This window comes from Hypanus sabinus, chromosome 20, assembly GCF_030144855.1.
Source record: "Hypanus sabinus isolate sHypSab1 chromosome 20, sHypSab1.hap1, whole genome shotgun sequence".
NCBI classification, from domain to species: Eukaryota; Metazoa; Chordata; class Chondrichthyes; order Myliobatiformes; family Dasyatidae; genus Hypanus; species Hypanus sabinus.
Window position 1 is genome coordinate 11826244 of NC_082725.1, and position 72089 is coordinate 11898332.

At 41.5% G+C, this 72089-nt stretch overlaps 1 long non-coding RNA gene across 1 annotated transcript; it reads left to right on the forward strand.

Annotated features, from left to right (window-relative positions):
- The first annotated feature begins 937 nt into the window (after positions 1–937).
- On the forward strand, positions 938–51040 carry LOC132378651 (uncharacterized). The gene is made up of 3 exons (XR_009507140.1): positions 938–1076; positions 40177–40258; positions 50669–51040. It is a non-coding gene; the product is annotated as an uncharacterized LOC132378651 (long non-coding RNA).
- Positions 51041–72089: the final 21049 nt, after the last annotated feature.

Consider the following 72089-nt stretch of genomic DNA (forward strand, 5'->3'; position numbering starts at 1 on the left):
AAATTTATTTTCAAAGTACATATATGTCTCCATATATTACCCTGAGGTTCATTTTCTTGTGGGCATTCACAATAAGTACAAAGAGACACGCCAAAATCAAGGAAAATGCCAACAACACACACAGTGTTTCAAGTCAAGTCCCTTCATTTGCATAGTGCCAGCGAGTGCGACATCTGAATAATTTCTACCACACTCCTCATTATAAAAGCAGAGAAATGATTGCAGACAGGGAATGTGCATTGTATGTCACATCACTGGCGTCTGCAATCCAACAAATTCTGAAATAGCTCAAAGCCAAACCGGACTTCTTGGAGTTGATTTACAAAGCTCTTACTGAAGGAAGTGCCATTCTCATCTTTCTATGTGGCATGTCTTGTCTATGAAGTCTGTCTGAATCAGTTACCTGTCTCCCTGCAGTATCTCCTGAAGTGTCTAAGGGAAGCAAACATCAGCCTTCTGGAACTCGTTTGACATTATTGCTTGATACAGAGTTAATAAGCAAAAGATCCACCTCAAGCCATTTAGTTCTGTGTCTGTCGGTGAGTATAAAGAGTAATCTCGAGGTTGTGTAGTGTGATCACTCGAGTTGAGTAGGATGTTCTGCAAAGGGGTCGTCTATTGTGGGGGTCCTCAGGTGGATGTCGAGGCTGATCCAAGATCCATGTAACCATGGGGTGGATTCCCTTAATGGAGAATGCCTGTGTGTGACTTTGTTTCACAAGGGGGGCTGATGCATGGGCAGCCACCACGTGGTCCTTGACAGATTGGAGTCAGAGTCCAGGACGACTGGGGATCCTTTGCTGCCGTAGCCTTCCTCCACCTTTCCTGCTGTTGTGATGAGTCATCATCGTCCGCCAGCCCCGCTGATGAGGCCTTGGTTGGATCGCTCTTTGTCTGGAACCTCCTTCTTGACCTCGTTGCCATGGGCGACCCTAGCAGGAGCTGAGCTCCAGACGGCTAAACTCCAGACAGCAGCACTCTCGGGATCTCAGGAACTCGCAAGCTTCTCCACCATGACAAGGTGCTGATCCTCGGAGAGGGTGATGTAAAGAATACTAACTTGCAAATCAAACAGGGTAAGTACTTCCCACTTTAGCCCGGTAAAGCCACAGAACAAACCACAAATATAAGGTTTAAACATTAATCTGTCCTTGCATTCTGTTCCATTGTGAGGCCTGTCAAAAGAAGCTACCAGTGAGTTATAGGATATGCTTCTCTTACAGCAATCATCATTTTCAATGGGATCTTTAGTGTTACAATATTGTTGCTCTGTTGCTCTGCTACCAGTGTGATAGATATTTTAATCTTACTAATAAACACCACCAACACCATCAGATGCCTGACCCAGTTCTTGCTTCAGTATAATTACTGGGTCCCAGGGACAAAGTACATTTCTGGACATGTCATTAGAGGAAATGCTCCACTCTGATCAGTAAGAAAATCCAGCTGCTTTTCTAATTTTATCTGGAAAAAAATTCCATAAATTTCATTTCATGTTTTCAATTGAATATGCCATTGTTACAAAATATTGCAAATAACCAATAGCCTCCTAATAACCCAAGATAGAGAACTAATCTTGGCAACATATTAAATAATGCAACTAATTTTAAAATGTACTTTTAAATAAAAATTGAACAATTCTCGATCTTTCTTTTGAATAATCACCAGCATCCCTTAAGGCGCCAATGAGCAGGATTCTCAACACTTGGTACGAATAAGGAGAATGTTCTTCATGCACGCTCCATCTCTACGTATCTGAGCGGCACATTCTGAAATCACCTTTGCCTATTTATTTATTCACTCATTCATCCATTTATTTATCTATCTATCTATCTATCTATCTATCTATCTATCTATCTATCTATCTATCTATCTATCTATCTATTTATTTATTTATTTATTTATCTATCCACCCATTTATCTATTTAATTATTTAATTTAGTGAAAGATAGATAGATACTCTATTGATCCAAAAGGAAATTGAAGTGTCACAGTAGCATTACAAGATCATAGATATACAATATTAAAAGAGAAGTAAGAAAAATAAAGAAAAAAAATTACCTTAGGCAGTCTAACAAGAGGGTGTCATCTCTTCCCCAGCTATAGGTTGACCCATTATAGAGGCTGATGGTTGAGGGTAAAAATGACCTCATATAGCACTCTTTGGAGCAGCGCAGTTGTCTTAGTCTCCTCTGTTCAGCCAAGGTGTGAAATATTTCCCAGAATTGCCAGGATTTTCCGTAAGGTCCTTCGTTCTACCATAGCCTCCAGTGTGACTAAGAGAGCCAGCCTTGCTAATCAGTTTCTTGAGTCTGTTGGCATCACCATGACGATGCCATTGCCCCAGCACACTAGCACCTAGAAGATACAGCATGGAACAGGCACTTTCAGCACCACCCAGCAACCCATCGACTTACCACCAGCCTAATCGTGGGACAATTTACAATGACCAATTAACCTACTAACCTGTAGATCTTTGGACTGTGGGAGGAAACTGGAGCACCCAGGGGAAACTCGTGCTCATGAGCATAGATGAGACTAACCAGAACCCACTTTCCCCCTTTACTTACTGCAATGAAAATAAAGTTTTAAAGTATTAATAACTGTTGCATGTATTCTTGTAAAATTAACATTTCAATCAGGAATCCTGAATTATCTAAAAATTTGCTGAATCAACGTTCTATCTGATCACACACCTAATCGGACAATAAGTTCAAAGTTCAAAGTAAGTTTATTATCAAAGTACACATACATCACCATATACCTTGAGATTAAGTTCTTGCAGGCATTTTCAGGAAATTAATAAAATAGAATGGAATTTATAACATTTATATAAACAAAGACTGACGAACAACCAATGTGCAAAAGGAGACAAATTGTGCAAAGAACAATAATTTTTAAAAAGTAAAATAAATAATGCTGAGAACATGAGTTGTGGAGTCCTTGAAAGTGATTCTGTAGGTTGTGGAATATTTCAGTGTTGAGGTGAATGTGGTTATCCACTTTGGGCAACAGCCTGATGGGTGAAGGGTAATAACTGTTCCTGAACCTGGTGGTATGGGACCTGAAGCTCCTGTGCTTCCTGCCTGATGGTAGTAGCAAGTAGAGGACATGGCCCAAATGGTGGGGATCCTTGATGATGGATGCTGCTTTCTTGTGGTAGTGCGTCTTGTAGATGTGCATAGTGATGGGGAGGGCTTTGCCTGTGAGGAATTATCCACCACTTTCTATGGACTTCACTATCCTTGGGTATTGCTGGTTCCGTGCCAGCATTTAGGATACTCTCCACTCTGCCTCTTTTGAAGTTTGTTGAAGTTTTCGGTTATGACCAGTCCAGTTGAATTTCTGGTCAATTATGAACCCCAAGATGGAGATGGTTTGTCAAAGTTTTAGATGACATACCAAATCTACACAGTGGTCAGAATTAGGCAGAAGTCAGAGCTCTAACTTCCAATTAATGGGTCCATCACAGTTGATGACAAATTGATTTATCTTCCTTTGATAAGTGAAGAAAAAAAATCATATTATGCCAGGTTGTAGAAATGTATTTTATAAGTGGCAAGAAATTGCTGAGAGTTGTCTTGCAAAGGCATCTGGATGTTCCAATCCATGTTTTCCAAAGGACTGCTATGAGGGTAATTTCTTAATTATTATTTATCGTAAGGGAAATTGAACACTAATTTAAGGATGCCACCATTTTATTATACTCTCAGTGGGTACTTTATTAGGAGTCCAGTACCATGTTCATGGTCGTCTGCTGCTGTAGCCTATCCACTTCAATGTTCAATGTGTTGTCCATTCAGAGATGCTCTTCTGAACACCACTGTTGTAACGTGGTTGAGTTACTGTTGCCTTCCTGCCGGCGGAACCAGCCGAGTCATTCTCCTCTGACCTCTCTCATTAACAAGGTGGCTTTGCCCACAGAACAGCTGCTCACTGGATTTTTTTTTTGTGTTTTGCACCATTCCCTGTAAGCTACGGACTGTTGTGCATGAACATGCCACGAGATCAGTGGATTCTGACATTTCAGTCTATTTAGTACAGAGATGAAACTGAAACTTTTATTTTGAGAAATTTGTGAGTCTATGAGTCTCTGGAAGATCCTCCTGAAATGGTGGAGGAAGCAGAGTCTTTGATTTTTTTTGAGTCAGAGAAAGATAACCAATAGATTGAAAGTTTACTGGGTGATTAAGGAGTAAATCAAATATGTACTTGAGGTAATAACCACATAGCCATGATAGACCATAAGACATAGGAACAGAATTAGGCCATTTGGCCCATTGAGTCTTCTCCTCCATTCTATCTATTCCATCTTGGCTGATTTATTATCCCTCTCAACCCCATTCTTCTGCCTTCTCTCCATGACCTTTAATGCCTTTACTAATCAAGAAACTATCAACTTCTGTTTTAAATATATCCAATGACCTGATCTCCATAACTGTCTGTGGCAATGAATTCTACAGATTCATCACCGCTGGCTAAAGAAATTTCTCCTCATCTCTGTTCCAAAGGAACGTCCTTCCAGACTGTCATCTGGTCCTAGACTTCCCCACTATAGGAAACATCTTCTCCATGCCCTCTCTATCAAGGTCTTTCAGTATTCAAGCAACACACACAAAACGCTGGTGGAATGCAGCAGGCCAGGCAGCATTTTGTGTGTGTTGTTTGAATTTCCAGCATCTGCAGATTTCCTCGTGTTTGCTTTTACTTCCCATTTTCAATAGGTTTCAATGAGATTCAACCCCCAATCTTCTATCCCCCGGTGAGTACAGGTCCAGAGCCATCCAAAACTCTTACAACATTAACCCTTTAATTCCTGCGATTATTCTCATGTAAAATGGGGGAGCAGGTTTGAGGGGCTGAATGGCCCTCTCCTACTCCTGTTCATCTGCTTCCTTTTTTTTTTCATGGGTACAGTTCTACTGGCCTCGATAACTGCCTCAGTAAAGCAGCTAGCATAATCAAAGACCCTACCCATCCCAACCATTCTCTCTTCTCCCCTCTCCCACTGGGCAGAAGATATAAAAACCTGAAAGCACGTATCAGCAGGCTGAAAGACATTTTCTATCCCGCTATTAACAAACTGTTGAATGAACCTGTTGCACAATAAGATGGAGTCTTGACCTCACAATCTGCTGCGTTATAATCTTGCACTTTAATGTTTACCTGCCCTCCCTTTCTCTGTACTTTTTACACTTTATTCTGCATTGTTATTGTTTTACCTTATTCCACCTCAAAGCATTGTGTAATGTTTGATCTGTATGAAAAGTATTCAAAACAGGCGTGGTGACACTTGCAGGCTGCCTCAGACTGTGTTGGTCGTCGATACTTTTTAATGCATGTTTCAATGTGTGCGAGACAAATAAGGCTCATCTTTAAACTTTAAAAAACTATTTCACCATACCTTGGTACATTTGACAACAATAGACCAATTCCATTTCCATTTCCATGAATTTCGAGTAATTACTTTTGTAAAGTGCTTGAGAAGTTATATTTTTAAGAAGGGCTGTATTTATATATCCTCATTTTGAATGTGAATGATGATGTATTACAAAGTGTGCACTGGTTACTGAGACATCATAAATAAAACTTTTCTTCTTTTCAGCAGCACTCTAATTTTAATCAAATTTGACTTTATTATACAGTAATGCAGCCACAATGATATCAGTTTAAAATGATATCAGTTTTCTGGAAACTGCTTTTCATCTAATGGGTTTCTGCCTGATACTAATGACTAGTACGCTGTTGTGGCAAGACACTAAACAAAGGCCAGATACCTCACTAAGATGAGCAGATAACCTACAGAGATTTGCCTAGCTGCAGCGAATTTAAATTGGGAGCCTTAAAGCTGTTAGTCCAACATTAGAGCTGGATTATGTACATCAATATTCTCGACCTTCCACAGTAGAGAGCATATTAACGAGCTGCATCACTGCGTGATACTGAAAATGTACTATGGCAGACATGAGGGCTCTAAAACAGGTCGTTAGAACTGCACAGTACATTGTTGGCACCTGCCTACCCACCATCAAGGGCATATATGCAGGATGGTGCCAGTAACACCATGAAGGATCCCGCCTTGGACTGATTGCTCCACTCCCATCAGGGAAGAGGCTACATAGCATCCACCACAGTACCACTAGACCCAAAAACAGTTACTTCCCCCAAGGCTGATGAACAGCCCCCTTCCATTAACACGGCCCATCATACCCACTACCACCACTTTTTATCATTTCTTGTCAGTCACCTTACATACCTACACTCCTGTATTTAGCGTCCCTTTATGTACAGAGAATCAGTCAATGCATATAAATTAATCCTAAGTACTTATTACATTTATTGTGTGTTTTAAAATTGTGTTATTTATGCCTATTGTGTTTTTTTAATGCTGCATCGGATCTGGAGTTATAATCATTTTGTTCACCTTTGCACTTGTGTACTGAAGAATGACAATAAACAATCTTGAATGAGGGTGGCTCGAGTTTCCTCCCACAGTTCAAAGACGTACAGGCTAATAAGTCAGTTGGTCAAATGGGTGTAATTGGGCAGAGCGGGCTCTTTGGGCCAGAAGGTAACCACTCTGTATCTTAAAAAAAATTGAATAAGTAGTAAGAAAATTATTGGGACCTCTAACAAAGGATATAATAACTTCGAAAAGGATAATAGGATTGAGAAAAGTCAACACAGATTTATAAAAGGAAACCTCTCTGATGGATGAGACTGGTGATGATGTGGATTTCTGAAATGCTTGCAGTAAAGTCCTGCACCAGAGATCAGCCCCCAGGTTTGGAGCACCTGGAAATGGAGGTAATACAGTATTCTGTTATGAATTGACAGCGGTTCCCGACCTTTTTTATGCATTGACCCATACCATTAAGCAAGAGGTGTGTGGACACCAGGTTGGGACCCCAGTTACGGATAACAGAGTGAGAATAAACAGATCCCACTCATGTTGGCGGGTTGTGACAAGTGGGGATCAAGCCTTTGGTTGGGCCCTTGCTATTCATGACATACGTCAATGACTTGACTCGGCGATCCAGGTATATTCCAATGTTTGCAATATTGAACTAGGTGGAATTGTGAACGCAGAGGAAGAGATAAAATGGTTTCTAGAGGAAATGGACGAGCTAACTGAATGTGTGAAAGCACAACAGATAGAATAAAATGTGAATTTACTCTGATGCCTATAATAGAAATGTAGAGTATTAGTTTACAGTGAGATATTGGGAGTGTTGGTGTCCAAAGGGATATTTCCATTCATGTTGCTGAAGGCAACAAGCAATTAAGAAGGCAATGGTATGTTAGACCATAAGACATTAGAGCAGATTTAGGCCATTTAGGCCTATCAAGTCTGCTCCACCATTACCCTCTCAATCCCATCTTCCAGTCTTCTCCCCATAACCTTTGACGCCCTTACTAATCAATAAACTATCAACCTCTGCTTTAAATATACCCAACAACTTGGCCTCGATAGCCGTCTGTGGCAATGAATTCCACAGATTCTTCACCCTGTGGCTAAAGAAATTCCTCTTTGTCTCTATTCTGAAAGGACATCTTTCTATCCTGAATCTGTGCCCTCCAGTCCTAGATCCCTCAGTGTTGCAAACGTCCCCTGCACGTCCACACTTTCTAGGTTAGCCATTCCCAACCTGGAGCCTACAGACCCTACAGTTAATGGTAGGGGTTCATGGGATAAACAAATGTTGGGAACCCCTGATCTAGGCCTTTCAATATTCAATAGGTATGTTAATCTTCATAAGCAGAGTATTTCAATACAGGAGTGAGGAAATCCAATTGCAAAGATTCTTGGGGTTTTGTGTACAGGCTTTATTATAGGGCCAAGTTGCTAGCTCAATGCTCAACCCAGCACAAATGGAAAGCTGGCTGGATTTGAACCTGGGACCACTTGCCTTGAAGTCCAGTGTGGATGCCACTACCCCACTGACTACCTTACTCTTGATTTACAAACATCAAATTGTATAGCAAAGACACAGGCCAGACAGTTTGCCAGACCTATCAAGTCAAGTCAAATCAAACTTACTATCACATGCAATGAAGTAAAGTACAATGAAAAATGTGAACAACAGATAGGTAGGAACAAACAACATACAAAATTTGAATTATACATAAAATTATTCTCCGAAAGAAAACTATCCAAAAGCAAGGCACAGTGCAAAAAAAGGACAATGACACAATTGAAGGCAAGTCCATGGTAGCGCAAGAGATGGACTGTTGTGTTTTATTGCTGAGGTAAGGTTTGGGCTCAAGAATCTAGTGATTCGCCCAGTGCCTGCTCCCATCCTACACTAATTAAACCAAAAAGCAAAGTTTGCAGGTGCAAAACGTGGCAATGTTTGCAGGTGCGCTGGAAATATGAAATAAAAAAGAGAAAAATTTGGAAAATCTCAATGTCTGTGGTGAAAAGAACAAACAGAGTCTATGTTTCAGGTTGATGACCTTTCATCAGAACTGGGGAAATTGAGAGATTATAAAGTCACAGGTGCAGTGAAGGTGAGAAGGGTTTGTGTCCTCTTACCCTGACTCCTAAATTTAAACTTAAACTTCAGCTTAAACTTAAGTGTGCCTGTTTTTCTACCTGAGTGACTCCATCTGGCAGCAACCATTGCCCAGCAGGCAAAGTTAACTTTTCCCTCTGAGAAGGGAGCAATATACTTGCATCTTTTTAAATACAATGTTGATGAGCGTGTAGAAAAGTTTGTGCAGATTTGACAATCATCAAAAACTCTGACGAACTTCTGGAGATGCACTGTGGGGAGTATCCAAACTTGTTGCATTACAGCCTGGTATGGCAACATCAATGCTCATGAATGGAAAATACTACAAAACACAGTGGATATAGTCCAGTCCATCACAGGCAAATCCCTCCCCACCACTGAGCAGACCTACAAGGAGCATTGGCACAAGAAAGCAGCATCCATCATCAGGGATCCCCACTACCCAGGCATGTTCTCTTTCACTACTGCCGTCAGGAGGGAGGTACAGGAGCTTCAGGACTCATGCCACCAGGTTCAGGAATAGTTATTACCTTTCAACCATTAAGCTACTGAACCAGCATGGATAACTTCACTCACCTAAACACTGAACAGATTCCACAACCTATGGACTCACTTTTAAGGACTTCACAATTCATGTTCTCAATATTATTTATTTATTTGTTTTCTTTTTGTATTTGCATATATTGTCTTCTTTTGCACATCAGTTGCTGGTCAGTCTTTGCTCATGTGCAACTCTTCATTGATTCTATTGTTTTTGTTGTATATACTGTGAATGTTTGCAAGAAAATGAATCTCAGTGTAGTAACACACACAAAATGCTAGAGGAACTCAGCAGGTCAGGCAGCACGTATGGAAAAAAAAACGTAAACAGCTGACATTTTGGGCTGAGATCGTTCATCAGGACTGGAAAGGCCGGGGGGGGGGGGGGGGCGGGGGAAGAATCAGAATCAGGGTTGTCCATGGTGACATACGCATACTTTGACGATAAGTTTACTTTGAACTTTGAAGTTCTTAACTTTAGACGTAATATTCTCCACTAATAACAAAATATACACCAGCTAAAATACATCCTGCAAGTACACTGTAAGACCAGGCAAATCAACTCTGACAGATACTTACATTGAAAATGTGTGACTATGTCCTGTACCCTGAGGTTAAAGCAGACCTTCACAAAATTATTTTTGCCATTGTAGATTGTTTAGCCACCAATGCCCAAGGTACTTATGCCTGTATCTCGGTACTTTTGGGCGGCACAGGTAGCATAGCGGTTACCATAAGGCTGTTACAACGTCAGTGGCCTGATTTCAATTCTGCCGCTGTCTGAAAGGGGTTTGTACATTCTCCCCATGACTGTGTGGGTTTCCTCTGGGTGCTCGGGTTTCCTCCCTCATTCTGAAGATGTACGGGTTAGTAGGTTAATTGATCACTTTGGTGTAACTGAGTGGCATGGGCTTGTTGGGCTGGAAGGGCCTGTTAGCATGCCATATCTCTAAATAAGTTAAAACTTCAAAAGAGCACTTTGCATTTTGCACTATCATAGACTCATAGAAAAGTACAGTACAGAAACAGGCCTTTCAGCCCATCTAGTCCATGCTGAACCATATAAGCTGCCTACACCCATTGACCAGCACCAGGACCATAGAGCTCCATGCCCCTGCCATCCGTGTACCCATTCAAACTTCTCTTAAATACCTCTTCCTTTCCCGTCCTGATGAAAGGTCTCAGGCTGAAACATTGACTGTTTGTTCACTTCCATAGATGCTGCCTGACCTACAGAGTTCCTCCAGCATTTTGTACATGTTGCTCTGGATTTCCTGCATCTGAGGAAACTCTTGTGTTTATATCTTCCCCACTCATGTATGTTCTTCTCAGTGCAATTCATTAGGGGTTGTCTTCCTGGGAATGGAGGAGGCTGAGAGGTGACCTGAGAGATGTAGAGACTAGGTGACCAAAATCTTTTCCCTTTGATGGATGCGTTAAAAACAAGAGGGCTTTGGTATAATTTGAGAGGTGGAGAGCGAAAGTGAGGGGAAGGTTTATAATTCATGTTGTGGTTGGAATCTGAAACACACTGCCTGAGAGACTAGTGGAGGAAGGAAGAGTTAGAGTCTTAGAGGATTACAGCACAGAAACAGACCTTTCGGCCCTCCTAGTCTGTGCTCAACTTTTATTCTGTGTAGTCCCATTGACCTATCCCTGGACTATAGTCCTCCATACCTGTCACATCCATGTACCTATCCAAACTTCTCTTAAATGTTGAAACCCTCATCCACCACCTCCTCTGGCAGTTCGTCACACTCTCACCACCTTCTGAGTGAAGAAGTTCCCCCTCAGGTTCCTCTTAAATATTTCACTTTTCACCTTTAACCTATGACCTCTAGCTCTAGTCTCAGCCATCCTCTTTGGGAAAAGCCTGCTTGCATTTATCCTATCTATACCCTTCATAATTTGCATACCTCTATCAAATCTCCCCTCATTCTTCTACACTCTAGAAAATAAAGACATATCCACTCTTTCCCTGTAGCTCAGGTCAAATTCTGACAATATCCTTGTAAATTTTCTCTAGATAATCTCACAAGGTTTAAGAAGCAATTGAATTGCCAAGGCATCAATGACTCAGGGAGTAATATAGGCCAGTATAATGGTTGGCATGGGCAGGCTTGTTTCTGTGCTTTGTGACTCTGTGACTCTAAGGGCTAGACCAAAACTGAATGACTAGGCCATATGGTACTGTGAGGCCGGTTCTTACTTCAAGCTCACTTTCCTCTCCTATCAATCAGCAACCTTGGTGCTTCATACAACTTCAGCTGTGAATGTACTCAGTGACCAAGTATCCACAGCACTCTGGGGCACCGCATTCCAATGTTCGCAGTCCTCCGAAAAATGGAATTTCTCCTTTTCCAGTCATAAATGGCCAACTACTTCTCCTGAGACAGTGAGGCCTATAATTAGAGGAAACGTTTTGTCCCCTCTGCCCTGCCTCATTCCTCTCTGATTCTGCATCTCCCAGTGAAATCTCTCTCATTCTACACACCGGTGATCATAGCCCAGTTTTAAATTTCTCCTCTCAGGACAGGCCTCTCATCCGAGGATAAATCTTGTGAATCTATACTGTAGTTAATCCTGCTCAGCATGCAGAGCCCAAAAATATTTAGGGTTCCTTACAGTTGCAACAAGGTTTTCAGCTTAAGCACAATAACGGCCAACATACCATTTGCCGTCCTTTTCGCTTGCAATTTCAAATTCAAGATTGAAGATTGTTTATTGTCATTCATCAGTACACAAGTGTAAAGGAGAGCAAAACGATTGTTACTTCAGATCCGATGCAGCATAAAAAACCCCACAATAAGCAAAAAGAATACAATAAAGAGAACAAAATTAGCATAATAAATATAAATATAATGGCAATTTTATAAAACACAATGTAATTGTTATATACTGTACATAGACTGATTGTATGTAGAAGTGAAGGGGAATAACCAGTTGTTGATGTTTTAGGCCAAGGTTCTCGATCAGGATTGGAAAGGGAGGAGGCCGCCACCCTGTAGCTCCTTTCCTTCCCCCCACCTTCTTATTCTGGCTTCTTTCTCCTTCCTTTCCAACCCTGATGAAGGGTCTTGGCCTGAAATATTGACTGTTTATTCCTCTCCATGGATGTTGCCTGACTCGCTGAGTTCCTCCAGCACAACCTGAGGTTCATGGACCCCTTGCATAACGGTGTTGGTCTACGGCACAGAAAAGGTTCGGGAACCCTTGCCCCAGCACTTCGCATGTGATGCAGGACTCAGGGACATTCTCTTGAAATTCTTCCACATGGCATTGAAATAATTAGCATTTTACATCAGCACATCAGGATAGGACAAGGCTATAGTTGACAATCAGGATTATCCATAAATCATTTGGGACTATCAGTGTAAAGTAACTTGTCATTAAATGATGACCAACATTCTCTCTAATTTATTTCACACACTGCTTCAGTGTGCTGAATGGTGGAGGAAGAGTGGATGAGAATTAGATTGTGTTTCATTGATCACAGAGTAATTATCAGTCTAATTTCAGCATATGATCGCCTGGTAGTAATAGTCTACAGTTTCACTTCATAGCTATAATGTTAATAATTGCAATTGAAGATCACAATTCCTTTTATCTGTGACTGAATCAGAGCTGCATTTCTTCCTGTGATGAATCAGAAGTTATTTCACCACGTCACAAAATATAGTTAATGAATAGAAATCCTGCCTATATTATTATCACATGTATATTTTTGCAGTTTAGTCTTTTTTTATGTATTGTCCTGTACTGCTGCCACAAAGCAACAGATTTCACAACATATGACAATGATAATCACAAACACGATAAAATGTGCAGATGCTGGAAATCCAAAGCAACACACACGGAATGCTGGAAGAACTCAGCAGGTCAGGCAGCATCTACAGAAAAAAAAGCAGTGAAGGGTCTCACCTGAAACATTGACTGTGGACTCCTTTCCATAGATGCTGCCTGGCCTGCTGAGTTCCTCCAGCATTTTGTGTGCGTTACAGTGATAATGAGACCAATTCTGATTTTGATTCTGTGATTAAATCACAATGACATAACACTGAATTTTAGACTTACATTTACAACAGCACCACCGTGACCACTGTGCTTAGGGTATACAATAAATTGTTATTTTATTTGTACTTCAACTTTCTTTATGCTTGTTTATATGTTCGTATAATTAGCTGTTTATCTATGAATGTTCAATTTATTTTCAGTCATTTGTAGTACAGATGGTTCTGAACTTCTGTAGTTTCTTTGTAAGTCTGCGTCTTGGCAGCAAAAGTCAAGGCTGTCATTGTTTAAAGATTTGTTAGCTTTATTTGTCACATATACATCAAAACATTGAAACATACAGTGAAGTGTGTCTCTTGAATTGAGAATGTGCTGGAGGCTGCCCACTTCTGACGCCAAGGTAACATGCCTACAACTTACCAAACCCTAATCTGTATGTCTTTTTGGAATGTGGGAGGAAATTAGAGCACCGGGAGGAAAGCCACGCGGTCATGGGGAGAACGTACAAACGCCTTGCAGGCAGCGGTGGGAATTGAACCCTGATCTTACAGCTCCAAAGCATTACGCTACTGTGCTGTCCTCACATGATGCCTTATCAGCGAAGGTTCCCTTACCTGTCCAGTTTCTGTATAAAGAACGGTCATGGGGCAGGTTCTTCGTTGAGAGTGAACTGTTGCAGTTCAGAATCAGAATCAGGGGTCTGAATGGATATTGATTAGATGTTATGATCTGGTTGGCTGGTCTAAAACACTGTGGACAGTTTAGCAGTAGATAGATTCTGATTGACTAGCTTTGAGGGAGCTCCGTTGGAAACGTTTACTTTGCTGACCAGATCTCGAGACGACTGGCGATTCATTGATTGTTGATGTTGTTGTTTCTCTTTTCTCCGTGAGGGTTTGTATACCAGATCAATGCTGATGTGCTTGTTGTTGGATCCTTCTGTAGAGAACCACGCTTCGAGAAATTCTTGTTTACTTTTTTTGCGCTGTCCTGTTGAAATGGTGTCCTTCTTCATCTTCATGAGCTGATACTAGCAAGAGTGGGTTGTGCCTTCTGCTTGCTAGCTGATGCTCGTGTAGCCTGGTCGATAGTTTTCCTCCTGTTTGAGTAACACGGTTCTCATCGCGGTCACTACACTGGATTTTGTAGATAACGTATTATCGCAATGACGATGGACTCCCATCACCCGGTTAGTTAGTTATCTGCTACTTGCTCACAATGCTTTAGTGTTATTTCTTTGTTATGAACATTTAAGGAAACTGCCGCAAGATTCACACCTCATTCTTCATTTATGAAAAAACCTCCAGACCAATATCATCTCCAGGTCCAGCAACTATCTCATTTGAGTCATGCCTGTAATTAACACTATGCAACCTCGCAACCCTTCATGAGGAACGAACACAGAATGCTGGAGGAACTCAGCAGGTCTAGCAGCATCTACAGAGAGAAATGAACAGTTGATATTCTGTTGCCTGACCTGCTGAGTTCCTCCAGCATTTTATGCGTGTTGTTCCGGATTTTCAGCATCTGGAGAATCCCTTGTGTTTATAGTCCTTCGTGAATGCCATTATTTTTGCAACGTCATATTTTAGTAAGAACATTGTGTCCATTCTCTTAATTTGGTTACTCATTCTGTAGTTTCTTTTCTTATTTAACATCACCCTCTACTCTAAGATATATATTTTTGTGCTGCAACCATTTGCAACTACAACTAAATGACATTAGTTATCACAATCATACTCCAAATCATCTGACTCATCCTGCCGATTCACTGTGGGTAAAATAATAATCATTTCCGGTTTAAGTCATCTTGAGGTTGAAGGGGCTCCAGCATTTGATGTAAGCTGATGGTTACCATCATGGTTCCGAATGTATCAAAGGGACTAGAGTTCCACAAGCTGGATCGTACTGGCAAATCCTGATTTCCCGAAGTCAGAAGTGAGCTGGAGGTCAAACACTGGGCAGTTTGACCTCCTGCTCCATCACATCTGGACCCCAAGCCAGTGAAACACATCCTGAGCTGAGGGGGAAACTGTGCCACAGGCTGTACTGAGCACAGTCTAACCCAACAGAGAAGCCCTGATGGAGGAGTCTCGGCCCGGCACATTGGATCTTTATTTCTCTCCCGTAGACGCTGCCTGACCTGCTGAGTTCCTCCAGCACTTTGTGCCTGTTGCTTAGTATCATGAGGACATTTGTTTTTAAGAAGGGTTTTCCACTTACTGCCTGGCCGCCACGATAATTTAGTGATTAGTGCGATGCTGTTACAGCTTGGGGCATTCCGGAGTTTGGAGTTCAATTCCGGCACCACCCTTTTAAGGAGTTTCCTAGGTCCTCTCTGTAAACCATGAGGGTTTCTTTCAGATGCTCCAATTTCCCTCCTCAGTCCGAAGGCGTACCAATTAGCAGGTTAACTGGTCACTGTAATCTTCCTGTGATCAGACTGGTATTAAATAAGTGTGTTGCTGGGCAGTGGGGCCCAGTGGGATCGAAGAGCCTGTTCCATACTGTAACTCTCAATAAATAAATACTAAATTGAGAACTTTATATGAGAGAATGTACAATAGCTTGGATTTAATCTGACCCTTTAAAACTGCCTGGTATGAAGAACAGGGTTTCGTTTGTATTGACCTGCCAATCTTAAGGAAACAATGCATAGCCAGTTTATTAAAAGTGCACTGCAGGGAGAATAAATGGAATAGTAGTGGAGAACCTTGTCCTTTCACCTCGGGGACTTGAGTTTGAGCCGAGGCCAGACTAATGGGATAAAAGCCTTCTCTCTGACAGCTGCAAGGAGCCTGCATGAAATGAGTTTGGGCAGCCTCCATTCAGTTCATGGAGGGCGAGAGTCCACGGCACAAAATTGCCTATAAATCAGCAGCAATTAGCACCAAATTGGCAGAGTCATTCAGAAAGGCTAAAGAGATGGCTGCTGTGGGAAATGGAAATGTCATTTTGATGCAGTAGGTGGGTGCTTTCCTGACACGAAGGTTAAGCCTCATTTTTGGGCCAACTCATGACTTTGAAGTACTTAAGCCGACAGTGAACAGAGAGCAACACAATCTTCTCCATTACTCCACGGCATCGGAGCACATCTCAGCCGGCAGTGCGACAAGAAAAAATTTTGTAGTGCCACATTAGAAATGATTTCTGAGGAGATCAAGGCCATTATAGGGAAACATTACGAAGGCAAGTGATAATTCAATGCAAAGGGAATATTCCCAAGTTAAAGCAGCCCAGGGAAGTGCCAGAAACATGATCTAATCAGTGCACCCCATCAGTCTGTACATTACAATTATTTGTACATTGTTTTTATATTTATATTTACTGTGTATTCTTTTATAAATTTTGTGTTTTTTTGTATTTTTAAAAATTCTTCATCCGATCTGAATCCGCAATCTGAGTCCTCCTTTTCACTCGTGTCCTGAAGAAACGATCTGATACAGTAAACGATCTTCAATCATTAACAGTATCATGAATCTATAAACTGTCCTATTGCAGTCGCTAATATCCACTGTCCCAACTCATGCCTTCAACAAGGCAGTATTCAATGCGTCGGATTACAGAATATTGCACACTTAGAATCTGGTTAGCTTTCAGTATCATGTCTTGGGCTACTTTCAGAGCAGTGTAGAGAGAGTTCTTTTGAATAGCATCGGATTTAACTCTTATTAAATATGCCTGCATAATCAAGGATTTAAGAACCCTTTTCTATCAGCATATGACCACAGTGCACTATTTAAAGTTTCTGTAATTTCTCACCCACCCCCACCCCCCAATTCCAGCTGTGGCACATTAGTTAACAACTCACCCATAGGATCTCAGCATAGTGCACTGTTCCCAGTGGGGCCAGACAGAAATATGTGCAAAAACAAACTTTGTTGTTCTATGTCAGTAGTAAATCCTGTGACCTATTCACTTAGTGCTGACAGGAATTATTTTTTTGTAGTGCACCTTTCAGCCTTGAACAGCTATCAGCCATATGTTGGAGTGGTCCTTTGGGCCAGCTTATCATTAACAGGCCGCAGCTGGAGGTACAAGAACCCCATAGACTGGAATGACATTACACTAATTGACAGAGACATCTCACTACCTTTCAGAATAATAGGTTATTGTACAAAATGCGTTTTGCTGATCAGTGTCATAATAACCAAATAATAGCGAGGGTATGGTGGGAACTACTGACTTTCTGACAGTGTAAGACCTGCAAATATAACATCTGGTCAATTTAAAATTCCTGTTTCAGCTTTCAAATTAAAGCTAAAAGTGAGACATTGATAATCAAAATCCCCATAGCCAAAGAGACATTAAGCATGAATTCATGTAAACCTGCAAAAGATTCATAAATGATACTCTATTAAATATTTCTGTTCTGTTCTTTTTCTCCAAGACCAAGATTGTATGTAGCTTAGTTATAAGTTTCAACTGTTTACTTACACTAAAAATGATGGAAAATGTTATTTTTACAACTTTCATCTATCCTGAAAAAGTACTGGCAAATGATAAATAAAGCTGAAAAGTTCAAAGTAAATTTATTATCAAATAATGTTCCTGCTGCTGTCTGTGAGGAGTTTGCACGTTTTCCCTGTGACCAGGTGGGTTTCCTCCGAGTGCTCTGGTTTCCTCCTGCTGTACCAGTTATTAGGTCATTTGGTTATTGTCAATTGTCCTGTTAGGGTTAAATCGGGCATTACGGGGTGACACGGCTCAAAGGGACAGAAGGGACTATTCCATGCTTTATCTCAATAAATAAAATATAAATACTGTATACAACCTTGAGTTTCATTTTCTTCCGGACATCCACAGGAAAACAAAGAAGTACAATAGAATCCATGAAAAAAACGCACACATAAAGAAGTCCGATGAACATCCAAAGAGGACAAATCAAGCAAATAATAAAAATGTCACCAAATAATACTGAGATCACGAGAACGTATACAATCCAATGACTGTTTCAAAGCTATAATATTTTTCAATTTTAAAAATGGCATTGGTAAAATTGCTTCAGCAGAGATCTTTTCATCAGGATTGATATCCGACAATTATGTTTAAATCACTCGACATTTAAGAGCTTTTACATGATACACAGTATTTTGCCATAATGGAGAAGAATTGGTAACACTAAATATCCAAATCATATCATTCAGAATTTAGTCACTGTGGCAACCATTATAATTCCCAATTGAGATGCTTCATATTTCAGGATATTAGCAACCAAAGCTGTAGAGTCCTCTTCACTTCATTGCTGCAAAAAATATGCAAAAGGAAAATGAGACAATGAGGATCTCCTCTTCTTTAGTTACATTGGAAAAGTTACCACATCCTATAAGTTCAACCATAAGTCTTGGCTTTAGAATTTAAAATGACTATGGTTGACATTTTGGAAAGATAAGAACACAAAATGCACTTTCATCCAGTTCGGTTCACACCACCTCTTACATGTTTATACAAATGCAAACTTTGTTTATCTTCTTCCTTTATACCAGGGCTACATCCCCATAATTCAATCTTCCATCACTGAAATCTATACAGATTTCATAGTCATTGTACTCATTAATTCTATAATAATCAGATTTGAGAATCAGAATGAAAATCAGGTTTAATATTACTGGCATATTGTGAAATTTGTTGTCTTTGAGACAACAGTACAATGCAATACAGATTAATAGAGTGGGTGATGAGGGTCCTTAATGGTGCATGCCACTTTTTTTGAGGCACCACTCCTTAAAGATGTCCTGGATACTATGAAGCCAGTGCCCATGATGAAGCTGACTAAGTTTACACGTCTCTGCAACTTATTTTGATTTTGTACAGTACCCACCACCCATACCAGACGTTGATGCAGCCAGTTAGAATGCTCTCCATAGTATATCTGTAGAAGTATGCGTGTCTTTGGTGACAAACCAAATCTGCTCAAACTCCAAATGAAACATAGCTGCTGTCATGTCTTCTTTGTAGCTGCATTGATATGTTAGGTCCAGGATAGATCCTCAGAGATACACAGGAACCTGTATTTGCTAACTCTTTCCACTTCTGATCCATCTAAGAGGACAGGTATGTGTTCCCTCATCTTATCCTTTTTTGAAGTCTACAATAACAGTTTTTTGGTTTCACTGAGTGCAAGGTTGCTGCTGCGACACCATTCATCTAGCTGGTATACCTCACTGCTGTACACTCTCTCATCACCAGCTGAAATAGTTGTATCGTCAGCAAATTTATAGATGGCATTTCAGCGGCACCGAGCCACACAGGCGTGGGTGTAGAGAGAGTAGAGCAGTGGGCTAAGCACACATCTCTGAGGTCCACAAGTGTCGATTGTCAATGAGGAGGAGATGTTATTACCATTCCGCACAGATTATGATCTTCTGGTTAGTAAGTCGAGGATCCAGTTGCATGGGGAGGTCCAGAGGTCCAGGTTCTGGAGCACTTCGATAAGAGTTGTAGGAATGATTGTGCTGCAGTCAATAAACAGCATCCCGACAGATATATCTCCTCCCCTCCATCCAAAACCACTCATAAACACATTTTAAACATGAATGCGTCAGAATCTAAATCCGGAATTATGCCTAATGTTGGGCCAAATCAGGTCACAGATATTTCGACAGATCACCCTGTAAATAGATTAAAAAATCCTCCATTAGGCCTCATCAAACGAATTAGAATATAAATGTAATGCTGCGGCTTTACAGGGCAGTGGTCAGACCGCACGGAGTATTGTGAGCAGTTTTGGGCTCCTTATCTAAGAAAGGATGGGCTGGCATTAGAGAGGGCTCAGAAGAGGTTTATGAGAATGATCTCTGGAATGGAACATATGAGGAGTGTTTGATGGTTCTGGGCCTGTATTCACTAGAGCTTAGAAGAATTTGGGGGGGGGATCTCATTGAAGTCTACTGAATATTGAAAGGCTTAGATAGAATGGACGTGGAGAGGATGTTTCTAATAGTGGGGCTGTCTAGGACCAGAGGGCACATCCTCTGAATGCAAGGATGTCCTTTGAGAACAGCGATGAGGAGGCATTTCTTTAGCCAGGAGATGGTGAATCTGTGAAATTCTCTACCCCAGTCAACAGTAGAGGCCAAGGCACTGGATATATTTAACGTGGAGGTGGATAGTCAGGGCTTCATTAGTCAGGGCGTCAAAGGTTATGAGGAGAAAAGAGGAGAATGGGGTTGTGTGGGATAATAAATCGGACGTAGTTGAATGGCAGATCAGACTTGATGGGCCAAATGGCCTATTACTGCTCCAATGTCTTATGGCCTTATTCCAAAAGGATCTCAACTATTTCCGTTTATGATCAACCCAATTAATTAACCCAATAATTTACACATATGACTAGACCAATAAATCACATCCATTACAAATTAGAAAATAAATGTGGTTAATCAATCGGCGGCATCTCACATGAATTTACTCTGCAGTGCCATAATTAATCAAATGCTGGGGTTCTCAGCAACAGTGTTCCGATTTGCAAGATCCCATAAGTAAAACTGAGAGGAACAGTGAGTTAACCTTTTTGTGGGTGATACTGGCTGAAAAAGGAACGCAGGATGGCAACCTCCTGCTTCTGAAATCCTTATGCCAACATGGTTTCAAAAGAAACTTTGATGATGGTCTCAGCAAATGGCTGGCAGTTGTGATGAGAGGCCTAGGTGAGGATGGTGAGTGCTGGAGTACAGAGACGAGACTTGAGGCACGGTTTTGAGACTGAGGCAAAATCAGGGCTCTTGACTAGATGCTAGACGAGAACCCAAACAAGACAGAAATTTAAGTGCATTCGCAGACTGAGCTAAAGATGAGTTGACGACTGAGCACCGAACCTGAGTTCGGGTGCTCGCTAGATACTAAAACCCTGACATCACAACATGGTGTCCAATTAGCGGAGTGGGCCAGAATCTTTAAAGGGGCTGCACCACCTAACCATACTCCAGAGGATCTACACTCCATAAATCAGTCGGCTGCGTCACGTAACAGATTTGTCAGTCTAACTGAAGTGCTTCGCTCCTGAAGTAGGTTTCAGCCCCAATCTATCTGACTCTGAGAAATCAGTTCCCCGCAAGGAGGGAAGTGGAATTAGAGGTATAAACCCAGGAGATTCCACAGATACTGGAAATCCAAAGCAACACACACAAAATGTTGGAATTACTCAGCAGGTCAGGCAGCATCTGTGGAAATGAATAAGCAGTTGAAATTTTGGGCCAATACGCTTCATCAGGATTGGAAAGGAAGAGAGCAGTAGCCACTCCACAGAATAAGAAAGAGGCTTCTTATTACTTTTTCATAAGTACGTTGTCGATATTCGAGTTGCCTTTCTGATAGACATTCCTGAACAGAAGAAAATGCTCATAGAGATTTTGCTAAGATGTGGTTAGCTACATTGTTCTTCATTTTTAAAAATCATTATATGAGAACGGAATTCATATTGTGCTGCCAATATCTGATCACTGAGATCAGCAGCAAACAAAATATCTGGTTTTGTGAATGAATGGTGACTCTGTGGAATTCTCTGCCACAGGAAACAGTTGAGGCCGGTTCATTGGCTATATTTAAGAGGAAGTTAGATATGGCCCTTGAGGCTAAAGGGATCAGGGGGTATGGAGAGAAAGCAGGTACAGGGTTGTGAATTGGATGATCAGCCATGATCATACTGAATGGCGGTGCAGGCTTGAAGGGCCGAATGGCCTACTCCTGCACCTATTTTCTATGTTTCTATGTTATCTCTGTGGTGGGGAAGGGGTTCAAAGGCTGATAGATTGGTCTGAAAGAAAGAATGCATTCATTTGATGTCCCTTTTTGCCTTAAGACTATTTTTTTCTGTTGTATTCCAAAGATGTACAGGTTAGTGGGTTAATTGGTCACATGGGTGTAATTGGGCGGCACAGAATCATTGGGTTGGAAAGTCCTGTTACCGTGCTGTATCTCAAATAACAAGCTTCTGAAGTTGCCAAATCTGTTTTACTATGTCTTCCTAATGACTACGTAATTTTAAGCTAATGAGTTCCAATGTATCCTGTGTTCTTACGGTAAACTACTCGGGTGGTGGGGTGGGGATAGATCTCTACCAAAGAAGGTGTAATGTTGCTTCTTTCCTCCGCTAACCTGGGGGTCATTCTTGGGCAAGGTGTAGCACCTGCTTAATCCCTCCCCCCGATTAGGGTCACATGGAGCTTTGGGAGCAGGTGGTGGATGGTCGAATGAGCAGCCGGTGCAGATCGCAAGTCCTGGTTCTGCAGCCACTGACGCCGGGCAGGCAATCTCTGAAGAGTGTTGATAATGGCTAGGGGTCACCCGTCTTGTAAAGACCCTGCCCAGAAGAAGGCAATGGCAAACCACTTCTGTCGAAAAATTTGCCAAGAACAATCATAGTCATGGAAACCATGATCTCCCATCTCATATATCATGGCACATAATGAATGAATGAACTAAACTATTTGAGTATACTAGCATAGTGGTGTCTGATACACATTCACCAGAATCCCCTGTCTCAAATTCAGAAAGATTGTGATTTGAAATGGGAAAAAAATCTATTCATATTTGGCCTGAAGTTTTATCATTTTATGTACATAAAGGGTCCAGGTATCCCAATTTGTGTATGTATGTCTTGTTTATTAATGGAAGATATATAAACATCTTGGGATTACTCTAGATTAAAAATTGCACGAGAGGAGGGGTTAGTTAATAAAATTCTTCTTCAAACCATTGCTTTCAAGGGCAAACAAGGTATTAACGGTCAATTACAAGTTTTTTGCCTGAATTGCTCACTGATTACAGAAATATCCAGGAATGAGCTTCCAGTGGAAGTGGTGGATGCAAAGATGCGGGTTTGATTTCGAGAAGTTTGGGTGAGTACGTGGACGAAGGGCTATGGTCCAGGTGAGGGTTGACGGGAGAGTAACAGTTTGGCACAGACTGGATGGGCAGAAAGGTTTGTTTCTGTGCCGTAGTGCTCTATGACTCTTTGACTCTATAAAAGCTCAAGCACATTACAGAGCTCTACCTGCCCTCGCTCAGGGTGACTTGTGGATGCAGAGGACAGGTATTCACTTTAACTTACACAAAATGCTGGAGGAACTCAGCAGGTCAGGTAGCATCTATGGAAATGAAACAAAAAACAGTCGACATTTCAGGCTGAGACCCTGCATCAGGACTGGACTGGAAAGAGAAAGAAACTAGAATAAAAAGGTGGAGGGCGGAGGGGAAGGAAGATAGCTAGAGGGTGATGGGTGAAGCTCTGTGCTCTCTCTGTGAGTGCCTCAATTTCTGATTGCTTCAGCCAATTTCAGCACCGTGGCAACAATGATGTAGTTTGCCATGGCCAAAGTTCAGCATGCAAGGGTTAAAAGTTAATCATGAATTGAAGAGATTCCCCTTTGCATAACAAAGTGGGGGAAGTAACCTCTCACAATAAAAATAAATATGGAAAGCAGTTTTCAGGGACTAAAATGACAGACACCCCGGATAGCTCTTTCCCTTGCAGTGCCATTTTATAGAAATTTACAGGAAACTTCAAACTTACACCGAATCATCTGTACCCGAAAGGAGGCTCTTAGGGCATGAACTCCGGCATAGAAAGGTAGTGCCTTTGCTCATTAACACTTTAGACCAAATTTATGGGCACACCAGAATTATTCAGTCACACACTAAACCTCAGACATTCATGCATGAGTTTCTTCAAATTTGTCACACCCCCTGGAGCCAATGCAAAGATGGTTGTCCTAGGTGCATTTCTATTGTTCTAGTTATCACCCTGAATAAATTACATATCTCCTCAGATTTTCATGATTTTGTGCTCCATGTATTTTGTTAAATGAATCTATTTTCTACATTTTTACTCAACCACCAGTATCTGAATCAGGTTTAATGTCAGAATTTTACCCAGGTTTTGTGTGTTTTGGATATGGACTTGGACGATAGGCTTTTCTTCAGTCTCATTGTTCTCTTATATACTGGGTTTTCCAGCTGATATTTTTGTGTGTGGGGGAGGGTGATTTGAGGGGAGTCAATATGCCTGTTCTGTTTTTTGGTGTGTGGGGAGGAAGGTTTGGGGACAGTATTGCGTTGCCATTCTTTCTTTCTTTGTTTCCGGGCTATCTAGAGAATGAAAATTTTCGGATTGTATGCTTTGATAATAAATGAAGCTTTGAACCTTTGATGGCAGAAGGGAAGGAGCTTTTCCTGAATTGTTGAATGTGTGCCTTCAGGCTCCTGTACCTCCTCATGCTCTGGGTGATGAGTATCAGAGATTGATATTGCTTTTTGGGGAAGAATGTCATTCTGAATTCATCAATCAATATGTAATGCTAAATGTGTGAATGTTAACATTGGAGATGGTCAACTACATTAAAAGAACTGTATACCTTCTTGTTGCTGTAGAAGGTATAGGTGGCTTCGCTACTGTTTGTATTGGGTGAGGAAAACCTTGTTGGAGATATCAGTGCATTAAATGGAAATGGAAATACAATTCTTGATTCATACTTCAATTAACCTGTCACTCAATCATCTTTGCAGTGAAGAAAAGTAAATCATTTCCGATCTGTTGGCAGTAGGGCGAATGGAAGAAGAAATTATTAATGGAGATGAATTGACATGAGTAATCCTCTTAATAAATGAATGAGACTAGAAATAATAACTAATTAGTCAGGATTTATTCCATAAAGTTGAAGTAACAGTTCAATTTTATAGCACTGGATTGCAGTGTATATCCAACCCTGTAATAAATATTTTGGAATTTATTGATTAAAAATCTAAGACTACTGATGAAGGACCTTGGGCCTGAAATATTGACCATTTATTCCCCTCCATAGATGCTGCCTGACCTATTGAGTTTCTCCAGCATTTTGTGTGTGTTACTCTAGCTTTACAAATTTTCTGGATAATCTGATTGCCATTTAAATCCTCGACTACAAAATCCAGAGCATGGAAAAGTGCTAAAAAGTAAAATGAAAAATATAGAGGACTATATGGTTTTGTGACCAATTTCTTTGATGTAATCATAAACAAGAGAATATCTGCAGATGCTGGAGAAAATGGTGGAGGACAATGCAAAGAGTCCTGCTGAAGGGACTTGGCCCGAAAAATCAACTACAGTATACTATTTTTCATAGATGCTGTCTGGCCTGTTGAGTTCCTCTAGCACTTTGTGTGTGTTCCTTTGAAATTATCATTTGTTTGTTTATTATGTACCTTGTCATAGATGATCGTGGTCTTTCCAAGATCATGACTGTTCTTGGCAAATATTTCTACAGAAGTGGTTTGCCATTGCCTTCTTCTGGGCAGTGTGTTTACAAGGTGGGTGACACCAGCCATTATCATTACTCTTTAGAGATTGTCTGCCTGTTGTCAGTGGTTGCATAACCAGGACTTGTGATATGTACCAGCTGTTCATACGACCATCCATCACCTGCTCCCAAAGGTGCTACACCTTGCCCAGAGGTAACCTGCAGGTAAGCAGAGGGAAGGAGCACCTTACACCTTCTTTTGGTAGTGACGTATCTCAACACAGCTGACCTTTGATATCACCACTCGATGAAAGTCTCAAAATATCATTTTGGAAAAGTTCAATTGATCACGCCTCTTAGGCGGACAAGCTCTAAATTTTCATTACCCTTTGGCGCAAATTTAAGTTGAATAATAAATTGCACATGAAATCTGTAGAAATAAAAGTCAGCAGAGTTGCATAAAATCCAGGCTGATTTACATTGTTGTCCAAAATCAAATTTACCGCTTGTGAAGAATGTATTTCTAAATTCATTCTAAAACAACCTAAGTTAATCTTGCCTGTGATTATATATCACCTGCAAAATGAGACCAAGCGCTTGCATAAATATAGCAGTATACCAAGTCAAATGTCACTGTGCAAATAACCAGAAAACAGAGTTCTTAGATGTCAAACTGTTCCTCTTCTCTGAAAGTTATATTTTATTGCATTGCATAAGACAAAACAGGTAGCAACATAGTTCCAAAGCCCATAAGACATTGGAGTGGAATGAGACCACTCGGACCATTGAGTCTGCTCCACATTCCACCATGGCTGATTTATTATCCCTCTCAACCCCATTCTCCTGACATCTCCCTGTACGCTTTGACAACCTTACTAATTAAGAACCAAGCAACCTCTGCTTTAAATTACTTGACCTGAATTCCACAGCTGTCTGTGGCAATGATTCATGCCAACCTTAACATAATGCCAAATCTAATGAAATCAAAGATGTAATGCTGACACCTTACAAGGCATTGGTCAGACTTACAAGGAGTATTGTGATCAGTTTTGGGCTCCTTATCGAAGAAACTATGTGTTGGCTTTGATGAAGGTCTAGCGGAGGTCCAGAATGGTCCTGGGAATGAAAGGGTTAACGTATGGAGAGTGTTTGTTTGTTTGTTTGTTCTGGGCCTGCACTCGCTGGAGTTTAGAAGAATGAGGGAGAAATCTCATTGAATATCTCATTGAATATCTCTATCAAATATTGAAATGCCTAGATGTGTGGATATTTCTATAGTGAGGGATTCAAGGACCAGAGGGCACAGTCTCAGAATACAAGGATGCCTCTTTATAACTGAGATGAGGAGGACTTTCTTTAGCTATAGGGTGTTGAATCTATGGAATGCATTGCCACTGATGACTGTGGAGGCCAAGTCATTTGGTATATTTAAAGCGGAGGTCGATAGGTTCTTGATAGGTCAGTGCATGAAAGGTAAAGGAGAAGAGGCAGGAGAATGAGGTTGAGAGGGATAAGTCAGTCACAATAGAATGGTAGAGCAGACTCGATGGGCTGAATGGCCCAATTCTTCTCTTATGTCTTATGGACATAATGTAAACTGTTATGTGTTTCACCATATTTATCAGGATCATTGTGTACACAGGGCCCTCAGTATTATCAAGGATCCCATCCATCCATCCAGCATCCTCTTTGACTTTCTACCATCAGGCAGGAGACTCTGATGCATAAAACAAGAACAGTCAGAATGAGAAACAGTTTCTTCCTTCAGGCCAATAGGCTTCTGAACTCCCAGCCACATCATATTCAAAAAATCACTGGATAAGTTAACCATATAACCATATAACAATTACAGCACAGAAACAGGCCATTTTGGCCCTTCTAGTCCGTGCTGAATGCTTACTCTCACCTAGTCCCACTGACCCACACTCAGCCCATAACCCTCCATTCTTTTCCTGTCCATATACCTATTTTGCTTTAAATGACAATACCGAACCTGCCTCTACCACTTCTACTGGAAGCTCATTCCACACAGCAACCACTCTCTGAGTAAATTCCTCCTCATGTTACCCTTAAACTTTTGCCCCCTAACTCTCAACTCATGTCCTCTTGTTTGAATCTCCCCTACTCTCAATGGAAAAAGCCTATCCACGTCAACTCTATCTATCCCCCTCATAATTTTAAATACCTCTATCAAGTCCCCCCCTCAACCTTTTATGCTCCAAAGAATAAAGACCTAACTTGTTCAATCTTTCTCTGTAGCTTAGGTGCTGAAACCCAGGTAACATTCTAGTAAATCGTCTCTGTACTCTCTCTATTTTGTTGACATCTTTCCCATAATTTGGTGACCAGAACTGTACACAATACTCCAAATTCGGCCTCACCAATGCCTTGTACAATTTTAACATTACATCCCAACTCCTATACTCAATGCTCTGAAGTGAAGTGAATTTTACAATATTTAATTTATGCATTTTACTTTATTTATGCGTAATTCATCTGTAAATTTTATCCTTACTTTCATAGTTAATGTGAATTAAATGTGTGCTACGTGTTCTACTGTGCTTTACACCTTGGTTCAGAGAAATGCTGCCTCATTTGACAGTATACATGTAAATAGTTAAATGACAGTAAACTTGACTTGACTTGATATCTCTGGATAGCTGACAGTTAATGTCAGCGACTTCAGATTATTCACATTGCCCACTTGTGGAATGAACTTAAAAGTTACATAAATCAGTAAACGAAACATTGCTGTTTACACGTTTTGTATCCTGCCTGTGTTTTGTCATCCCTGTGGTTTGTGCTTCAGCTGGAACCGTGGCTCCTGCGCCTGCAAGCCTCAACTGCCAGCAAGAAAACCTCAACTTGGCAGGAAGCTAAAGGTCACGATCGAGAACCAAAATGCCATGTCAGCGAGACTTTGAAAGATAACTGCACTCCAGGCAATGTGCTTCCGATCAGAATAAGTTCAAACAGTAATTTTTTTTGGAATTGAAATATAGAATGCAAAATTTTATGAGTGATGAGTGACTACAGGAATGTTATAGCAGCCGTGATAATTTTGTAAATTTTAACTCCCAGCAGAAAGCTTCACCTGTCAGGAGTGTATGTCGCGAATTTGGAATGGCGCTCACCATTAATTTTAATAGACAGAAGATTGTGAGGGGGTGTAGGCCTGAATTACTGACATCTCTTCACAGTGGGTGAATTTTACTGCAGAGCCTGTGAATTTATGGAATGCCCACACTCTGTCTATCACCTGAGTTAGCAGCCTGCAACTAACCTGATGGTGTGTTTTTTGGTGCATGCGTTGCCAAGGGGATAAAGCGCACTAGATACTACGTTGTACCCAGAAGGAATCTTAGAGGGAAGAACAAATGTCACAGCAGCTCCAGAAAGAAAAACAGCAAACGCCTGAATGTAAGAGATTCTGCAGATGCTGGAAATCCAAAGCAACACACTCAAAATGCTGGAGGAACTCAGCATCTATGGAAATGAATGAACAGTCAGCGTTTCAGGCCAAGACCCTTCTTCAGGGCTGAGCCAGGTGCAGTTTCTCAAGAAATGGCGCCAAATGTGGAAATGGAATTCTTGAGAAAGGAAAGGTCGTGGAATAGGTTTATATAGATTGGAACAACGTTATGGGTCGAAGGGCCTGTACTATGCTGTACTGTTCTATGTTCAATGAAGGAAACCAATTGGATTTAACCTATTTGGCCATGAACTTATGTTTTGAACCTGACTGTTATGAAGGGCTTTGAGTGTCTTTCAAGGATTTGCATGGGGATGAAGGCCCTATCAACCATGGAGGGCTTCCTCTACTCTCAACTGAGTAGGGGCAGATACAGGCTCGGGAATCTGTATATTGAATGCCAGTCTTGGGAGAGTGGCAGATAGGGAGATAACGTCCAGATAGGGAGAGTGGCCGGGACTCTCGGGGTGCCGACCACCTCATATTTATCTGGAGTTGAAGATCAATCTATGAGCAGGGCTGGAAGAAAAGTCATCAGAGTATTAAAAAGAATTGCATGTTTGATTTCCATTTTATTTCAGGCCGCTGTTCATTATGAAGAGATCCGAAGAGCTGTGTGACAGTTTCTCAGTTGGGTGATATATTGTCTAAGCTCAACGTCATGTAAGTAAATAGAGAGGTAAACACAAGGAAGTGTGCAGACGCCAGAAATCCAGAGCAAAAATGCTGGAGGAACTCAGCTAGTCAGGTAGCTATGGAAGTGGCTAAACCCTTCTTCAGGACTGGCTGGACAGATAGATACGTAGATAGATAAATAGATAGATTGAATGGTCATAAATAAATAAATAAAGCCTCCAACCTGACAGCACGAACATCGATTTCTCTCATGTAGCTAACTTCTCCCCCTTCTCTCTTTTACTATTCCATATTCTGGCTCCCCTCCTATCTCTTTGCTTCTCTTCACCTGCCTGTCACCTCCCTCCTCCTCCTCCTCCTCTTTCTCCCATGGCCCACCCTCCTCTCCAATCAGATTCCTTCTTCTTCAGACCTTTACCCTTTCCACCTATCCCCTCCCAGCTTCTCACGTCATCCCTTTTCTCCCATGCACACACCTTCCTCAACACTTGGTCTCACCTTTCACCTGCCAGCTTTAACTCTTTCCTCTCTCTCTACCTCCTTATGCTGGCTTCTGTCCCCTTCCTTTCCAGTCCTGATGAAGAGTCTTGGCCTGAAACATCTGCTCTTTATTGCTTTCCATAAATGCTGCCTGACCTGCCAAGTTCCTCCAGCATTTTGTGTGTGTTTTTCTAGATTACACCTCAGGCAGGACAGAATCACCAACACTGAGGCTATACAGTGGGCTGACACCTTCAGCATCCACACACTACTCAGCCATAGGCGCCTCAGATGGTTGGGCCTTGTCAAACGGATGGACCAGGGACTCATTCCCAAGGACGTGCTGCAAGGCAAGCTGAGTGAGGGTTACCACCTACGAGAAAGACCATGCCTCTGCTACAGGGACGTCTGCAAGCGTGGCATGAAGCTGGCATACATCAACCTCAACACGTGGGAGGAAACAGCTGATGACCCGACAGCATGAAGGGCCGCAGTCAGTAGTGGTGTACAACAGCAAGGACCAACACGCTCATCAACAAGAGAGCCAGAGGAAAAGCCAGAGATTCGTCACCCAGAGCACCTTCCTCCTTTTCCTGCAGACGCTGTGAAAGTTCTTGTTTTCACTTTACTTGAAGTCTCTTTTCATTCTAAAAATACCTGAAATGCCATGAGATGGCCCAGTTCCCAAAATAAAGGCCGAGCCTGAGGTTAATGTTCTGAAGGGGAGAATCTTGCTGTGTCACTTTTCCCTTCTGTACGGAAACAAGGTGGGGGCAGAGTGAAGGCTGATGAGTGGTTGGGGGGGGGGGGGTTTGCTTGATTGATTTATTTCAAGCAGAATTTCTCCAGTTCTAATGACCTGCTTCCTTCTGTAGCCATCAATTTTAGATCCAAGTAACTTACTGTTCCTTCCAAAGACCTTTCATTTTAAGTCTAGCATGTGGAAATCCAACATCAAAAGACTTGTGCAAACTTTCCCAAACGATTTCTGTCACATTAAACATGCCAGCTGACTAATATCTCAAGCAAGAAGTATTTCTTACTGAATGACACTGTAATTACTGGGATCTGGGGATCACTGTTGGCAAGAAAAGGAACAAAGCAATCCATATTCAAGATTCGGGATTGTTTATTGTCATTCTTCAGTACGCAAGTGTAAAGGAGAACAAAATGATTATAACTCCAGATCTGTTGCAGCATTAAAAAACACAATAAGCATAAAGGATACAACAAACAGAAAATAAAAACTCAATAAATGGAAATATAAAAGCAATCCCATGGAACACAATGTACAAGTGACTGAGTGAGACCGTATATACATAAGATTAGTTTATATATATGGAATTGTTGTACTTACAGTAACACTGGGTGACTCTGACAGGAAATGATCAAGTGACAAGGTGACACTTGGAGGACACAAGGAGGCTTTCAGAGGAATGAGGGAAGAAGTGCGATGGAAAGGTCCACTAGGACAGGACAGAGACTGAATACCCTGCGACTTCAGCTCTAATCCTGAGAGCCAGAGATATCCAAACAGTATTGAACAGCAAGGGACTTGGGAGTCCCTAAAGGTTAACCAGCAGGTACAGTCGGTGGTGAGGAAGGCAAATGTAATGTGAGCATTCATTTCGAGAGGACTAGGATATAAAAGCAAGGACGTAATGTTGAGGCTTTATGATGCAGTGATAAGGCCTTGATTGATGGCTCTGGGCCTGTACTCCTTGGAATTTGGAAGAATGAAGGGGGATCTCATTGAAACCTACCAAATATTGAAAGGCCTCAATAGAGTGGATGTGGAGAGGATGTGTCCTACGGTGGGAGCGTCTAGGACCAGAGGGCACAGCGTCAGAATAGAGGGATGGCTGTTTAGAAAGGAGGTAAGAAGGAATTCCTTTAGCCAGAGGATGGTGAATCTGTGGAATTCATTGCCACAGGTGGCTGTGGAGGCCAAGTCTTTATGTATATTTAAGGCAGAGGCTGATAGATTCTTGATTGGTCAGGGCATGAAGGGTTATGGGGAAAAGGCATGCAGATTAGGGCAGAGAGGGAAAATGGATCAGCAATGATGAAATGGTGAAGCAGACTTGATGGGCCAAAATGGCCTAATTCTGTTGCTATATCTGAAGGGAATTAGGTCCTTAGGCTCAGCGGGTCACACTGAGCAGCAAACATTCCACTATTCTCCTCCTGTACCTCCATCAGCTTCTCTTCCCCTTGTCTCGCGTGTGTTAGTGACCACTTGCAGCAGGAATTAAACAGCCCATCAGTGAGGAAAGCCACATGGTTACAAGCAGAATGTAAAAGACAGCACTGGATTTCAGATTAGAACTCGGGCCTCCCGGGCCGCAGGACAGTAGCACAGTTACTGGGCTTCAGGGCTGCCCTAGCTTTTGTTGAGAGGCCTGTGCTGAAAACAAAATAGAAACATATCAGGCAGCTTACAACAGTGAAGGAAGCCAAGCATGAAGTAATGGATACGCTCTGTGTACAATCTTTCAAACATTCTTAGATGTAGTTGCCTAGAGAATTGGTATTGTCAGATATAACAAGATTCAGTGAGAAGTCTGCCTTACATACTGTTCATATAGATCAAATCATTACACAGTGCATTGAGCTAAAATAAGGTAAAACAATAAGTTTAGAATAAAATGCAAAAGCTACAGAGAAAGTGCTTTACAGGTAAACAATGAAGTGCAATATCATAACGACATAGATTGTGAAGACAAGATCCATCTAGTCATTTAAGAGTTTGAAAACAGCAGGGTTAAAGCTATCTTTGAGCCTGGTGGTTTCCTGTTTTCAGGCTTTTGTATCTTTTCACCAATGGGAGAGGGGAGAAGAGAGAATGTCTGGTGTGGGTGGGATCTTTGATTCTAGATCTCCTCAGGGTGGAGAAGCAACACCTTATGTTCTGTTGGGGCATCCTCCAACTTGATGGCATGAACATCGATTTCTCCTTCCAATAAAAATGTTTTCCCTCCCCCTCTCCTCTTCTATTCCCCACTCTGCCCTCTTTCCCCTTCTTCTACTGGGTCCCCTCCTCATTCCCTTTCTCCCATGGTCCACTCTCCTCTCCTATCCTATCCTCCTGGAGGGTCCTTCCTCTCCAGCCTTTTACCCTTCCTACCCACCTAGGTTAACCTTTGGGCTAACCTACTTCCCCTCCCCCCACCTTTTTATTCTGGTGCCTTCCCCTTCCTTTCCAGTCCTGAAGAAGGGTCTCGGCCTGAAATGTCTACTGTTTATTCATTTCCATAGAAGCTTCCTTGCTGGCAGCAGCACCGGACTTCGAGGCATATAGTCCCAAGTTCAAATCCAGCTGGCTCCTTGCACACTTTCCAAAAAACTGCCGGGTTGAGTGTCGCGCTAGCAACTCAGCCTGGTAAAAAACAGCCAAGTGCTACAGAAATGGCAAAAATGCCACCTGATGGCAAAAAGGAACAGGAGTAATAAAAGTCTCCTGAACCGCCGAGTTCCTCCGGAACCTTGTGTGTGCTTCTTTGATTATGCTGGCTGCTGTACTGAGACAGTGAGAAACAGAGAAGAGAAACTGGTTCGTGTAATGCGCTGAGCTGTGTCCACAACCCTCTGCGGCTTCTTGCAGTCATGTGCAGAGCAGTTGCCATACCAAGCTGGTACGCATCCAGGTAAATGCTATCTCTGAGCATTGATAAAAATTGATAAGAGACGACTGGGACGTGCTGAATTTCTTACGCCTCCCGAGGAAGCAGAAGCTTTGCTAAACTTTCTTGGCTTGAATTGGGGTAGTTTTCATTATGACCCTGAAAGAAAACATTAAAAAAACAGGTAATTATACACCAGACTCACCCTAAACTCCTAGAGGTGTTAGAGGAGAAAGTGAGCACTTACTTTCATAGGCATAAAATGATTACGAGTAATCAAATGATTGATTAAAAGTTTAACCTTATTTGTTACATGTTTATTGAAAAAGCAAAACACAAGTGAAATGCTCTGTGTTAACGACCAGCGTAATCCGAGTATGTGCTGGGGGCAGCCTGCAAGTGTTGTCATGCATCCGAACTTTGACACCAGCATAGCGCAATCACAACTTACCAGCTCTAACTTCTCTGCTTTTGGAATGCAGGAGGAAACCAGAGCACCTTGAGGAAACCCATCTGGTCCCATTTGAGGTGATCCCATGGTCACTTCCGGATAAAATACAAACCCTTTACAAGCGAGAGCTGTAAAGCATTTCGCTAACAGCTACACTGCTGTGCTGCTACAATAAGAACCTATGAAAGGAAGATGTGTGCAATAAATCTATTTGAAAATTATTTGAGGAGGGCATAGCAGATCCCATTGAAAAAGAAAATGTTGATATACGTTCAGTGGCCATTTTATTAGGTACACTTGTACATCTGCTCGTTAATGCAAATATTTGACCAACCAATCATGCGGCTGCAACTCAATACATAAAAGGATGCGGAGGTGGTCAAGAGGTTCAGTTGTTGTAAATATCTGAATCGGGAAGAATTGTGATCCAAGTGTCTTTGACCAGGGAATGACTGTTGGTGCCAAACCTGGGGTGGTTTGAGTATCTCAGAAACTGCTGAACTTCTGAGATTTTCACTCACAACAGTCTCTACAGTTTACAGAGTGTATTTGGAAATTTTAGAATAATATTTAACAGAGCGCTGTGTGGGAAGGTTGTTAATAAATTTCAAGCAACTTTATTAAATGGATAAGCAGTTGGCAGAACAACAATAAGGCGGGGAATGGTTACTGGATCCTTTTTAGAGCCGGGGGATGGCAGTACAAGAGTGCCTTGGGGCCACTTTGCAGATCAGTGTTCTTCTCAACATACTAAAATGCTTTTGATTTGGATGTTGGTTGGGTCCAATATAAAAAAGTTCAAACAGAACTATGGAACATGGTTAACTGCAAAGATGTTTTGGAGTTATTTTGGGAGGCCATAGGCAGATAAATAGATTGAACAAAACAAAATAAAGAGGCTGTTTTACCGTAGAAATACCAGATGGACACATATCCACACAATAACATTTGAGAAGGATAATAATATTACTTAACATTACTTCAAATATGCAACATAGAAATAATAGGCCCAACTAAATGTGATATTGCTTCAATAAGGAACTAAATTATTGGCTATTTGGACAAATATGGATTCATTAAGAGAACCCAACAAGGGCCTGCTAAACACAAATTATACTTACAGTAATTAGCTTGAATTTTTTTGATGTGAACATCAAGGACTATTGAGGGCAATCCAATTGATGCTGTATTCACAGACTCTCAGGATATGTTTGATAAATGCATTATACTGAGCATGTGAGCAAAACTGAAGGGAAGTAAATGTGATCAGAAACAGGTTCAATATCACCGCATATGTTGTGAAATGTGTTAACTTTATGGAAGCAGTACAATGCAGTACATGATAAATATGAAAAAAAACTGAAATCCAGCAAGAACAAATATGCAGCCATCGATCCCAGGGATCATGGGTTTGTGCCTCTGGTGGACTGTCTCCTCTCTAGGGTGCAGGCCTGGGCAGGAAGATTTGAAGAACCGGCTGTTGCCCATGCAGTGGGTTCCCCTCTCCAAGTCACTGATGTAGTCCGAAGGAAGGGCAAGTGCCGATACAACTTGGCACCAGTGTCGTTGCAGAGGTTGCCAGAGTGAGGTTGTAAACAACATCAAACTGCCTTATGGACCCTGGCTCTGGATTTCTTCCTCGGGGTTTACTCCCGAAGCCTTTCTCATGGGTGGCTGTGGCCGTAAGGCAGCGGAGGTTTAAAATCAGAGTTTTCCTTCTCCGAGGTGGGCTGCTGTCCAAGGCTGATGAGCCCCACCTGCCCGAAGCAACTGGTTTTGAGTAGAAGCAGTTCTGCCGGGCCTAGTAGCTAAACTGCATGTGAAGGCCAAGAGTTGGATTTGGTTGTCAGAGGCTGTTAGAGATGCACGCCATTTGAAGCACTTTATGGGTAGTGGGAGATATGACAGCCTTAGGAACCACAAATATGTACATTAAATAGTTAATTTAAAATAAGTAGTGCAAAAACAGAAAAAAAAGGTAGTGAGGTGGTGTTCATGGGTTCAATGTCCATTTAGAAACTGGGTGGCAGAGGTGAAGAAGCTGTTCCTGAATTACTGAGTGTGTGCCTTCAGGCTTCTGTACCTCCTTCCTGATGGTAACAATGAGAAGAGGGCATGTCCTGGGTGGTGGGGGTCCTTAATGACGGAAGCCACCTTTCTAAGGCATGACTCTTTGAAGATGTCTTGTATACTATGGAGGCTGGTAACCATGATGGAGCTGACTAATTTTACAACTCTCTGAAGCTTACTTTAATCCTGTGCAGTAGTTTCCAAACCCCCTCCACCACCACCTCCATACCAGATGCTGATGCAGCCAGTCAGAATGCTTTCCGCGGTACGTCTGTAGAAGTTTTGGAGTGTTTTAGGTGATAAACCAAATCTCCTCAAACTCTTCATGAAAGTAAGTCACTGTCTTGCCTTATAGTAGCACTGATATGTTGTGACCAGGTTAGATCCTCAGGGATCGACACCCGGGTACATGAAATTGAATAGAAATCGATACTGGCTGCATGGGCCTTAGCTCAGAAGTAAGAAACAGAAATTTGCTTTGAACGACTGTCATTCATGCTGGAGGTGAGGTAGACAGTGGTGTTCCCCAACCTCTTTTCACAGCTTCTCTGGATATATTAATAACTTGGATCTGGGTACCACAGACCATCTTTTCATCAAGGGTTCTTCACTTCCAAATTGACCTTCTAAATGCTAGTTGATATTTTTGGACCAAAATGGATCACCTCGCATTTATGTACACACAGTGGCCACTTTATTAGGTATACCTGTAAACCTGCTTGTTAATACAAGTATCTAGTCAGCCAATCATGTGGCAGCAACTCAATGCATAAAAGTATTCTGACGTAGAATATAGAACTTAGAACATAGAAAACCTATAGCACAATACAGGCCCTTCAGCCCACAAAGTTGTGCCGAATATGTCCCTACCTTAGAAATTACTAGGCTTACCCACAGTCCTCTATTTTCCTAAGCTCTATGTACCTATCCAAAAGTCTCTTGAAAGACCCTGTTGTATCCGCCTCCACCACCATTGCTGGCAGCCTATTCCATGCACTCACCACTCTCTGAGTAAAAAACTTAACCCTGATATCTCCTCTGTACCTACTCCCCAGCACCTTAAACCTGTGTCCTCTTGTGGCAACCACTTCAGCCCAGGAAAAAACCTCTGACTATCCACACAATCAATGCCTCTCATCATCTTATTACACCTCTATCAGGTCACCTCTCATCCTCCGTCGCTCCAAGGAGAAAAGGCCGAGTTCACTCAACCTATTCTCATAAGGCATGCTTCCCAATCCAGGCAACATACTTGTAAATCTCCTCTGCAGCCTCTCTATGGCTTCTACATCAAATTGTTGTTCAGAGCAGACATCAGAATGGGGAAGAAACATGATCTAGGTGACTTGGGCCTTGGAATGATTGTTGGTGCCAGATGGGGTGTTTTGAGTGTTTCATAAACTGCTAATCTCCTGGATTTTCACACACAATATTCTCCAGAGTTTATAGTGAATTGTGTTAAAGTCAAAAAATATGTCCTGCGAGAGGCAGTTCTGTGGATGAAAACACCTTGTTAATGAGAGAGGCCAGAAGATTGTTTGTGCCAGACTGGGTGTTTTGAGTATTTCAGAAACTGCTGATCTCCTGGGATTTTCAAACACTACAGTCTCTAGAGTTTACAGAGAATGGTGCAAGAAACAAAAAGCATCCAGTGAGCAGCAGAAGTCCATATACTTAGTGACCACCTTATTAGGTACAGAAGATACTTAATAGACTGGCCACTGAGTGTATATTAAAATTAACTAATCTATCATCCATCTGGTGGCCTCATTATATGAAGCTTTAGCAAGAGTGCAGAGGAGATTTATCAGGATAGTGCCTGGACTAGACAGCAAGTCTTATGAGGATAGGTTGAGGGAGCTAGGGCTTTTTTCTTTGAGGCAAAGGAGGCTGATAGAGGTGTGGAATACAATAACAGGCACAGGTTTAGTGGATAGTCGGAGACATTTTCTTAGGGCAGAAATGGTTAATACGAAGAGGCATAATTTTAAGGTAATTGAAGGAAAATATAGGGGAGATGTCAGAGGTAATTTTTTAACATAGAGAGTGATGGGTGCATAGAATGTCCTGCCAGGGGCGATGGTAAAGGCAGATATACTACCTCTGGAATTTATGAAGCCCTTAGATAGGCACATAGATCTAAGAAAAACGGGGGTCTCTCTAGGAGGGAATGGCTAGAATAACCATGGAGTAGGATAAAAGGTCGAAACCTCGTCATGGTTTGAAGAGCGTGGACTGTGCCGTAACGTTCGACGCCCTTTGATCTAGAATAATTTTTTTTGCCTTCATTGTGCTTGTTCTTAGTGATAACCAATGATTTTGTTTCATTTGCAAAATCAAAAATGTAATTATTTGCTCTGGAGTCTAAAGAAAAAAATGCGAATAACATTGTTGGATTGATCTAAGAGTAGGATAAAAGATTGGCACAACATTGTGGGCTGAAGGGAACTGTTCTAGGTTCTATATTAAAGAACAAACTCCACAACTGGTCCTTGTGAAAAACTCTCTCGGCCTTTCTCCAGTTTGATTAACAGCCTTTAGGCTCACTGTCTGCTTTTCACGTTCAGCCACTTTGTTAAACATTTGGTTATTTGTCCTCCAGCTTCACATGCCCAACTCTGTCACTAGTGTAATGTTTGGTGCCTTATTGAAGCTCCTGAAAAGAAAGTGGCTCTGTTACTAGTGGAAGGGTCAGCTGCTGAAATGGTAAAAAAAAGTTTCTATGATACTCCTGATGAAGGGTTTCGGTCTGAAACGTCGTCACTACCTCCTCCCATAGATGCTGTCTGGCCTGCTGAGTTCTGCCAGCATTTTGTGGTTTTATTTCTATGATACTAGTCAGATTATGGAGCATGTAAAACCAGAATGACATAGGAATAACTTCTAGATTTCAACCAGCGAGAATAACTATAAAGTGGACATCAAATCCACGGAGTGGGGCAAATACTTTCACTACAAAGTTCACTACAAAGTCTTTCATGTGGTCAGAAGAGAAAAACAGGGCTACTTTCACCAAAATTTGAGTTGGTTAACATGATGATGAAATTTAATAAGGAAAACCGGGAGAGACTGATTTTCTGTGCTCATGAGACTAAATGTAAAGGATGACATTTTAACGCCTTCACTAAATAAGACTGGAGAAGAGTCTGGGAGTTTGGAGTGCCTTCTAGATGCGGTAGGGTTAGCCTGAGCTATAATCGGTTATAGAAGGGAATTGGACGACTTTTTTGTGTCAAAAGAGGACTTTGGGAAATGCTTGGAATGTGGAATAAGGAAGAGCTGTTTAAGGAGCAAACACTACAACCTTTCTCTGTTGTAAAATTCTGTAACTCTGCCCGAATTCAGGGGAGGGCTTTGTAGCCCAGAATCCAGCAAAGGTAAACCTGGCTGCCGAGAGTCAGGGGGAACCCACGCCTCAATTTGGCTAGTGTTAATCTGGGGAAAAAGTGCTTGTTGGCTGTTCACCGCACAAACATACTGCTGCGATGCCTAACTCAGTCGATTCATGCCGTCACAAATACAAGAGAATCGGCAGATGCTGGAAATCCAGAGCTACGCACACAGAAATGCTGAGGGAAAACAGCAGGTCAGGCAGTATCCACGGACTGGAATGAAGAGCCAACATTTCAGGCTGAGACCCTTCATCAGGACTGGCATCACTTCATTTAACTTTCATTCTGTGGATATCAATGCACTGTTTATTAATATCATACACATCTATATTTATACAGTACAATGTTATATTTATTTATTTAATATAGATATTAAAGCACGTATGCCATGGTTAGTGCCGCGGTTACCACAATACTAATACAGCTTGGGATGTAGCAGAGTTCGGAGTTCAATTCTGCTGTAGTTCTGAGTCTCTGTACATCTTCCCCGTGGAATATGTTTGACGCGTTATGTGTTTTCGCTTTCTCCGGGTCTTCTGGTTTCTTCCCACGTTCCAAAGGCGTACCAGGTAGGTTAATTGGTCATTTGTAAATTGTTAGGGTTAAGCGGGGTTGTGGGGTTGATCGGACAGTGTGGTTTGAAGGCCAATTCCACCCTGTATCACTAAACAAAACAAAAATTAAATCAAAACAAATCATTGTCTACTGAATACAACTAACACAAATATTATATTCCAAATTCTTCATGTGAACTTAATCTCTCATTTCAGAGCACTGAAGTTGTATATCTAAAGTGATCAGATGAGGATTCAAACAGGATTTGTCCTATAGCGAAGTTGAAGCCGTTAGCAGGTACATTGCGAGCTAATTTTTCAAATTGTAAGTCAACAGTACCCTTTGTTAACGAAGAACTTGACAGGAATTCACGATGTTATATTTGTTTTTGCAGTGAAGTATTTTATGATAGCCATTTCTTTCATAAACCACAGTACTCTCTGTGTTCCCTGTCTATGCATCAATACCAGTGCTTTATAACTCTGTAAATTATGTTGACAGGTTATGCTTCACAAAAGTTTGTTGACCTACACATGTATTTAATGGATATTATCTATGTTGAGGATAGGGTATAATGAAAGCCTTAAATGCTTAAATTCTTAATTCACAAATTAGTATTTTACAATACCACAATGCCCAATAAGTGAAACCTGTTTCTCGTTGCATGCTTTGTTATTTTTCATAATATGTATTCTTCCTAAAGCACTCCACATATACTCAGTGGTGACTTTATTAGGTACAGGAGGCATGAGTTCAGAAACGATAATCTTTCCCCTTCCGCAAAAGCTTCTGAGCTTCTAATGCAGCAGGTTAGTACAGCTCGTGGTCTTCTGCTGCTGTAGCCCATCTACTTCACAGTGCGATGCATTGTGTTTTCAGAGATGTGTCTCTGCACATCACTTTTGTATGCGTGGTTATTTGAGTCAGTTTTGCCTTCCTGTCAGCTTGAACCAGCCTGGTCATTCCCCTTTGACCTCCCTCATTAACAAGATGTTTTTGCCCACAGAGCTACTGTTTAATGGATGCTTTTTTTAAAAATCATTTTTCACAACTTTCTCTGTAAACTCTAGAGACTGTTGTAGGTCAAAGTCCCAGGAGATCAGCAGTTTCTGTGATACTCAAACCACCCCATCTGGCACCAACAATCATTCCACAGTCAACATCACTTAGATCACTTTCCTTCACCATTCTGATGCTTGGTCTGGACAACTAAACCTCTTGATGACATCTGCACGTTGTTAATGCACTGATTTGCTGTCACACAATTGGCTGATTAGACATTGGCATTAACGAGCAGGTGCTCAGGTGCACCTAATAAAGTGGCAGCTGAGTTTAAAAGTTGAAGGCTATACAGTGGTGATGGGTTCATCGAAATGTTACGTAATGCCTAAATATGGACTTGCATTTAATTTCTGGGACCAGGCCAGAAACTCTATCATTCCTTTATGTGGACCATTAATAGAGGCATCCACATTGTTTAGCATGGCTGCTTTCATCTCCACTTACTGCAAAATATCACTGCGCTCATACATTATAACACAAATTGTAAATGATTATGTCCTTCCTTTTGCCGTTGCACAAAGTATCTCAAGCATAAAATGTACTTAAAATATGAGCTAACTCTTTCAATATATGGTACTCTCATCAATTCATAGAATTGTTACAGCACAAAGGGAGCAGATTTGGCCTGTTCAGTCTTTCCTGGCTCCCTGTGGATCAATCCGTTAAACCCCCTTTCCCTGCACATTACCTGCAGCCCTCTAAGTTATTTTCTCTCTCCAGTTCCTTTTGGAAAGTCCTGCTTCTTTCTGCTTTCACCATTCTTATAATTAACAGGCTCAAGATTGTTGCCACTGCCTGTATAAGAGGAGATTTTTCTAACCTGCCTGGATAAGAACACACACTCTGTGTCCAATTTACTGGGTACACTTGTACACCTGCTCGTTAATACAAATATCTAATCAGCCAATCATGTGACAGCAACTCAATGCATAAAAGCATGCAGACATTGTTAAGAGGTTCACTTGTTGTTTGGAACGGACGTCAGAATGGGGAACAAATGTGATTTAAGTGGCTTTGATCATGGAATGATAGTTGTTACAAGACAGCATGGCTTGAGTATCTCAGAAACTACTCCTCTCCCAGGTAGTTCATGCACAACAGTCTCCAGAGTTTACTGAGAATGGTGCAAAAAAGAAAACAAATCCACCATTCTGAAAGAATGTCTGTCTATTCTGAGGCTGTGTCCTCTGGTCCTAGACTCCCCCACTATAGGAAACATCCTCTCCACATCCACTCTATCTGTGTCCTCTGGTCCTAGACTCTCCCACCATAGGAAACATCCTCTCCACACCCACTCTATCAGTGTCCTCTGGTCCTAGACTCTCCCACCATAGGAAACATCCTCTCCACATCCACTCTATCTGTGTCCTCTGGTCCTAGACTCCCCCACTATAGGAAACATCCTCTCCACATCCACTCTATCTGTGTCCTCTGGTCCTAGACTCTCCCACCATAGGAAACATCCTCTCCACACCCACTCTATCAGTGTCCTCTGGTCCTAGACTCTCCCACCATAGGAAACATCCTCTCCACATCCACTCTATCTGTGTCCTCTGGTCCTAGACTCCCCCACCATAGGAAACATCCTCTCCACATCCACTCTATCTGTGTCCTCTGGTCCTAGACTCCCCCACTATAGGAAACATCCTCTCCACATCCACTCTATCTGTGTCCTCTTGTCCTAGACTCCCCCACTATAGGAAACATCCTCTCCACATCCACTCTATCTGTGTCCTCTGGTCCTAGACTCCCCCACTATAGGAAACATCCTCTCCACATCCACTCTATCTGTGTCCTCTGGTCCTAGACTCCCCCATTATAGGAAACATCCTCTCCACATCCACTCTATCTGTGTCCTCTGGTCCTAGACTCTCACACCATAGGAAACATCGTCTCCACATCCACTCTGTCTGTGTCCTCTGGTCCTAGACTCCCCCACTATGGGAAACATCCTCTCCACATCTACTCTATCTGTGTCCTCTGGTCCTAGACTCCCCCACTATAGGAAACATCCTCTCCACATTCACTCTATCTGTGTCCTCTGGTCCCAGACACCCCCACTATAGGAAACATCCGCTCCACATCCACTCTATCTGTGTCCTCTGGTCCCAGACTCCCCCACTATAGGAAACATCCTCTCCACATCCACTCTATCTGTGTCCTCTGGTCCTAGACTCTCCCACCATAGGAAACATCCTCTCCACATCCACTCTACTGAGACCTTTCAACATTCAACAGACTTCAATTAGGTCATCTCTCATTCTTCTGAAATCCAGTGAATACAGGCCTAGAGCCATCAAGCACTTTTCAAATGACAAGCCATTTAATCCTGGAATCATTTTTGTGAACCTTCTTTGCACCCACTCTAGAGTTGGCATCTTGTTTCTAAGATAAGGGGCTCAAAGCTGCTCACAATACTCCAAGTGAGACCTCACCAGTGCTTTATAAAGCCTCAACATTACATCCTTGTTTTTATAGTCTAGTCCTCTCGAAATGATTGCTAACATCACATTTGCCTTCCTCACCACAGACTCAACCTGCAAATGAACGTTTAGGGAATTCTGCACAAGGGCTCCCACGTCCCATTGCAGCTCAGATTTTTGAATTTTCTCTCTACTTAGAAAATAGTCTACCGTTTTATTTATTCTACCAAAGTGCATGACCATACACTTCTTGACACTGTATTTCATCTGCCACTTCTTTTGCTATACTTCTAATCTGTCTAAGCCTTTCTGTAGTGTCTGTACTTCCTCAAAACTACCTGCTCCTCCACCTATCTTCATACCGTCCACACACTTGCAGCAAAGCCATCAATTCTGTCATCCAAGTCATTGACATATAACATAAAAAGGAGAGGTCCCAACACAGACCCCTGTGGAACACCCACAGTCACTGGCAGCCAACCAGAAAAGTCTCCCTTCATTCCCAGTCCTTGCCTCCTGCCAATCAGCCACTGTTTTATCCAAGGTTGAAAGACAGAAATTGTCCCAGCACAATGGCTTTTCTACTTTAAGAACTCTCCCACACAGGTTTCATCATGCAGTTTACATAATCTAAAAGAGCCATCAGACCATAAGATATAGCAGCAGAATTTGGCCATTCAGCCCATCGAGTCTGCTCCACGATTCCATCCTGTTTGATTTATTATCCCACTCAACCCCATTCTCCTTCCTTCTCCCCGGAACTTTTATGAATCAAGACCTATCAACATCTATCAAATATACCCAGTGACTTGTCCACCAGACTCATCTGTGGCAATGAATTCCACAGATACACCACCCTCTGTACAAATTTAACTTCAACATCAGATATGACAGACAACCAGTCATCAGCATGCATCATCAGCTTGGTTTATATATTTATCAATGAGTGGTCAAAACAGACCAGTCTTACAGTGACCGTGATAAAGATGAAAGGCAACATCTCAGCACACATGGGAATTGGATTAATTCCTTTGGTCCTCCTCTTCAATCCATGGTTAGATTTCATTCCTCATGTCTGTATAGATATGTGTTATCCAGTAAGTTAACATAACATACAGTTAGCACGAGGAATAGGGCAGCATGGTAACGTAGCAGTTGGCATAATGCAATTACAGCGCCAGTGATCAGAGACTGGGGTTCAATTTCTGCCGCTGTCTGTAATGAATTTATATGTTCTCCACGTAACTGTGTGGATTTCCTCCGGGTGCTCTGGTTTCCTCCCGCAATCCAAAGATGTACTGGTTCAAGTTGGTAAGTTGTGGACACGCTATGTTGGTGTTGGGTACAAGGTTACATGTGTGGGCTGCCTCCAGCACATATTCCGACTGTATTGGTCATCGACGCAAGTGACATGTTTCACTGCATGCTTTGAGATTTCAATGTACATGTGACAAATAAAACTAGTTTTAAAATCTTTATCAACACACAAAAAACACTGAACTCAGCAGATCAGGCACCATCAATGAATAAGAATAAACAGTTGACATCTCAGCCTGAAACGTTGACTGTTTATTTGTTTCCATAGAAGCTGCCTAACCTGCTGAGTTCCTCCAGCATTTTCTGTGTGTTGTTAAAGATTTCCGGCATCTTCTGACTTTCTCGTGTTCATTTTGTAAATCTTTACTTTTCTTGATATGAGGATTTATATTTACGGTTATATAATGCAAGAAAATGATTTGTGGCAATATATGACTCATGATTAAAGTTCTACAAGATTATTTCTTATATTAGGTTCCTTTTAATAAGGGAGTGTATGTTGAAAGACATGCCCCTTTCATCTTTAAGTTTCCTGGCTTGGAGGGCTTGTATGACTGGAGTAAAAGGCATTTTGTTCCTTTATTATAAGTCCTGAAGTAATACTGACTTTCATAAAATAGAATCAATAATAACTGTACTTTGTACAAAACAATTTATGTAAGAAATTCATTTTCTACTCGAATCCTTTCTGGCATGAAAGCACAGCAACAGTTTCCCTCTGGCGAGGAGTAGGTTCAGAGCGAAGGGAACAAATACCAAATATGTGTGTGGCGTAAATTTAGTTCAGAAACATGGAACCTTGCTCAGTGTAGGCTTTAAATCTAAGCGAACTTGCTGGCTGCATTAATTTCAGAGAAGATCGTATACTATACAGCAAGCTATGGAGTTCCTCATAACATGTAATGGAACACCCGAACTCTATGACTATTGTATCATGGCTGTAATAATTAGATCCACAAGAGGCAGCCATTCCATGCATGCTGAAGGGATGAATGATTGATCTCATCACTATCAGAATATTTATTATCACTTTTGTCTGCCAGGAACTGAATGAGAATTTTAATGCACAGGGTGCTATTCATTGCCCTCATTAAAACTGCAGTATCCCTTGTCAAGCAGACTCACTTGTCATTTTAATTGCTTCTACCATACACTGAGCAGGTGGGTCCATCATGCATAAGTGACAGAAAGATAAAGGATTATGGGGATAAACATGGGTGGAACTCTGTAGTTTAATGGATGCTAGCTTTTAAAATTGGCACGCAGGAACAAACACATATGTCGTAGTCTTTCTGGCTGTTGGATAGTATTGTTGCAGGGTTTGTTTAAAGCACTAAATATTTCACAATTGCAATACACACATTGTACAATTTCAATTGGTGCTGGCATTGCTGTAGGGTTAGTGTGAGCTGAATCACATTACACATGATTTCATGCAGGTAATTGTCTCCCATTTTATAACGATAGACACACACACACACACACACACACACACACACACACACACACACACACACACACACACACACACACACACACACACACACACACACACACACACACACACACAGTGCCAGAGGAACTCAGTAGCTCAGTCAGTCAGCATCTACAGGAATGAATATTAGATAGTCAGTGTTTTGGGCTGAGACCCTTCTTCAAATCTCACCAGTTTTGCTTACGCATATGGTACGGCCCATGTTAGTGCAGCAGTTAGCTTGACTCTATTACAACTCAGAGCACTGGAGCTTGGAGTGCACTTCCTGCGTCCTCTGTAAGGAAGTTTGTATGTTCTTCCTGTGTGTGAGTGGGTTTCCTCCAGGTGTTCCGGTTTCCTCCCAGAGTCCAAAGACATACCATTAGTAGGTTAATTGATCATTGTAAATTGTCCTGTGATTAGGGTAGGATTAAATAGGTGAGATTGCTGTGCAGTGCAGCTTGTTGGGGTGGAAGGGCCATTTCTAGACTCTATCTCTAAATAAATAAAAAAATAAATTGATTATTCTCATAATAAAAGTGATATATGTATAATATTTTGTAATATAATTCACACATGGAGAGTTTATTTATTAGTTTCATTGGCAGAGCTTTTACTGAATGTAACCTAGTAAAGATTAATAGAGTCACAAAGACCAAGGGTGCAGGCCCTTCAGCCCACACATCTGTACTGGCTCATGTTCATTGATGGCCAGCATTGTTTTGATGCTTGTAGAAATTATCAGCAAGTACTCAGGCATTCAAATTGTTCCCTCAACCTCACACTCTTCAAAGAGACGCCTTCAGCCACTCTGAAATCTTCAGCCCATATAGCTGACACAATTATTTCATTTGGATGGAAACAAGATTGTAATAGTGTGTTAACGAATTCTTAAAATGATAACACTCTGAACCAAATAACCATTCTTTAGTAAAGAATTACCTTTTCCATTCTTAAGGGTCCATGATTCTCAATTTGTTTGAAGTTAGTAGCTATATTCAGTTAGCCATCCACAGGAACTGTGTAGCAAGGATTAATTGTGAAGACTTTTTTTTCATACAACATAAAACATTGAACATAGAATAGTTTAGGCCTTCAGCTCACGATGTTGTTGTGGTGAACTACATATACCTGTCTGGACATGCCCCCCCCCCCCACCCCACTGACTGCTCCTGTGGCTCCTCCCACGGATTGGGGCCTGAGCCTGGCCCTCAGTCTCCAGGATGCAGTGTGGTGGTCAATTGCTGCTTGTTCTTTCTTCCAGCCAATAAAAGCCTATATCTCGCCTCACGTCTCTGAGAGTTATTGATGGTGCATCAGTTGTGCCCCCCTTTTAACCTTCTCTGTGATCAATCTAACACTTCCCTCCTGCATAGTCCTCCATTTTTCCATCATCCATGTCCTGCTTAAGAGTTTCTTAAATTGTCCCTAATGTATCTGCCTCTAACATCACCCTGGCACGGTGTTTCATGCACCCACCACTCTCTGTGGAAAATGTACCTCTGACATCCTTTCCTCCAATCACGTTAAAATGATGGCCTCCCCTCCCATATTATCCATTTCCAACTGGGAAAATGTCTCTGGCTTTCCATGCTATCTATGCCTCTTATCAATTTAATTTTATAATAATACGTGGATACTGTCTATACCATCACTGAATTTGTTGGCCAGACTTCTCCTTTTTGTTATCATGCACAGTCTCAAAGTGTTCATATTTGACTCTTCATCCTGATGAATTCCCTCCTCGCATTCTACATGAAAGTTTTTGGATGCTTGAATTCATTCTCAGCCCTCAGCCCCATAGTTCCATGCTTGAAACTCACCCACAAGTCTAACGATTGGTGAGAGCCTCCTCTGGCTGAGTTCTGTTGTGCCCCAAGCCCCACTCAACCAGCGCCTTAAGCTCCCGATCGAGGTTGGCTTCCAATTCCTCAGCACCCACCACTGAGCTCATCTACAAAAAGCGACGCCGCATGAAAGCAGCATCAAGGACCCGTGTAACCCAGGCCATGCTCTCTCTCCCCTGCTTCCATCAGGCAGGAGGTGCAGAAGCCTTCAGGCCCCACTCTGGCAAGTTCAAGAGCAGTAATTATCCTTCTGCCATCAGGCTCCTGAGCCAGTGTGGAAAACTTCACTCACCACAGCACTGAACACAGCCTATAGATTCAGTTTCAAGGACTCTACAACTCATGCTCTCAGTATCTATTTATTTATTTATTTATCTATCTATCTATCTATCTATCTATCTATCTATCTATCTATCTATCTATCTATCTATCTATCTATTTATTTATTTATTTATTTATTGTATCTGTACTATTTGTCTTCTTTTGCACATTGGTTGGTTTTCATTGATTCTACTGTATTTCTTTATTCTACTGTGAATGCCTGCAAGTACATGAATCTCTGGGTAGTATATGGTGACGTACAGTATACGTACTTTGATAATAAATTTACTTTGAACTTTAAACACCTCACCTTTGAAAATCTCCTGTATGTGCTGAACACTTGAATGGGCTGATTCTTCCCATCTTCTACAACCCAAGATCACTCAAAAGTCCTCTCCTCACCTAATACACTCTCCGCTGTGTACCACTCCCTGTGGCTCTTTTAGCTCCAGAAATATCGACTTTCCATGATACATGTACTATTGTGTCAATATTTGTATTATTTTCTTTCGGGTAAAGAGTTTAATAGAGACCTCACTTCACCTTATTCAATGCATTCTCATCCATCGGTTATCTCGGCTGTCTGATCACTTTAGTATGCACACAAAATCTTTTTTAAATGATATTTTTGAGAAAATCTCAGGCTATGATTATTTTTCAATCTACACAGATTTACATTGTGCATGATAATGCATTTATTTGCGAGCCACTAAAGGTGAGCTGCTGCACTTTCTACTACAAAGTCCTGCTAATTAAATCCATTATTTAATAAGATGATAGCATACCTTCTGTCAGTGACTCCTACAGTCAGTTAAATCGCTCTAGATTACATTTCAAAAATGAGACATTAATGTCATATTCGGAGAGCTGAGAAGCAGGTGTTTTAAAATGTTCATGACCTTTCGCTATTAATATTGACTTCTCAGAATCCACAGTTTCCTTTCTTCTATCAAAAAACGTATTATCTGACTGTTTAGATTTAAGCCAAAATGAAAACTTTATTCCTCATTTTAATGCATTAAAAGTGACCATGCTGGATAGTATATTCCCTATTTCATCTTCAAGTTTCCAGTGTCTTCAAAAAAAAATCGAAGCACGTTTACATTGAACGTACTTTAAAACTGTCCCTTTTAATTAAAGCTACATCAAGCAGGAGTCTGGAAGCCATTACTCAGTAACTCTTCATCATAATTACTTGCAGCTGAGAATCTCGGTCTCGGTAACATAAGAATAAAAGGGAAACTCAGTTAGTAACAAGTGCAATTGATTCCATTCAGAATTCCCCCGGTGCGCTGCCATGTTTGAGAGGAAACAAGATTTTTTTTTCAAGCCAGGAAATGAATTGGCAGACACGAGATGGTCTGTGCGCTGTTAGACTCACATTTTCAGCTGGTCCTCGTTAAATCTGAGACTTCGGGGCTCCTGCTGTTGCCAGGAGATTTTTTTTTCCCCTTGTAGCTGTGTATACTTACCACTTCTAGGGAGGCTAACACATTGACAAGCCACAGAAACCTCACTCAGTGCTTCACTCCTGTGATCAGCATGGATTTCTCTATTAAGCATCCATCACCCCATTTAGCTTGGATTTAGGAAAAAAAATGTCCAAATCAAATGTACATAATTCTTAATAATGGAGGCTAGTCTTGACAGAAAATTTCAAGACATGTTTGAAATATTTCTCCACAAATTTTCAGAGCAAGACTGTCCAAAAACATTCAACAATCCTATCCAGATTTACGCATTCTGCACGCTGCAACGATGTGCACAGAATTTTACATTTACATTGACACATTATACGGCACATTAAAGGAACCGATTTGTGCAATGTCACTTGCATACCAGTTTGCCTTCCTCGTTGATAGATTTATAAAGTTTAAACAAATTGTATCACTGTGTTAAGAGATAATTCACTCCATGTCCCGTCATCAAGGAACCCCACCATCCAGGCCAAGCTGCTCCCATGAGGAAGAAGGTATAGAGCCTGAGGTCCTACACCACCAGTTCAGGGTCAGCTAATGCCCCTCACCATCAGGCTTCTGAACTCCATGGATAACCTCACTTACCTCAACACGGAACTGATTCTACAACCTATACACTTACTTCCAAGGACTCTGCAACTCTTGTTCTCAATGTTAATATATATATATTCATTTAATTTTTTGCTCTTTGCTTGAGCTTGCACAGTTGGTCTTCTTTCGCACATTGATTGCTTGTCCAATTTTGTCTGTAGTTTTTTTCCCATTGATTCTTTTCTGTTTCTTAGTGTATACTCTGAATGCCCACAAGAACAGAGGTGGGGTGTAGAGGTTTCGCTGACCGCTCGCATTGCAGAACCTACTCTCTCTTTGGCACGATGAGGAGCTGCAAAGAAAGATCCACCAGGACTGTCACAGAGGCTGGAGAGTGAGCCTCAAGATGGCCATGGATCAGGAGATGTGGCTCATGAGACACAAGCTGGTGCCTGATCAACCATGGCTGGACTGCCTGGGTGAGAGCGTCTGATGTTGAACACCCAACGACCTTAAGTTACATCACTGATGATGTGACCCATTGCACCCTAGGGTGCACCTCAGCCTCAGAGTTGTATATGGTGACACATATGTACTTTGATATTAAATTTACTTTGAAATTTGAACTTTATTGGTCTAATGCATAAAGAACCCACTAAAATTTTTATAAAGATTCCTCAAAAAAGTACTAACAATCGCTGACCTTGCACAAGCCTGCAGATGAAAAAAAATTGTTGGCGACGCTCCCTATCTTTTGCACAGTTTAACACCAATGAAGTGTCAAGACTTAAGGAAACGTTGATGGAAAATATTTTGGAGGTGAGAGGAGCCTCATCATCAGGGAGATATCAGTGGGATTTTGATATCATCATAAATGAAAAGTTTTGGACCAGAAATATTATACAATCCTAACCCTTATTTTGCTTTCCTTAACTTTAGTAAAATTATCAAGAGCTCAGACATGTTATTCTACAGAGGCTTCTTTTTCTTTTGGAATTTCGTTCCCCGAAGTATCCAGGCCTCCAGTATAACAGGGCTTGTGGCTCATCAAATCTCTTGGCAAACAATGCAGAGTAATAACTGTCAGCAGACTGTTTCAACATGGCTGGAAGGGTCATGTTTTATGAAAAGATAACTTTGGCATCTCCAGATACCTTGTTGATTTCAGATCTGCAGTTCTAGCATCTAAGATGGGAGGCTAAATTTTTTAATTTTAAAAAGTTCTTGGAAATATAAATCAGGGCTTCTGTTGTAAATTTATTACAAATTGTATTAAAATTGAATTACAAACAAGCTTGTACAAAATAAATCTTTTAAAATGGACTGAACCAAACAATTGAACTTGAATTCAAAAGATCTTATCTGAGCCTGAAAAGCAGTAAAAGTTTGAGGCCTGAGAGCTGAGGCCAGGAAACCTTGGCAATGAAAACCTGTTTTTCAAACTGATACAATCTGCTGTTGAGCGGTGTTTGTGATTATCCTAGTGAAATATGCTAATCACACAGCCACTATTTGCTGTCTTCATTTGTAGTCCAATCTTCTCCAAGGCTCGTCTCCTTGTTGTGGTGGAGAGGCTTGTGAGTTCGTGAGATCCCGAGAGCAATACCATCTGGCACTTAGCTCCTGGTAGGGTCACCCCTGGTGGTGAGGCCGAGGGGGAAGTTCCAGGCCAGGCGTTCCCAATCTGGGGTCCATGGATCCCTTTCTTGATGGTGTTGGTCCATGTCATGAAAAAGGTTGGGAATTCCTGTTCTAGAAAAAGAGCGATTCAACCAAAATCTCAGTGGTGGAGCTGGCAGAAGCTGATGACACGTCACAGTGGCAGTGAAGGCAGAGGAAAGCTGCAGAGTGAAGGGTCCCCAGTTGTCTTGTATTCTTTGCCTCTGGATCCTGACCCAGAACTGACAAGGACCATGTGGTGTCTCCCTAAGCATCGGCCTCCCCATAATAAATGCACAGTTATTGTCCGTTTATGTCGATCCCTGATCAGTCACTTGAAGACCAACCAATAGGCAATCCTTTAGAAGAATATCACACTTGACTGGCATGATCACATGACTACTAATACTAGTCACAATACCTTTCTAAAGAAATAAAAATGTTTCCAATAATTTACATAAAAACCCAAAAAATCTCAAACATCAATTAATGAATTACAAGACTTGAGAAAGTAAAGTTTTTCAAGAGTGATTTATCCACAGTTGTGTTCTCAATTGTTTTATGTAGAAAATTATTTAATATGCTGAATTTCTAATGCTTTGGTATTCAAAGTCATAGAGACATGCAGTGCAGAAACAGGCCCTTCAGCCCATCTAGTCCATGCTGAACCATTTAAACTGCTTACTCCCACTGACCTGCACCGGGACCATAGCCCTCCATAACCCTACCATCTATGTACCTACCCAAACTTCTCTTAAACATTGAAATCGAGCTCACATGTACCATTTATGCTGGCAGCTCGTTCCACACTCTCATGACCCTCCGAGTGAAAAGGTTTCCCCTCATATTCCTCTTAAACCTTTCATCTTTCACCCTTAACCCATGACCTCTACTTGTAGTCCCACCCAACCTCAATGGAAAAAGCCTGCTTGTATTAACCCTATCTAAGCCTCTCATAAGTTTGTATTCCTCAATCAAATCTCTTTTTACTCTTCTACGTTCCAAGGAATAAAGACCAGTATGAATTTGACCTTGTGGATGAAAGGATGCATGACAATTGACCATCTGGATGCAGATTTTGTGCTTGCTTGCATTCTTAATCATAAGTTGGATATATTGAGTTCAATAAGAAGTCAATGAGCAGAAGAACAGTTCAACTGAAGAATGATCTCTGACCATAAAACAGACGACATTTGAGCAGTTGGGTCAGAATGCAGTCCCCTAAAGTATCTTTCATCAATGACACCTTCAGAGTGAGTAGGTGGGAGGAGAATGGGATTGCCTGTTGAAAAACCTCCACTGAGTGTATATGAAATTTGCCAATCATAGTTGGTTTCTTCTGCTCCATGTGTCAAACCATTTGCCTGGTGGAGGTGTCACAGTTGACTTCAGCAGCTAAAAACACTCCTGAACACAGCTGTGGAAGTCCAAGCAATGGCAGGAGGTCCATTTACACTTCTGCGGAATCAAACGTTTACTGATGTTTCTTGGCTTAGCACTGCCACTTGTATGTGGACCTCCATCTAAACCCAAAGAAGTGGGAATCCCCGCCTTAGGGAATCTCTCTAAACAAAGGGCAACAGATGATTTTTTTTTGTACTTTATGGCAATGTGTAAAATTGAAAACAAAATTAGCCAGAAAAATGCAGAAGCAGGGGAGCTCCTATTTACTCATTTCAAAGTTATTGTGTTATTTATAGCTTTGCATTGGAAAGGGGCAGATGTTTTAAGCAGCATTGTTCAATGCATTATTCAAAAGCCACATGCAACTAATTGAGAATCCAGATGTGGCTAATTGCATTTCTGATTAGAAAGTGTAAATTGAGTAATGAATGTGTGACGCCATTGGGCATGTAATCTCACTCCTCGTGTTTGCTATTCAGGGGAAAAAGAAATCTCACAGGTGCAGGATTTCCTTTGGTTTGTTTTGGGGAACCTGTGAATATGGTGATTATTTTTACACACTTGTCAGATATCTGACTGACCAAAATAAAAGCCATGTGGGGAAAAAGGCTGGACCTACCGACAAAATAATTAATGGCCTGCTTCAAAGCTGGAGATAATATTCCACTGTGTGAGCTGACATGGTTTGCATTTCAGAATGGACAATAATAAAGCCAACACCACAGCCTTTAACAACACACACGAGTCTCGTCACAAATGTCCTTATTTACTGATCCTGGCCTCCTAACAATACCCAGGGGAAATCAATGGTACCGCTTTAATATTATTATTTTATAACGTGTTGCCTTCTAGAGAATTTAGTGTGAATTATAGAAAGATCCCTGCAGAAACTAGTCCAGACGAATATGGAAGTGCTATTATACTGCCCGATCTTTCCTAAATGGAGCCAGGAGTATGTCATAGCCTCCCACCTCATTTAAATTTTAAAAAGGAAAGAGAAAAAAATTGAAGTTGGGCCATCAGCTGACGTTTCTTCAGAAAGAGCAGGATTTGACCAAAAATGGAATTATGACCCTATCTGAAAAACGAGGTATGCTTCCCCTGTCAGCCCTGGATTCACGGACAGTGTTGCACTGAGTGTTCACTGCAGTGGAAAATTATTAGTAGAATTGGCCCTTGGGGGCTAAAACTATTTTGTGTTATCCCTTTGCTCCCAGGTCGCACCATTGTGGGACGTTTTGGGAGTGAATTCTTCTTTCAGGAAAAAAACTTTGAAGGGTTTATGCATTATTTCCGCCCCCCCCTCCCCATCTGTAATGCACTGTGGCCTGGAGCGTGTATGTTTTGCATGCCAGGACAACTGTCAGGCTGATTAGCATCTCCACACATTAACCCACCCACCACCCACACCGCCACTAGACACACATCACCCAGAGCCACCTTTTCAAAGTATATTACAGATAGACTGCGGACAGCCTCTTCAGGCCCAAAGAGCCTTGCCACCTATTTTACTCTAACCTAATCACAGGACAATTTACAATGACCAATTAACTTACCAACTAGTATGTCTTTAGACTGTGGGAGGAAACCGGAGCACATGGAGGAAAACTATGTGGTTCACCAGGGGAACACACAAATGTACAGAATTGAACTCTGAACTCTGGAACGCCCTGATCTGTAATAGCAGAACGTTAACCACTATGCTGCCATGGTGCTCCAGCAGGTATACGTACAGTCAGTCTACCTATCTAGACAGCAGTTGCTTCTGCATTGTGTTTTATAGGGTTGCTTTTATAATTACTTGTGTTTTTTTATTGTGGTCTTTATACTTGTGATATCTTAAAATGCTGCATCAGATCCAGAGTAACTATCATTTTGTTCTCCTCCACGCTTGTGCACTGAAGAATGACAATAAACAATCTTGAATCTCAATCTTGGGAAAGTGGGTGGAGGAGGGATGGAGATACAAGTTACGGAGGAGCAAATTCAGGATTTCAAGCTGTGGGCTTACCCCACGTCCAGATTCCTTCATTAACGTTTCGTGTATCAACAGCTGCTTTTTTTAAACAAGACTGGGTGATGAAGAAGCCTGATATGAGCGAAACAATGCAGGAGGAGAAAGGAAAATGTGAGAAGTAAATCAATATGCGAAGCGATGCCAGGCCTGGGCTGGAGCTTCAGACCATAGAAGGAAGAGAGTTCCAAGATACAGAATATCACCATCTTTATAAATTCTCTTGAATTATTGTTTTGTAAACACTCAGGAAAATTAAATCAGATACTCTAGCAGGTTTAATATCGGAGGAGAATAACCAGAACCCATGTTTACTCAACTTTGTATTCTAGCAGAAACTGCTTGTGGACATTAAATATAACAGATATGGCCCATATGCCTTTTTAACCACTTAGTGAGTGCCATTTAATCATTATTACTCAATTTCCAAATGTAGCTCCACTGTCATAGATTGAAAGTTAATCCTGAGTGTTAGAGTCTTAAAGATTTTAATCCTTCTTAACCTTGCTTTTGATGTTATAAGTGGCTGTCAAGAGCTTGTTCCATCTCCTGATACATCTTACCCACTAATACAATTAGCCCAAACTTCAGCTTGCTGGAGACTGCTGTGGGGGAAATAGAACCCACCGTTTGCTGATTTTTACTTTGTTTAGAGATATAGCACAGCAACAAATCCTTCCAGCCCATCGAGCCTATGCCACGCAATTCTGCTGCCGGGAACAATTAACTTACTGACCCGTATGTCTTTGAAACGTGGGAGGAAATCGGAGTGGCGGGGGAAACCCACACAGTCACAGGGGGAACGTTAAAAACTCCTTACGGACATGGGCGGGAATTGAACCCCGGTCGGTTGTGCTGCAAAGCATTATGCTAACCGCTATGCTACCATTGCCGCACCAATGGATAGAAAATTTTGGGACGCTAAAGAGAGTGTGCACGTGAGTTTCTGGTGTGTGCTCCGGTTATGTAATATTCTTTGCTGAGCTTTAGCAGAAATGTATCTTCATTGAAAGATGAAGATGCAGGCAGCATAGTCAGCCCCTTACATTGAGCCATCATGATGTAAAGCCTTATGATTTAATGAAAGGTGAGCAGCTACTTATTACAGATGAAATTTAAGTTTTTTTGCATGCCATTTTATAGCATTCGCAGCTCCTCTGGCAGAGAAGGACCGTAAATCTTAAAATTTAATCTAATGTTGGAATTGTTAGAAGCTCTGCAGATAATTTACCTGAATAGGAGCTGCCTTACACCACAATTCCCCGGGGCCTCAGGAGTAATTGTCATTTGTTGTGAGCCCCATAATTTCACAGAGAATGGATGTCAGAACCATCTCAGGACAAGGTACTGAAGGATCAATACAGAGATGTTTGTGTGGCATCCAGTTTTAGAGGGAGAGGGGAGAGATAGAAGATAGTTAAGAGGAAATAATTAAACTATGGTATGTACCAATTTATACAGAATTCGCAGTAGTTTTTAAATTCTGCAGGAGCCCTGATGAAGGGTTTAGGCCTGAAATATTGACTCTCTATTCCTCTCCAAAGATGCTGCCTGATCTGCTGAGTTCCTCCAGCAGTTTGTGTTTGTCTCTATGGATTTTCAGCATCTGCAGCTCTTTTTGTGTTTATGGTTTTAATTAGTTTGTTTATCTTTTCTGAAGAGTGAGGCAGTTGCAGACATCTTCAATGCTATATGCATTTTGAGCACCCCATTATCATAAGCTAGCATTGAAAGATATGCAAAATATCCTGAACTATGCAGCACCATTGAAGAAGTAATCTGCATTTTGGCATTCCGAATTAAAATGAATCTATATAAGTGGGTTATCCTCGGCAGGGGTTAATAAACAAACTGCAGGAGGAACTCAGCAGGTCAGGCAGAGGAAGAAGGATAATCAATGTTTCAGGTCAAGGTGCGAATCCCCCACCCATCAACCCTTCCCTATCTCGTTCCATCATTCAGGATCTCCAACATTCAGGACATCCTTTTGCTACCATCGAGTAGGAGATGCAGGACTCTGAGACGCACACTCAACATTTTAGGAACAGCTTCTTCCCCTCTGCCATCAGATTTCTGAACAGGCAATGAACCGACCCATGAACACTAATTCAGAACTTTTGCCCTCTATTTGCACGACCTATTTAAATATCTACACAGTATAATCGTAATTTATAGTATTTTATTATGTATTGTGCAGTACTGCAGCTGCTGAACAACAAATTTCAGAACACATGTCAGTGATATTAAACCTGATTCTGATATTGATTCCACTTATCACCTACCTTACTTATCAAATTCCAGTGTCTGCAGCTTTTTATGTCTGCATTTATCACTTTACAACCTCTGTCTCTACTCCCATCCCACCCAGCCCCACTTTTTTTTCTCTTTCTTATCTGTTTCCACCTATCAGCCCCCAAACTCCACACCTCCCTACCCTAATTCCATCCCTCCTTTGTTGGATGAGGGTGTAGAAATGCTATTTTTTTTATGTTTTACTTGTAGATTAACTTCATTATGTTTTGGAACTTCAAGACATTGAAGGAATTCAAAGGAAGACAGGGGAGTATGAAACATGAATCTGGCTTCACGTTCACTTTCAGTGAGGTGCCCACGTATCATGCGGTGGCCCGATGACATTTCAATTCACTTACTTATACGTATAACTTGTAATGAATTATTTAAATGAACGAGAGTGCTTGATCAAACAATATACACACAATATTACTGAGATATTAAATACACTACAAACTTTCCTGTGCTTACTTGTATTTTTGTGCAATCACCTATATACATGTAATTGTCCAGTGAATTTTCCAGTTGCCTCCATATTTTTCTAGAAGCTTCTTAGTTTCCAGTAGCAGGTGTCAGGCCACTCGAATCTGGCTATTTTATGTGCTAATTGCTATCACTGGAATGTTTTTATCTCTAGTCTGAGTTTTAGATGACTATGACTGCTTTTCCCTTACTCTTTGCCCCTCTTTCTTCGTTTTTGCAACACTTAATAAAACGGCAGTAAGCAATAAAAATTACGGCTTGTTCTTGACTTCGGAAGAAAGCTTGCATTACAAAAGAATCAGAATCCAACACCATCATTCCCCTTCTCACCTGGTCACTCTGTTGCCTGCCTCATCCCTGCTGATCACCTCTTCAAATTGACTAGCTCCCTTCAACAGGCTCAGCCTTGGTGCATCACTGAGTTCCTGCAGCAATTTGTTTTTTTTTGCCCCAGATGAAAGAATCTGCAGTCTCACATGTCATCCTCTACAGGGGAATCTGTCACTTAGATAAACAAAATTAAATTAAGCATATTGCATTCATTGACTGCAATAAAACTTGATTGAAATTTGAGAGGCAATTTACCAGTCGGAATTGGTAGTGCTCTATGTAAGATACTGAGTGTGCTAGGGAGGGCAGCAACAACATGATCATGATTGACACCTCTAACTGATTGGCACATGAAGTTGCTCAGAAGCCATAGCATTTATTTTCATCAAAAACAGATAGGAGTTTTCTTTAAATATTGCAATGTACTGCGATGACATGCTTGTGTGACTAGGCACAATTTCCTGTGAATTCCTCATTATTCTCACCCGGAAAAGCACTGTGCCTTCAGTTTGTGAATACAAATCTTTCAGTCATCCTCCACCACAGGAGTACCACGTTCAGTGGCCATTAAGGTCACCAGAGCCTGAAGAAATTTTATGTGGTTGGATTATTTCAACTTAACACAAGGACCAACGTGTTCTAAACTGACACTAGGCCTTTAAAGGAAGCGAGCTGTTTTGGAAAATGAATTTAAATCTGTCATTTAGTGTAAGAGTCCCAGTACTCTTTTTGAAGTATTTGTTTTCCATGACTCAATGTGTTCGCATTTTGGTCGCAACAGTTCTGAGATTGAGGATTAGTCTTCCAAAGGGACAAGGGTAACATATAAAAAGCCACAACACTTTTCAGTACAAGTGACCCAGGTTCAACTCCCGCAGCTGTCTGTAAGGAGTTTGTACGTTCTCCCCGTTTGTACGTTTCTCCCACAGCCCAAAGACGTACTGGTTGGTAGATTCATTGGTTATTGTAAATTGGGGATTTACAATTGGGGATTGCTGGTGGTGTGGCTGAGAGGGCCAGAAAGGCCTATTCAGTGCTGTATCTCAACAAATAAATAAAAAATAAATAAACAAAATGCTGGAGGAACTCAGCAGGTCAGGCAGGATCTATGGAAATGAATAAACAGTCAACGTTTAGGGCAAAGCCCCTTCATCAGGATTGGAAAGGGAGGGGGAAGATGCCTGAGGCAGCATCTACATACAACATCTACAGGATTGATGAAGGGTCTTGGCCCAAAATGTCAACTGTTCATTCTTCTCTATAGATGCAGCGTGACCCACTGTGTACCTCCAGCATTTTGAGTGCGTTACTCTGGATTCCCAGCACCTGCAGAATCTCTTGTGTTTATTCCCAAGAGATAAAACTGAATTACTTAGAGGACGACACAGTGGAACTGAGGAGGAGTTACATGAATGGCCTACATCAGAAGGAGTTTGCTGACCTGCTATTTGCCCTCCTAAGAATTTCTGTTACAGGATGGAGCTGCCTGTAGATGCTGAGACCATTGTAGACCAGGATGTCTTTTTGTCTAGCACTTTTTAGGCAGAGCATTTAGACAGCACAAAGACATGCAGGGAATAAGACCATACGACCATAAAGCATAGGAGCAGAATTAGGCCATTCAGCCCATCAGGTTTGCTCATCCACTCCATCACGGCCGATTTATTTTTCCTCTCACCCTCATTCTTCTGCCTTTTCCCTGTAATTTTTGAAGCCTTGACTAATCAAGAACCTCTGCTTTAATTATGCTCAATGATTTGTCCTCCACTGCCATCAGCGGCAATGAATTCCACAGATTCTCCACCCTCTGGCTAAAGAAATTCCTTCTGTTCAAAAAGGAAGTTATTGTATTCCGAGACTGCCCTCTGGTTAGGTACCCTCCCTCTATAGGAAATATTCTCTCCACATCCACTCTATCTAGGCCTTTCAATATTCTATAAAGTATTATTATTACCTGACAATTCTTTGCCCATTCTCCAAATCTCAACACTGCCTGCCCCTCCACCTGTCTTCTTATCATCTGCAAACTTGGCCAGAAAAACATCAATTCCATCACCCAAATCATTGAAAAATATGTAACGTGAAAAGAAACGGCCCCAACACTGACGCCTGCAAAATGCTTCTGGTCATCGGTCAGCCAACCAGAAAAGGCCCTTTATTATTTCCTCTCTCTGCCTCCTGCCAGTCAGCCAATCTTCTATCCACACTCATATCTTTCCGGTAATATCATGGGCTCTTGTCTTGTTAAGCAACCTCCAGTGTCAAAGGCCTTCTGAAAATCCAAGAAAACAACATCCAGTGACACTCCTTTGACAATCCTGACTGTTATTTTCTCAAAGAATTTCAATAGATTTGTCAGGCAAGATTTCCCCTTAATAAGCCATGCTGATTTTGGCCTGTTTTTGTCATGTAGCTCCAAGTACCCTGTATCATCATCCTCAACAATTGACTCCAACATTCTCACAACCACTGAAATCAGGCTAACTGGCCTGTAATTTCATTTCTTCTGTCTCCCCTCCATTCTCAATGAGGGGAGTAAACTTTGCAACTTTCCAGTCCTTCAGAACCATTCCAGAATCTAGTGATTCTTGAAAGATCACTACTAATACCTCCACAACCTCTTTCAGAACCCTGGGGTGTAGACCATCTGGTCCAGGTTACTTCCGAATCTACCCTCAGACGTTTTGGCATCCCATGCATCTTCCCCTTAGTAATAGCAGATGGACTCACCTCTGCCCCCCCCCCCGACACTCTAGAAATTCTAGCCTAGTGCTAGTGTCTTCCACAGTGAAGACTGAAGCAAAGCACTTTTTAAGTTCATTGCCTACTTCTTTGCCCCCATTACTACCTCTCCAGCATAATTTTCCAGCAGTCCAATATCCACTCTCACCTCTCCTTTACTGTTAATATATCTGAAAAATCTTTTGGTGTCCTTTTTTATATTTTTGGCTTGCTTACCTTCATATATCATCCTTTCTCTCCCTATGGCCTTGTTTGTTGCCCTCTGCTGGTTTTTAAAAGCTTTCTGATCTTCGAGCATCCCACTAATTTTTGCTCTATTATATACCCTCTCTTTTCCTTTTATGTTGTTTTTGATTTCCCTCATCAGCCACAGTTGTGCCATCCTTCCTTCAGACTTTTCATCTTTGGGATGTATTTATCCTGCACCTTCCAAATTGCACCCAGAAACTCCAGCCATTGCTGTTCTGCCATCATCCCTGTAAGTGTCTCCTTTGAATTAACTTTGGCCAGCTCTTCTCTCATGTCTCTGCAATTTCATTTACTCTACTGTAATACTGACACGTCTGATTTTAGCTTCCCTCTCTCAAACAGCAGAATGAATTCTATCATATTATGATCACTGCCTCCTATGGGTTCCTTTATCTTAAGCTTCCCAATCAAATCTGGTTCATTACACAACATCCCATCCAAAGTGCCTTTCTCACAGTGGGCTCAATCACAAGCTGCTCTAAAATGCCATCTCATAGGCATTCTACATATTCCTTCTCTTGGGATCCAGCACCAACATGACATTGCCCTTCTTACATACCTTTTCTATCTCCTGTTCTAACATGTACCCAATATCCTGCCTACTGTTTGGAGGCCAGTTGGGCATTCAGTACTATCATCCCCTCAAATTTAGTCAATAAACTTCAATACCTCCTTGTGTGATCATCGTCGATCTTTGATTTCCTCATTTGTAGACACCAGTTAGTTCAGATTGTCAACACCATCTCCTCCATGATCTCCATCAGCACAGGTGCACCACAAGGCTGTAGAGCCTCCTGCTCTACTCGCTTAACACATATGGCTGTGTGGCGAAGTACAGCACCAATGCCATATTCAAATTTGCTGACGATGCCATTGTCGTTGGCTGAGTCGAAAGGGTGATGAATCAACATATAGGAGGCAGATTAAAGATCTGGCTGAGTGGTGCCACAACAACAACCTCTCACTCAATGTCACGCAGACCAAGGAGCTGATTATTGATTTCAGGAGGAGGTTCTGATGTCCATGAGCCAGTCCTTAAACTCAGAAACTCAAAGGCGGAGAGGGCCAGCAATTTTAAATTCCTCAGTGCTTTCATTTCAGAGGATCTGCCCTGGGCCCTGCATGTTAGGTGCAATTACAAAGAAAGTACAACATGGCCTCTACTTCCATAGAAGATTACGATGATTTAGTACAACATCTAATATTTTGCCAAACTTCTAAGGATGTGTGGTATATTGATTAGTTACATCACATTCTGGTATGGAAACATCAATGCACTTGAACAGAAAATCCTACAAAAGGTAGTGGATACATAGAAACATAGAAAACCTACAGCACAATACAGGCCCTTAGGCCCACAAAGCTGTGTAAAACATGTCTTTACCTTAGAAATTACCTAGGGTTGCCCATAGCCCTCTATTTTTCTAAGCTGTATGTACCTATCTGGGAGTCTCTTAAAAGACCCTATTGCATCTGCCTCCACCACCGTTGCCAGCAGCCCATTCCACACACTCACCACTCTGTGTAAGAACTTACCCCTGACATCTCCTCTGTACCTACTTCCAAGTACCTTAAAACTGTGCCCTCTCATGTTAGCTATTTCAACCCTGGGAACGAGCCTCTGACTATCCATACATCAATGGATCTCATCATCTTATAGACCTCTATCAGATCACCTCTCATCCACCACCTCTCCAAGGAGAAAAGGCCAAGTTCACTCAACCTATTCTCATAAGGCATGCTCCCCATTCCAGGCAACATCCTTGTGAGCTCCTCTGCACCCTTTCTATGGTTTCCACCACCTTCCTGTAGTGAGGTTTCCAGAACTGAGCACAGTTCTCCAAGTGGGGTCTGACCAGGGGCCTATACAGCTGTAACATTACCTCTTAGCTCTGAAACTCAATCCCACAGTTGATGAAGGCCAATGCACCATATGCCTTCTTAACCACAGAGACAACCTGGGCAGATGCTTTGAGTGTCCTATGGACTCGGACCCCAAGATCCCTCTGATCCTCCACACTGTCAAGAGTCTTACCATTCACACTATATTCTGCCATATATTTGACCTACCAAAATGAACCACTTCACACTTATCTGGGTTGAACTCCATCTACCACTTCTCAGCCCAGTTTTGTATCCTATCGATGTCCTGCCATAACCTCTGAAAGCCCTCCACAACACCCTCAACCTTTGTGTTATCTGCAAATTTACTAACCCATCCCTCCACTTTCTCATCTAGGTCATTTATAAAAATCACAAAGAGAAGGGGTCCTAGAACAGGTCCCCGAGGCACACCACTGGTCACCGATCTCCATGAAGTATATGACCCATCTACAACCACTCTTTGCCTTCTGTAGGCAAGCCTATTCTGGATCCACAAAGCAAAGTCCCCTTGGATCCCATGTCTCCTTATTTTATCAATAAGCCTTGCATGGAGTACTTAATCAAATGCCTTGCTGAAATCCATACACATTACTTCTACTGCTCTACCTTGACAATGTGTTTAGTCCCATCTTCAAAAGATTCAATCAGGCTCATAAAGCACAACCTGCCTTTCACAAAGCCATGCTGACTATTCCTAATAATATTATGCCTCTCCAAATCGTCATTAATACTGCTTCACAGGATCTTTTCCATCAACTTACCAACCACTGAAATAAGACTCACTGGTCTATAATTTCCTGGGCTATCTCTATTCCCTTTCTTGTATAAGGGAACAGCATCCACAACCCTCCAATCCTCTGGAACCACTCCTGATCCATTGATGATGCAAAGATCATTGCCAGAGGCTCAGCAATCTCCTCCCTCATCTCCCTCAGTAGCCTGGGGTACATCCCATCCAGTCCCAGAGACTTATCCAACTTGATGCTTTCCAAAAGCTCCAGCACATCCTCTTTCTTAATGTCTATATGCTCAAGCTTTTCAATTCACTGTAAATCATCCCTACAATCGCCAAGATCCTTTTCCGTAGTGACTACTGAAGCAAAGTATTCATTAAATATCTCTACTATCTCCTCTGGTTTCATACACACTTTTCCACTGTCACACTTGATTGGTCCTATTCTCTCACGTTAAATCCTCTTGATCTTCACATACATGTAGAATGCCTTGGGGTTTTCCTTAATCCTGCTTGCCAAGGCCTTCTCATGGCCCCTTCTGGCTCTCCTAATTTAATTCTTAAACTCCTTCCTGCTAGCCTTATAATCTTCTAGATCTCTATCAATACCTAGTTTTTTGAACCTTTCATAAGCTTTTCTTTTCTTCTTGACTAGATTTTCACCAGCCTTTGTACACCACTGTTCCTTTACCCTACTATCCTTTCTCTGTCTCATTGGAACGTTCCTGTGCAGAACGCCATGCAAATATCCGCTGAGAATTTGCCACATTTCTGCTGTACATTTCCCTGAGTTCATTGGTTCCCAATTTATGCTTCCAAGTTCCTGCCTGATAGCTTCATATTTCCCCTTACTCCATTTAAAAACTTTCCTAACTTGTCTGTTCCATCCCTCTCCAATGCTGTGGTAAAGAGATAGAATTGTGATCACTAACTCTAAAATGCTCTCCAACTGCCCCAGTCCTCCCCTCCTTTGAGTACATCAACATGGAGCTATTGCAGGAAAGCAGCATCCGTCATCGGGGAAAACCCCACCCGGCCCACCACCGCCCAGGTCATGCTTTCTTCTTGCTGCAGCCATCAGGAAGAAAGTGCAGGAGCCTCAGGACCCACGCCACTAGGCCAAGTAATTGCAGAGGGTCATAGCTTCTTGATTAGTAAGAGTGTCAAAGGTTACAGGGAGAAGTCAGGAGAATGTTGATGAGAGGGATAATAAATCGGTCTTGATGGAATGGAGATCTGTCTCGATGGGCTGAATGGCCTAATTCTACTCTTATATTTTCTGGTCTAGCCCTGGGGTTCCCAACCTTTTTAATGCCACGGACAAATACCATTAACCAAGGGGTCCATGGACCCCAGGTCAGGAACTCGTAGTCTAACCAGTTGAATCTTTTAATGTGAGCTAAAGCAGAGAAGTGGAAAGAGCACAAGAAACAGAGACAGTGCAAGAGTTCAATTTAAAAAAGAACTCAGCCTGTAACATCTGTTTTAATAAATAAGGTTGTCAGTACTCATGAAGGAACTATAATGAAGTTCCTTTTCTCCTTCATTGGCCATGAATCAGCTGCCAATCTGCCTCTTGCCTCTGTGATCTCTATATCCTGTAAAATGACAAGAATCCAAACTAAACAAAGCAGTCCTGTATGATTTTTAGATTCAATCAAATAGTTATGTTACATAATTTATGAAAAAATATTATTCTGCCAGAAGCAAATGACTGAACTGAGATTGGGTTTACAGAAGTGCTGGAAGGCCTATTTCAGCTCATTGGGGAGAGGTTGTTTGTTGGGACTTTCAGAATATTCAGGGATGGTGCCAACAATAGACAATAACTCAGTGAAATTGCTGTATACAAACAAGGGAGAACGTTAAATCTTGCAGTAACAGATGGATCTACACAAGCTGGCAGACTAGAAAAAAGCCTATTGTACAATCACAGGGTTGTGAGCGATGGAAGAACAAGTACTGCAGCAGAATTTTCATGCTCAGTTCGACAAGTAAAGCTCCAAATGATCAGCATTGTGAAAATGGCTGTGTTTGTCAATGATTGTTATCACAGGCAAAGGATCTCAATCAGAATCAGGTTTAATATCACTAGCATATGTCATGAAATTTGTTGTTTTGCCCTAGATATACAGTGAAATACAGAATAAAAGCTATAAGTTACAGTAAGAGGTATATACTGTATATCTATCTTATAAACCAACATATTTAATGATATATGCCAGTGACTTTAAACCTGAACTGATTTTGATTGATATATATATGTATATAACTGTGTGTATATCTATCTCTCTCTATATATGCATACACACACACACACACACATATATATACATACATACATACATACATACTATATATCTCCATCGTCATAATGACTGTGTGCCATGTCATATGATGTGGGCAATTATGCTCTTATGACCATCATTGCTCTTGGCAAGTTTTTCTACAGAAGTGGTTTGCCATTTCCTTCTTCCGGGCAGTGTCTTTACAAGATGGCTGCCCCCAGCCATTATCAATATTCTTCTTAGATTGTCTGCCTGGCATAGTCACATAACCAGGACTTGTGGTCTGCATCAGCTGCTCATACGACCATCCACCATCTGCTCCCATGGCTTCACGTGACCCCAATCGGGGGGCTGAGCAGGTACTACACTTTGTCCAAGGGTGACCTGCAGGCTAGCGGATGGAAAGAGCGCCTCATAGCCCCTTTGGTAGAGACATGTCTCCACCCCACCATCCAATATACATATTAAGTGAGTGGTATAAAAATAGGGTCAGCAAAACCGATTTTGTTGCAGATGTATCCTTATTCTAACTATTGTAGGTACATCCTCAATGACTTCCTTTTGTCAGAACGCTGAGAATAGAGTTATTTGACCATAAGAAGTAGGAGGAGAATTGGGCCATCCAGTCCGTTGAGTCCAGGCATGAGTCATTTGCATATGGTTAATCTTTGTTCACAACTCGAAGACTAAAGGTATGAGCTTACCTCAGGATGGTTGGGATATCAGTAAAAGTCAGGTAAGTACAGACGATACTCATTCTGTATCATGTATTTCAGGAAGAAAGTCAGCAATTACCTCACAGTTTTTATTGACACAGCCACTACTGGGCCTGCTGCCATCAAAGCATTGGGAATGACCATAGGCTTGGAGCTCAACCAGTGCAATATTGTTAAATGGGGTGGCTTTGTAGTGCAGAAGTTAGTGTAATGCTATTACCATGCCCGTGACCTGGGTTCAATTTTGCCACCGTCTGTAAGGTTGTTTCCCCCCACATCCCAAAGATGTTCAGGTTGGTAGGTTAATTGGTACATAGGTGTAATTGGAAGGCACAGCTTTATCGGGCCGGAAGGTTTTGTTGCCTCAAATAAATACTAATCCGATTTAGATGCAAGACACATACCACGCCTATAACAAGTATTCAGCCCCCTTGGAAGTTTGCATGTTTTATTGTTTTACAACTTTGAATCACAGTGGATTTAATTGGGCTTTTTTTTCAACAGAAAAAGACTCTTTCATGTCAAAGTGAAAACAGATCCCTAAAAAATGATCTAAATTAATTACAAATATAAAACATAAAATAATTGGTTGCTTAAGTATTCACTCCCTTTAATATGGCACAGCAAATCATCACTGATGAAGACAAATGGTTTCAAAAGTCACAAAATTAGACCACATGACCACAAGGCATAGAAGTAGAATTAGTCCATTTGGCTCATTGAGTCTGCTCTGCCATTTAATCATAGCCAATCCTTTTTTTCCCCCTCCTCAGTCCCAATCCCCGGCCTTCTCCCCATAACCTTTGATGCCTTGTCCAATCAAGAACCTATCAATCTTCATATCATCTGCAAACTTGGCAACAAAGCCATTTACTCCATCATCTAAATCATTGACATACAGCATAAAACGAAGCAGTCCCAACACCACACAGCGGAACACCACTAGTAGCCAGCCAGAAAAGGATCCTTTTATTCCCACTTGCTGCCTTCTACCAATCACCCAATGCTCTAACCATGCCGGTAACTTTCCTGTAATACCATGGGCTCTTAACTTGGTAAGCAGCCTCATGTGTGGCACCTTGTCAAAGGCCTTCTGAAAGTCCAAATATACAACACCCACCGCACCGCCTTTATCTATACTACTTGTAATCTCCTCAAAGAATTCCAACAGATCCATTAGACAAGATTTTCCCTTAAGGAAACCATGCCGACTTTGCCCTATTTTGTCCTGTGTCACCAAGTATCCCATAATTGCAGCCTTAACAATTGATTCCAAGATCTTCCAACCACTGAGGTCAGGCGAAATGGCCTATAATTTCCTTTCTGCTGCCTTCCTCCTTTCTTAAAGAGTGGAGTAACAATTGCAATTCTCCAGTCCTCTGGAACCAAAGCAGAGTCCAATGATTTTTGAAAGATCATTACCAATGCCTCCACAATCTCTACGACAACCACTTTCAGAACCCTAGCATGCAGTTCATCTGGTCCGGAAGACCTATGTCCCTTAAGTCTTTCAGCTTTTTAAGCACTTTCTCCCTTGTAGTAGTAACTACACTCACTTCTCTTCCCTCACACACTTCAACATCTGGCACACTGCTAATGTTTTTCACGGTGAAGACTGTTGCCAAATACTCATTTAGTTCATCTGCCATCTCTTCATCCCCTGTTATTATTTCTCTGGCCTCATTTTCCGGCAGTCCTTGGCCATTCTCATCTCTCTTTTATCTTTTATGTACTTGGAAAAGCTTTTGTTATCCACTTTGATATTGTTTGCTAACTTGCTTTCATGTTTCAAAGTTTGCTTCCTAATGATTCTATTAGTTGTTTTCTGTAGACTTTTAAAACTTCCCAATTTTTGTGCTGTTGTATGCCCCCTCTTTTGCTTTTATATTAGATTTGATCTCTAGTCAGCCACAGTTGTACTATTTTGCCATTTGAGTACTTTTGGAATACATCTATCCTGCACGTTCCTCGTTTTTCCCAGAAACTCACACCATTGCTGCTCTGCTGATACCCCTGCCAGCAGCTCCTTCCAATTTACTTTGGCCAACTCCTCTCTCATCCCACTGTAATTTCCTTTACTCCAGTGAAATACTGCTATCCCGGACTTTACAGACACCTTATCAACTGTAGTTAATTAAATTAGTTAAATAATTAAATAATTGGGAATCTGTTTTTGAAGAACTGTGTTCAGTCAAGGTCTTTCAATTGATTGTAGTAAAAATACACCTGTATCTGGAAGGTCCAATTGCTGGTGAGTCAGTAAGTATCCTGGCAAAATCTGCACCATGAAAACAAAAGAACACTCCCAAGCAGCTCCGTGAAAAGGCTATTGAAAAGCACACACACAATAAGCTGGGTGAACTCTGCAGGCCAGGCAGCATCCATGGAAAAAAGTACAGACATGATTTCAGCCCGAAATGTCGACTGTTCTTTTTTCCATAGATGCTGCCTGGCCTGCTGAGTTCCACCAGCATTTTGTGAGTGTTGCTTGGATTTCCAGCATTTGCAGATTTTCCCTTGTTTGCGATTTGAAAAGCACAGGAGTTGGATATAAGAAAACTTCCAATGCATTGAATATCCCTTAGAGTACAGTTAAGTCAATCAAGAAATGGAAAGAATATGTCACAGTTAAAAAATCTGCCTAGTGCAGGCGATCCTCAAAAACCGAGTGACCGTACAAGAAAGGGACTAGTGAGGCCACAAAAGACCTATGACAGCTCTGGCTGAGTTACAAGTTTCAGTGGCTGAGATAGGAGAGACCACACATACAACTGTTGCCCGGGTGCTTCACCAGTCACGGGTTTATGGGAGAGTGGCAGAGAGAAAGCCACTCTTGAAAAAAACTCACATGAAATCTCAGCTAGAGTTTGCCAGAAGGCATGTGGGAGACTCTGAAGTCAGCTGGAAGAAGGTTCTAGGTGTAAGGCAAACACTGCACATCATCAAAAACACACCATCCTTACCGTGAAGCACGGTGGTGGCTGCATCTTTCTGTGAGGATGCTTCAATGCAGCAGTCCCTAGAAGGCTTGTGAAGGTAGAGAGTAAAATGAATGTGGCAAAATGCAGGGAAATCCTGGAGGAAAACCTGAAGCAGTCTGCAAGAGAACTGCGACTTGGGAGAAGATTTGTTTTCCAGCAAATCAGTGATCCCAATCATAAAGCCAAAGTTATACAGGAATGGCTTAAAAATAACAAAATCAATGTTCTGGAGTGGCGAAGTCAGAGTCCAGACTGGAATCCAATTGAGAATTTGTGGCTGGACTTGAAAAGAGCTGTTCACTCATGATTCCCATACAATCTGACAGAGCTTGAGTGGTTTTGTAAGGAAGAAAAGGGAAAGATTGCAGAGTCCAGATATGCAAAGCTGATAGAGACCTATCCACACAGACTCAAGGCTGTAATTGCTGACAAATGTGCATCAACTAAATTCTGACTAGAAGGGGGTGAGTAATTATGCAATCAATTATTTTGTGTTTAATAATTGTAATAAATTTAGACCAATTTGCATAAATTTGTTTTCTCTTTGAAATGAAAAAATCTTTTTTTTTGATCAGTGTCAAAAAATGCCATATTAAATCCACTGTGGTTCAATGTTGTAAAGCAGTAAAACGTGGAAACTTCCAAGTGGGGGAGATGAATACTTTTTACAGGCACTCTATTTCCAATGGCTATGCAACATACGGCACGCGCAGACATGTTTGATGAGGGTGTTCAAAGCCATTACAAGTAGAAACTAAGACAAAGTCTGTAGTTGTCTGCAGTGAAGAGAAGAGCACATGAGCAATCTCCCTTGATTAACAATAATTCTCACATTCCTTCGGTCCTTCCCCAAGCAAACAGTGACTGTCAAAATTATATTCATCATGTGAGCTAACACCCAGGCTTCTGCTTTCCTCCCTCATTCCAGAAATGTACAGGTTAGTGAGGTAATTTGCCACTTGGGCTCATTGGGCTGAAAGGGCCTGTTACAATGCTGTGTTTCAAATTAAATAAACAAATAAAAAGAGAGACAAATTTTCTTCTTCTGGGGCCCTTTGTTCACAGTTGAGCATAGGCCATTAATGGCCTCCGTCTCTATCATCTAAAATCCATTGTATTCACTGTACAGGGATTGGCTTACACAGCTTCACCAAAGCCCTGTAGGCTGGAGTTTCCTGTTTCCACCACTCAAAGTGGGGATGTAGAGTTGGACTTTGAGAGGCAGATAGAGAAATAGATAGATAATATCAATAAATAAATAGAGAGCATGGCAGGTACCAGATATTCAGCGATGTGTGGTATTTCACTTAACACCCCATGGCTTGAGAATTTCAGCTTCGGTAAGTGCGAGACTTGTCAGGGTTCGAGAACCCGAAGCAACAGGCAAGATGCGTGGCACTACCAAGGACAAATATATAAGAGTGGGAATCTGTCAACTGCAAAGATATGACTGGAAAGAAATCAACTTCAAAGAGATGAAAAATTAGTTTGGATATGCTGGGAAAGAAAAGTAAATGGCAGATAAGACTATCGATAAATGGTCGAACAGGGAGAGAAAAAGAATACAAAATAGGTGCAGAATGAAAGGAGGCCATGACCCATCATGCTTGTGTTTGCTTTCTGAAGAGCTGCCTTCCTGTGGCTCTGAAGGTTTTACCTCTACAATTTATCTAATTCACTTTTGAATGATAAACTTCTTATCTCCAGCCTTTCAGGCAATGTATTCCAACCAATGACACTCACTGCATAAGGAAATGTCTTCTGCACTCTATTCCTAGTATTTTACCAATTACCATGAAAACCTCTCTCCTCCATTGAAGGGAGTTACTTTCATTTGCTCTGCAAACCAACCTCCTAATCCTGAAATCTATTATCTAACATTTTCTGTGCTGAGAAGAAC